Consider the following 72089-nt stretch of genomic DNA (forward strand, 5'->3'; position numbering starts at 1 on the left):
TACAACTGAAAAATGACAAAACAACAAAAAGTGAGAACTTCCTATGGATAATTCTCAGGCTTTAAAGAAATGTTTTGTTTTTTATTTAAAGATGGAGTTTACTCAGTTGACTAAATTTAATCTCCATTCCAAAAGGGAAATAGTTGGCTTCTGCCTCGGTTGTGACTCACTTGGACAATCATACCCCTAGAAACTGGAATATAGGATCTCTGGGTCTTCAATTGAAAGTCCTCACTTCTCAGGGAGAATCCAGAACATCAAACAGACAATCCATTTACTCAAGAAAAATGTGTGTAGATATCCAGGAAGTCCATTCCTTTCCCTTCTTTAAGTGTCTGTATGATTTTACACTTTCAATGTCATGAGTCAGCTGGGAGCACAGCAGGATTTTAATCCCTGGCCTGCCATTAGCTTGGAACAGTATGGCCTTGTCAAGTCAGTTAACCTATCTGGGTCCTAGTTTCTTCATCTACAAAGCAGAGATATTAATAACTGCCCTACATGCTTCATGGGGTTGTTTTAATTGTAAAATTTGTAGGATAAAATTTCTTGAGAGCACATGGCTTCCTGGACATGCTGTGAGGCTACTATCTAGAGGCCAAATCTAATGGCAAACATTAACCTCGACTTAAGCTATCATCCCCAAGGCCATCTCTAATGTTGTATCAGTGCCTTACACAAAGTTATTCTCAGGGAAGATTTTCATGCCACTAAAGAGACTTTATCAATGCCACAGCAAAGTTTTAAATGTTGTCCCTGGGGATGTTCTTATCTTCTGTGGAAAGTTTATTCTCAATACCAGGAAAAAAAGCCTTATCCTTTATGTTTGTTAATTGTGACCTGGTTCCACCTTGGTCATACTCTTTTCACCAGAAGTTACTAACCTGGGATATACATACCCTCATTGGACTATATTCTGATAAACATTAAACAACTTTATAATACCAAAAAAAGTTATGTACCAAATACAGTATTTTAATGAAAAATAATTGCTTTATTTATTATGTGCATGTGCATGGTAATTACTATAAATTAACTTCTTTTCATATTGAATAGAAGGAATGGGGAAAGTTTGCTGAAAGCCTATGCATATGAGAACAAAAAAAGTTTGGGAATCCCTTTTCTACATAGATAATAAAGGTAAAAGCACTTTGAACAAACAGAGCAAGTGCTGCAAGATGTGAGGTACAAAAATAATGATAATTTCAAAAGATTTGTAATTTCTTTAATGGGGTTACCCTTAACACTGTAGTAACCAGCATCATTTTGCAATAGCACCTCTAATGGTATAGTCATGTTAGTTCAATTGTTCATTTATGACATTGTTTTCATGAGACTAATTTTGTACTTATAATAATAGCTAGCATTTACATAATATTTTAAGGTTTGTAAAATGACTTCCTTAGTGAAATCTTAGCAGAGAGTTTCACAAGGTGCTGTGGCTGAAATGACAAAAAACAATAGAAGTCACCTTGCAGCTAACCCTCTGGAGATGAGGCTTCTCTTTGCTAGGCTGGGCTTTGGACAAAGGACACTGAATCTGTCAGCAGGGTCCTACTCAAAGCCTCACAATCCTAGGAGAATTGGCTAATATTTGTAGACAGTTGCAATAGCCTTTGAGATCCCAGAATCATTTTCATGCAATGTTGACATAAGGCATCAGAATATGACTTTAATGAAGAATTATTAATAATAAAACACTGAAGTAGCATTTTTTTTCTTTCTCCAGATGGAAGATGATTTGGTAATTATGAGCAGATTCCAGGAACACTTAATGAGTAGAGGGAGACAATTCATATGTTCAGCTTCCCAATCTCATGATGTCCTATGATTTGTGCTTCTATCAGGTCCCCACATCAGAGAATATTGAGATAATTGTAGATGAGAAGCATATAATTTTTTTAAATGAATAAATTTATTTTTTGTTTTCAACATTCACTTGTATAAAATTTTGAGTTCCAAATTTTTTCCCTCTTTCTCCTCTCCAAGACTGCATGCAATCTGATATAAGCTGTACATGTATAATCATATTAAACATATTTCCACATTAATCATATTGTGAAAGAAAAATCAGAATCACATTTTCTTTCTTTCTTTCTTTTTTTTTGGCTAGACAATGGGGTTAAGTGACTTGGCCCAGGGTCACACAACTGGTAAGTGTTAAGTGTCTGAGGCCGAATTTGAACTCGGGTCCTCCTGACTCCAAGGTCAGAGCTCTATCCACTGCACCACCTAGCTGGCCCAGAAGCACATAATTCTTTTTTTTTTTAAACTTTATTAATTTATTTTGATTTATCAACAATCACTTCCACAAGCTTTTGAGTTTTAAATTTTTCTTCCCCTCCCTCCCCACATCCCTCCCCAAGATGGCATGCAATCTGATATAGGCTATACATATACATTCCTATTAAACATATTTTCACATTAGTGATGTTGTAAGTAAGAATTGGAACCAATAGCAGGAACCACCAGAAAGAGGAAACAAAACAAAAGCACATAATTCTTAAAGCTAGAAGGGACTATTTAATAAATGGAAAAAATGTTGCCTCAAGAGGTTAAGTAGCTTGTCAAAGGTTACACAAATAGTTAGTGGCAGAGTTAGGCTAGGACCCAGGTATTCTGACTCCCAAACTAGTTCCATTTCATCTATACTATTAAGTACTTGTCTAGTTGTCAGACATCCTGGCTACATAGAGTCTGCTCCAGGAGACGGGCAAAAATAGTCAAGGAGTTGCCAGATAGTGAAAATTTTTGATTATATTATTTTGATTTGTGTATATATTATGTCCTTTATGTGTCTTCTATGGTAAATTTTGAAACTGAAGATGGCTTCTCCTTCTTACCCAACATATTTCAACAGTGCCTCCTGCTGTCAGCTAGTGTTTGCTCAGGGAAAGAAAACTAATTTAATATTGCAGAATCATAAAATCTCAGAGATCCTAGAGCTCAGGTAGTCTACCCTTTCCCCGGGTGGGAAGCTCCTCTATAAAATCCCCAAACAATTATCTAGTCTCTCCTTAAAGCCCTCCAGCAATGGAAACCTGTCCAAGGGAGAATAGTCCACCACTGGACATTCTAATTGTGGTGAAGTTATCACTCAAATTGAGCCTAAATCAGTATCTTTCTAACTTCTATCCACTATTCCTAGTTTGCCTGCTAGAATCAAGCAGGACACAGCTAATCTCTTTTATGTAATAAATATTTCGTTGAAATGAATTCTATACCAAAGACCTTCACATTTAGAAGACATGTTATCATCCCCCATCACCCTGCACTTTTCCTCAAGTTTAAACTCACCTAGTCCCTTTGACCAACCTTTCTATGACAAGATCCCTGGGCTTCTTAACCCTTCTCTGGATATGTGCCAATTTGCCAACAGCATGTTCCTCATAATTCCATACAAACTTCATTTAATATGATATAGCTATAACAGAAATGTTTCAAAGCCAAAGATAAAGGCAGTGCTGTATATTGCAAAGAGACCTGGCTTTTAATCCCATATCTGCTATTAACTAACTGAATTACCTTCAGCAAGTCATTTAACCTCTCTGGTCCTCAATAAAATAGTGAGGTTGGAGATTACCTCTAAGACCCCTCTAAGCATTAAAAGCCCATGAGCAAGAAATGATTTTTTGGATTACATTATCTAACTTACTGTTTCCTTCTATTTGTACGGATAATTGAGAGTTTACTATAATTGTGTAATGTCAGTCTCTAAGGACATCATCCTTCGTTAAGCCATATTTGGCTAATCAACACCAGCAAATACCTATTAATGTCCATGCATATATTGTACTATCCAGGATCCAATACAAAGACTTTTTTTTTAAAAGACTGTAACTGGTAGCTCATAAGAAAGTTAAATATAATTAACACATCTATTTCTTATCCAATTGCTCTTAATTGCCAAAGTCTAATTCTGACTTCCTGATTCATTTGACATTAGAATATTCAGAACCTCATCACATCATCCTACAAACCCAAGAAGGAGCAGAATGTTGATTATGTTCATTTTCCGCTGCGGCAGGAAGTGGAGAGGACAAGGGGAGAAGTAGGAGTGGGCAAAATGTTTCAGACTTGTAAGATGTGGATACTTATTTGCAAGGCCAACAATTGATTACCTAACCTTTTCTCTGGTTTATGAAGCTGAGTTGCAATGTGTGAGGGCAGCAAAGAAAGCTTCCAAGTCTTTGTATTTCCACAACAGTCAGCACCACGATGAGCACGCAGGTGGTGATAGATTAATAAATGCCTTCTGATTCGAACTGAATTTGTAGTCTGCAGATGTGAGGATCACGATGACCACAAATCTGATCAGTGCTGTTCTTAAAGCAATATGACACAATGTGTAGATATAAATGGAAAGTCTTCCTACTCAACCTTTCTCAGCTCTTTGTTAAGATAACAGTATATTTCTATGGGATTTTAAGGTTTGGAAAACACTTTTCTTACAAAGAAAGAGGTAGTACAAATGTTGTGATTCTCATCTTACAAATAAGGAAACTGAGGCTCATAGAGTGATTTATCCAGAACACACGATTTAGGGTTGGGATACAAACCTAGATCTCTCCTAACTCTACACCCAGCACCCTTTCCACTTTATCATGTTCTTTTTCAAAAAAGGTGGCATATTGGCTTCTTACACAGACTCACAGAATATCAAGAGATTGAAAGACTCTTAGGAGCCGTCTACTTCAATCCACATCTGCTAAAGAATCCTTTCTACAGTGTTGCCATCTGCTGGCCATTCAGCCTCTGGTAGGAAAACTTCATTGGGAACCACACAGAAGAGGGAATCCCCAATCTCTTGAGGTAGTCACTTTTACTCTATCAGACAACTCTAATTATTTCGAAGTTGTGTCTTACAATTTGGACAGCTAGGTGGTACAGTGGATACAGTGCTGGGCCTTAAGTCAGGAAGACCTGAGTTCAAACCCGGCCTCAAATATTTGCTAGCTGTGTGCCCCTGGGCAAGTCACTTAACCCTGTTTGCCTCAGTTTCCTCATCTGTAAAATGATAAACCACTCCAGTATCTTTGCCAAGAAAACCCCAAATGGGGTCATGCAAAGTTAGACATAACTGAAAAATGACTTGAACAACAACAACTTTGCCTTATATTAAATCTAAATCTGCCTCCACTACCCACCACTGATCCTAGTTCTTCTAGGATCTAATTTAATAAATGTATAATAATAATAATAATAATAAATAATAATATATTATATTTTCATATAATAAATACATGATAAATCTAATCCTCTTCCACATGACATTCCTTCAAACACTTGAAAACAATTGTCCCATCTCTCAAGTCTTTTCTTCTCCAGGCTAAACATCTTTGTATTACATGGTCTCTAGGCCCCTTCAAGACTAGCTGACCTCCTCTCAACAGCTTGTCAACATCCTTCTTTTTTTTTTTGGCAAGGCAATTGGGGTTAAGTGACTTGCCCAGGGTCACACAGCTAGTAAGTGTCAAGTGTCTGAGGCCAGATTTGAACTCAGGTCCTCCTGACTTCAGGGCTGGTGCTCTATCCACTGCACCGCCTACCTGCCCCTGTCAACATCCTTCTTAAAATGTGGTACCCATAACTAAACACAATACTCCAGATGTGGTCAGACTAGGGCAAAGGACAATAGGATTAGCAGCTCCCTTGTTCTAAACTCTATTCCTCTATTAATGAAGCCTAGGAAAGTGTTCTAGCTTCTGTTCTCACTACTCTACTGAAATCACTTTCCCCAATCCTTAGGAAAAGTGGGACTTTCTAAGTCCCAAATTGCATGGCTTTTTCTTACTCCTCATCCTCCTTGATGTTTCTTTAGAATTAAATACTGTGGACCATCCTCTACTACTGGATTTGCTCTCTTCCCTTGGCTTCTAGGAACTTATCTCCTGGTTGGCCTCCTACCTGCCTAACTATTCCTTCTTGGTTCCCAAAGATTCATCAATCTACATCTACTGTTTAGGTGAGGAGTCACCCTAGACTCACAGAATCACAAAAGCTGGAAGAGACCAGAGCAGCCATCTAGTGAAAACCATACACAGAGAGAATCCCTACTATAATATACCCAACAAATGAATGTTCAGCACTTCTTAAAGACCTTCAAGGAGTAGGTACCCACTACCTTTCAAGGCAGCCTTTTCCAATGTTGGAGAGCTCTGTTATGAAGTTTTTTTCTGACATCTGCCTCAATGCAGCTTCTGCTCATTGCTCCTGGTTCAGACCTAAAAAACTTGACTAAAATCTAGGTAAATTGTATCCAGACCATTCCCCTCATCTAATAGCTTAATAAATCTGTCCAAAAAATGAAATTAAGTTAATCTGGCATGACCTATTCTTGATGAAGCCTTTCTGGCTCTTTGTAATCACTGCTTCCCTTTCTAGATGTTTGCCAACCATCTCTTTAATGATATGTTCCAGAATTTTCCAGGAAAGCTCACTACAGGCTACTCACTTGGAGAGTTTGATCTCTTCATTTTTTAAATCAAGATATTTACCCTTTCCCAATCTTATGGTACCTTATCTGTTTCCATGATCCTTCAAATATACTGGCAGTGACTCATCAGTCACATCTGCTAGTTATTTCAGACCTAATGATGTAGTTCATCTGGGCAAGGTAAATTAAATTCATTGAGAATAACGGGGTACTCTCTTACTACCTCCTTATATATCTTGGGTATCAACTCGCTGTGAGTCATTTTTGTTTTGTCATTTGTAGTATAAATTTCATTCACCTCTGTAGAGAAAAACAAAGTACTACGGAAAAGGTGCTGTTTGACTTGGTCTATAAAGGTCGGATAGGTATTCAACAGGGAAAGATGGATAAGGAAAGCATTTCAGGTGTAGAAAACAGCACGGGCAAAGGTACAGAAGCATAGGAGCTTATAGTATATTCAAAGGACAAAAGGCTGTCCAGTTTGGGAGGATTGCAGAGTGCGTGAAGGTGGGACATAATATAAACCTGCAAAAGGAGAATAGTATCTGCTCATGGAAAGCCTTGAATGACTTGTCTTTACTTGGTAGGAAATAGAGTCACGTAATATTTTTGAACAGTAGAATGACATGACCATATCTATGTAGAAGAAATATTTATTTTGGTAGTTTTAGATCTGAAAAAGATCTAAAAAAGGGAGAAAATAGAAAAACTATAAGAAGTAGACACTAAAAAAAAAAGGACAGTGGTTTGGGACCAGTTAGTGCAGGAGTAAATACCTAACAAGTAAATGCTCACACATCTCAGTAGGCTCTAGGAGTCTAATTCTCTAATAGCACTAGAAAATAGCTGATGATTATTATGATGATCCTGAGTCATCAAGAAAATATGCTCTGTGTATTCAGTTTATGAAGTCAAGGAACTGTGAAATATGTTTAAACATTTACTTTTGAAATTATCACTTCAATATTTCTCCTTGTCTTCCTTGTATGCCTTTCCCTCATTTCTTTCATGTTTTGATTCTAGATATCCATTACATTTAGAAGTTTCCCTTTCCACTTTAAAAAATAATTTTCCTAATGCTATCCTTATCCAGAGAAAGAACTATGGAGTTTGAATGCAGATTGAAGCATACTATTTTCACCTTTTTTTTTTTTTGTTTTTTTGTTTTTCTTTCTCCTGTTTTTCCCTTTTCTTCTGATTCTTCTTTCACAATATGGCTAATGTGGAAATGTTTAGCATGATTGTATATGCATAACCTATATCAGATTGCTTGCTGTCTTGGGGAAGGAGAAAAATTTGGAACTCAAAATCTTAAAAAAATGAATGTTGAAAGCTATCTTTACATGTAATTAGAAAACTATTAAGTGGAAAAAAAATTCTTTTCCTTCCAACAAGTCAAATTCCATCTCTTCTGCTGAAGCTTTCCATATTAAGTAGGATCAATCAATCAACAAACATTTGTTAAAAGTCTACTTGGAAAACCTTTCAGCTATCTGGAAACCTTGGGTACGCAGAATGTTGTATTCATCCAAGTCTCTGCTTTAATGTTGGGAGCCCACTGCTTAAAAATTATCTCAATGTTAGATCATGGATTATCGTGTATAATTGTATATAGGGTTCAACAATATACATAGTTTTCACTATGAGTTTATTCTGTTGCTATGTAGTAGTAATAGTAATAATGACAATAATTAGCATTTATATAGAGGGCATCTAGGTGATGCAGTGAATAGAGTACCAGGCCTGGAGTCAGGAAGCTCTGAGTTCAAATTTAGCTTCAGATACTTACTTGCTGTGTGACTCCGGGCAAGTCATTTAACCCTTCTTTGCCTCAGTTCTTCATCTGTAAAATGGGGACACAACAGTGAAGGAGAGAAGTTCTAGTGGAAAGGTATTGTTGGTGCTCTGGACAGGCTGTTGGCCTCAGAGTTGAGAAATCTGTGTCCAGAAAATCTAGGATCATCGACTTAGAGCTGGAAAGATTTTCAAGGTTATCAAGTCCATCCCTTTTATTTCGCTAAAAAAGAAAACTAAGGCGTAGAGAGGTCAGTAAATCAGAACTGCTATTAATTATGCAGCAATGGGAAAATTACTTTAACTGCGTGAATTAACCTCAGCTTTCCTCATCTATGAAAGGATGGTCTTAAAGATCAAATAAGAAGGGGGCAGCTAGGTGGTGTAGTGGATAGAGCACCAGCCCTGGAGTCAGGAGGACCTGAGTTCAAATCCAGCCTCAGACACATAACATTTACTAGCTGTGTGACCCTGGGCAAGTCACTTAACCACATTGCCTAGCCAAAAAAAAAACCAAAACATCAAATAAGAAAACTAGTCAGACAATGTCTAGAGTGAGATAACTAGGATGGTGAGAGGACCATTCCTTATGGGGATTTCTTGAAGACACTGGGAATATTTAACCAGGAAAGAACAAGACTTAGGGAGAATATGACAGATGTCTTCTAGTCTCAGAAATAAAAAAAAAAATAATAATAATAATAATAATTTAGAAAATAAAGCTAATAATAATAATAACACCTACTATAAACCAGGCACTATGCTAAGCATTTTACAAATATCTCATTTGATCCTCACAGCAACTTTGGGAGGTAGGTATTATCATTCTTTCCAGATAAAGAAACTGAGGCAGACAAAGATTAAGTGACTTGATCAGCAGCTAAGAAGTGCCTGGGACTGGCCCTGAGCTCAGGACTTCCTGTCTCCAGGCCCAACACTCTATCCATTGCTCCACTTAGAAGAATAATTACATTTGGTCTGCTTAGCCCCAAGGGGAAGAAGTAGGAACGAGTGTTGGAAATTACAGAGAGGCGGTACTTAGACTCAATATAAAGAAAAGCTCCCTAACAATTCGTGCTGTCCAAAATGGAATGGTTTGTTGTCATGCGGTCATTTCAGTCACGTCTGACTCTTTGTGACCCCATTTGGGATCTTCTTAGCAAAGATACTGCAAGGGTTTGCTATTTCCTTCTCCAGTTCATTTTATAGATAAGGAAACTGAGGCAAACAAGGTTAAGTGACTTGCCCAAGGTTGCACAGCTAGTAAGTGTCTGAGGTCAGATTTGAACTCGGGAAGATGAGTCTTCCTGACTCCATCTACCCAATGGTCAGAACTTAGCTAAATCTATAGAGGGGTGTGAGGGAGAAGTATGGAATCAGGTAGTGGGTATATGTCTTGGGGAAAGGGAGGGAGGAAAAAAGGGAAAAAGCACCCTATGTAATCAATTGTACCTTCTCGTGAATTTATGGCCAGAAAAATTGCATCTGAAACGAGCAGCAATGCTCATTTTTAAAGGGGAATATCGCCCCCTGCTGTAAATGTTGCATTACTGCAGCTAGCAAAAATCTAAGGCCTGGAACCTCAAACTTCAATTCTGGATTATAGACCACTTTGGTCAAGAAAAAGAGCCTGTGAACCTCCTGCTTTCTTTGCCACTATGACCTCCCTTCTCATCTTCAAATCCATTAAAAAACAAGAACGACTCGGGAGAAATCAAGTTCTATTGATTTGAGTGCTTGGGACAATTAGATATGGGGGCGCTCTCACACCAACTGGGGAAACAGCCCCATGGCTAGTGTTTCAAAGTTGAGTGGTGCAGCGTCTTCAGGTTACTTAGGACACTGCTCTTTTAACTACTGGAGAACTTAGCAAATTAAATAAGAGAGGGGGATTTATGGAGGTTCAAAGAATGTTGTGTAATAGGAGCTCTGAGTGTACTGTTTTCTAGTTAGTAACTGCTTTTTTGGTTACACGGTAAGATGTTCATTTTGCGCTTCATAACAATTTTAATGCTGCACTTCTTTTAAAAAAACACAAAAAATGACATAGTTATTAAATGACCTGCATTTTGGACCAGGCTGAACACTATCTGGGGAACCCAAAAGCAATGCCAATCTCTAATGTAGTTGGAATCAAGTTAGGGCAACAAGCATTTGAGAAATTACTATGTGCAGGGTACCATGCTTACTGCTGCAGATACAAAGAAAGGCAAAAACAGTCCCTGTCCCTAGGGAGCTTATATTTTAATGGGATAGCTAACGTGTAAATAACTATGTATATACAAGATATATTACAGGGCAAATTGGAGGATGGGGTAGCTAAGATGGTGCAGTGGATAGAGAACTGGGCCTGGAGTTAGGAAGACTCCTGTTCCTGAATTCAAATTTGGCCTCAGACACTTACTAGTGAGGTGATCCTGGGCAAGTCACTTAACCCTATTTGCCTCAGTTTCCTCATCTGTAAAATGAACTGGAGAAGGAAATGGCAAACCACTCCAGTATCTTTGCCAAGAAAACCCCATACAGGGACACAAAGGGTTGAACACGATTGAACAACAAAACTGTTGGAGGGTACTCTTAGAAGGAGAGCGCTGCATCAAAGGTGGGATTTTAAATGAGACTTGAAGGAAGCCAGGGAATCTAGGAGGTGGAAACAAGGAGGGGATGTATTAGAGGACTAGAGGACAGTGAGTGAGTAAGTACATAGGGTGAGATTTTGAAACAATACATCACTCCCATCCAAGCCCCTCATATAAAATATTAAGCCAATGAATAAGAGAGAAAACTAACATTTTACTTGACAAATACAAAAAAAAATTTTTTCGGATACCTATGAACTAAAAACATGGACTTAAATTCCATTCTGGGCAATTCCACAACCTTTTATAAATTACTTACTATTTAGGTGTTTGCTAGGCACACTGGGAATGGAAAGAGGTGATGAGATCTTTTTTTTTCTTTTTGGTGAGGCAATTGGGGTTAAGTGACTAGCCCTGGGTCACACAGGTAGTAAGTGTCAAATGTTTAAGGCTGGATTTGAACTCAGGTCCTCCTGACTCCAAGGCCAGAGCTTTATCCACTGCACCACCTAGCTGTCCCTTAGAGGTGATGAGATCTTAAGTAAAAGTGGTTGGCTGTGTGAGCATGGAAATGAAAGAAGTGTGGTGCAGGTAGAGATGACAATATTTGGAAACTGATTGGCTGTGGGGGGTGAGGGAGCGTATGTTGGGAAACCACAAATTTGCAAGCTGCTTATATTCTAGAGCAATCTGCAAATTGGTATAATACTGGGTAAGTTGAAGATGTCAGAGACCTCAGGGATGACGCATCATTGGAAGTAGTGCTTCATTACTTCTCAAGATCTTTGATTTTGCTAGGGTCAGAATTCTCTCCTTCATACTTTACTACATGGATTCATGAATTTCTGTGGCCAAAACACTCATCACATGCTAGACATCTTCTGGCCATCACCTCTCCTGGGATGCACTTTTTGGTCCTAAGATTCCGATTTTACCAAGGCTGGTCTTTTGATAGTAATCCATCGCCAGGTCTGTACTGGCACCATTCTTGCTTGGTAAGCCCTGCCATGGATTGTATTCTCTTAGTATGGACTTTGGGAGTGAGGAGCATCACATCCTCTTCCTTTGCGAGAAATGCAAGGGGACTTCAAATTATTTTAATTTACAGCAAAGTGCAAATGACTAATGTTCTTTCCACAAGGGAAGGTTTTTATTGGGGAGAATGTGGCCAGGGGGTGTCGGGGAGAGAATCACACAACTAGTAAATGTCTGAGAACAGGTCTTTATGACTCCAAGCCCAGCACTTGATCTACTACGTCAAATTATCTCAAGAAGGAATCTCAGAGGAGGTCTTAGTTCAGCCAAAATGTGAGAAGGATATAATCACTCAGCTTTCATTTGAAGACCTCCTGGGATCTGAGGAACTAACCACCTCCTGAGACAGTTCAGTCTATTTTGGAGCATCTCTAATTATTAGGAGAATCTTTTTTATAGAGTGGAAATCTGCCTCTGAGAAATCTCTACCCAAAAGGCATATACTGAAGGTTGGATCTATCTGGAAGAGAAGATTGTACTGTATAAGCAGGACTATAGAACTGTAGGGCAGGAAATATAGATAGGGAGGCTGACTGGGGAGAATGAGAGCAGATCTGAGCTAAGCAGAAGCTTGTGGCCTTTTTGACTTGTGGCTCTTAACCCTGGGAGGAGGCGAGTAGAAGAGACAGGGCCCTTGAATCACCTCCTTTATGAGAGTCAGGGTGGCATAATGGATAAAGAGCTGGACTTAAATCCAGGAAGACCTGGGTTCAATTCCTGCTCCACACACATGCTGTATGATGAGCCTGGGTGAGTCGCTTGACTTCTTTCTCAGTTCTTTTGGCATCTCTCTAAGACTATAAGTTGCAGAGAAGGTGCCTACCTTCATTAATAGGAGTCCGTTCATCTAGGGAGCCCTCCATGCAAATGAAATCCACAGGTCTAGTCTATATCCACTATCCTCTGAGTAATTATAACAGTTAGGCAAAACCAGAATCCATAGAGAGCATTTATCCACCTAACAACAAATGCTTGTTCTGATGGAAAATCTTTTTTACAATTTGTGGGAAAAGAGTGCACAATCATCTAGCTTTTTTTCCCCTCCCCTTTTAGGCTGGTCCTTTCTGATACAGTAATCTTTCTGCATCAGGAAGCCTGTGATTTGTACATTGAAACTGGCCTGTAGTTGTGGTCCAATTGACCTAGGTCATAATCAAGCTCCCCCCTATTTACAATGGGCAAAAAGAGAACAATGGAGTTTCTCCCCAGATATTTGCACACTGCTAGAGGTATACATTATACATTCAAATACCTTGGAATATTACTACAGAGAGCCACAAAAACTCACAAAAGAGAATGACAATAATGAGACAGCACACCAAAACTTAACGGGATGCAGCAAAAGTGATCCTTAGTGGAAGTTTTGTATCTCTAAATGCTTACATGAATAAAATAAAGAAGAGATCAATGGATTGGGCATGCAACTAAAAAAGCTAAAAAAAGAACAAGTTAAAAATCCCCAATTAAATACCAAATTAGAAATTCTGAAAACCAAAGGAGAGATTAGTAAAACTGAAATTAAGAAAACTATTGAACTAATAAATAAAACTAAGAGCTGGTTTTATGAAAAACCAATAAAATAGATAACCCTTTGGTCAATTTGATTAAAAAAAAGAAAGAAGAAAACCAAATTACCAGCATCAAAAATGAAAATGAAAAGGAAAGAAGAAATCAAAACAATAATTAGGAGCTATTTTGCCCAACTGCATGTCAATAAGTTTGACGATCTTAGTGAAATGGATGAATATTTACAAAAATATAAATTGTCCAGATTAACGGACAATGAAATAAAATACCCCATTTCAGAAAAAGAAATTGAACAAGCCATCAATGAACTCCCTAAGAAAAAATCTCCAGGGCCAGATGGATTTACAAGTGAATTCTATCAAACATTTAAAGAACAAATTATTCCAATACTATATAAACTACTTGGGAAATTGGTGAAGAAGGAATCCTACCAAATTCTTTTTATGATACAAATATAGTGCCGATACCTAAACCGGGAAGAGCCAAAACAGAGAAAGAAAATCATAGACCAACTTCCCTGGTGAATATAGATGCAAAAATTTTAAATAAATTATTAGCAAAGAGATCACAACAACTTATCTTGAGGATAGTATACTATGACCAGGTAGGATTTATACCAGGAATGCAGGACTGGTTCAATATTAAGAAAACTATCAGCATAAGTGACCATATCAACAACAAAACTAACAGAAAAGCATTTGACAAAATACAACACCCATTCCTATTAAAAACACTAGAGAGCATATGAATAAATGGAGTCTTCCTTAAAATGAATAGATAGCAATCAAAAACCATCAGCAAGCATTATATGTAATGGGGATAAGCTAGAAGCAGTTCCAATAAGATGGGGGGGGGATGAAACAAGGATATCCATTATCACCACTGTTATTCAATAATGTGCTACAAATGTTAGCTGTACCAATCAGAGAAGAAAAAGAAATTGAAGGAATTAGAACAGGCAAAGAAACAAAGTTATCACTCTTTGCAGATGATATGATGGTATGCTTAGAGAATCCTAGAGAATCAAGTAAAAAATTACTTGAAATAATAAATACATTCAGCAAAACTACAGGATATAAAATAACACACAAATCATCGGCATTTCTATATATTACTAACAAAGCCCAACAGCAAGAGATAGAAAGAGAAATTCCATTTAAAATTACTGTAGACATTATAAAATATTTGAGAGTCTATCTGCCAAAACAAAACCAGGAACTATATGAACACAATTACAAAACACTTTTCACACAAAAAAGTCAGATCTAAATAATTGGAAAAAATATCAGTTGCTCATGGTAGGCAAAGCTAAATAATAAAAATGACAATTCTACCTAAATTAATTTACTTATTCAGTGCCATACCAATCAAACTACCAAAATTATTTTATAGAGCTAGAAAAAACAATAACTAAATTCATCTGGAAGAACAAAAGATCCAGAATATCAAGGGAACTAATAAAAAGAAATGCAAGGGAAAGTAGCCTAGATGTACCAGATCTTAAATTGTATTATAAAGCAGCGATCAACAAAACTACTGGCTAAGAAACAAAGTGGTGGATCAGTGCAATAGGTTAGGAATAGGTTAGTATGGTCAATGACCATACTAATCTACTATTTGATAAATCCAAAGATATCTGGAATAAGAAATCGCCATGTAACAAAAACTGTTGGGAAAACTGGAAAATAGTATGGCAGAAACTGGGCATAGACCAACATCTTACACCCTGTACCAAGATAAAGTCAAAATGGGTATAGGATTTAGATATAAAGACTGATACTATAAGCAAACGAGGAGAGCATGGAATAGTTTACCTTTCAGATCTATGGAGAAGGGAAGAATTTATGACCAAACATGAGACAGAGAATATTATGAAATGTAAAATGGATAATTTTTATTACATTAAACTGAAAAGTTTAATCCAATCCATCAAAATCCAATCCATGAAAAATTAGACAGGAAGCAGAAAACTGGGAGAGAATTTTTATAACCAGTGTCTCTGATAAAAGCCTCATTTCTAAAATATATAGGGGGATAGAGAATTTATAAGAATATAAGTCATTCCTCAGTTGATAAATGATCAAAGGATATGAACAGGCAATTTTCAGAGGAAGAAACTAAAGCTATCTATAGTCATATGAAAAATGCTCTAAATCACTATTGATTAGAGAAATGCAAATCAAAACGACTCTGAGGTACCACATCACTCCTATCAGATTGACATGACAAAACAGGACAATGATAAATGTTGGAGAAGATGTGGGAAAATTGGGACAGTAATGCATTGTTGGCAGTGTTGTGAACTGATCTAACCATTCTGAAGAGCAATTTGGAACTATGCACAAAGGGCTATAAAATTGTGCATATCCTTTGACCCAGCAATACCACGTCAAGGTTTATCTCCCAAAGACATCATAAAAATGGGAAAAGGACCCACATGTACAAAAATATTTATAGCAGCTCTTTTTGTGGTGGCAAAGAATTGGAAATTGAGGGGATGCCCACCAATTGGGGAATGGCTGAACAAGTTGTGGTATATGAATGTAATGGAATACTATTGTGCTATAAGAAATGATGAACAGGCAGACTTCAGAAAACCCTTGAAGGACTTGTATGGACTGATGCTGAATGAAATGAGCAGAACCAGGAGAACACTGTACACAGTAACAGCCACATTGTGTGATGACTGACTTTGATAGACTTAGCCCTTCTCAGCAATACAAGGATCTAAGACAACTCCAAAAGGCTGATGATGGAAAATGCTGTCCACATCTAGAGAAAGAACTATGGAGTCTGGATGTAGATGGAAGCATACTATTTGCTCTCTTTTTCCTTTGTTGTTTTGTTTTATTGCTGCATTCTTGTGGTTCCTCCCATTAGTTCTAATTGTTCTTTACATCATGACTAATGGGAAAATATGCTTAATATTAATATATAAGTACAGCCTATATCAGATTGCATGCCATCAGGCATGAGGAGAGGAAAGGGAGGGAGAAAAAATGTAAAACTCAAAATTTTATGTAAGTGAATGTTGAAAACTAAAAATAAATAAGTTAATTATTTAAAAAAACTCACAAAAGACATGATGAAGGAAGAGGAGCACAAGATGACCACAAATGTAGAAGCCTCCTGGAATCTTCAATTTTATCATAGTCTATATCTTTTGAAGTCCACACCAGTGACGTAATTTGTTCTGGAATCTCCCAAAATAAGGTGACTTGTGGCTTCCAAAGATACAGTCCCAATAGGTCATAGCATGATACCAAGGCAGCTATGACTTGGTCCCAAAGGGTAACTAATTGGAGAGTAAGAAGATGGGTTGCATCCCACTTTTCCCCCTGGATATCCAATCATAGGGTCTTTTCCCCACACTACCTTTTCACTCTATTTCCTATGACTGTCTAAGCTCTTTATCTCTCTTCTTCTGCTTTGGGCTTAATTCTCTCCAGTTGACCCCACACCAGCATACACACACCCTGCAACCCAACACCTCAACTGTGGCAGGCACTTTCTGGTGGCCTCTGTGCTCCCAGGACTGACTTGCTACCCAAGATAATAATAAGTAGCTCTACCTTGCCCCTTCCCATTTCATTTTTGGTGGGATAGAGCTGCACAGTATGATTTTGCATGGATGGGATGTAATTTACATCATAAAATCTCATATTATCTTTCCCTCAAACTCACCCCCCTTTTGAATGTCTTTATTGCTGTCACGGGCACAACCATCCTTTCAATCAGTGAAGTGCATAATCTTGCTGTCATATTCAAATCTTCACTCTACTACAACCCACACATCCAATCAGCTGCCAAATTTTGTTGTCTACCTCCTTAATATTTCTCTCATCTATGCCCTTTTCTCCACTCAGAGAGCCACCACCCTCATTCAAGCTCATAACTGATCTCTCTGACTGAAGTCTCTCCCCACTCTCTCCTCTCTCCATTCTCCACACAGTTCTGATTACGTTGCTCCCCTTCTCAATAAGTTCTATCGGTTCCCTTCCAACTCTGATAAAATATTATTTCATCTTTTCAATTTCCATTTTTATTAGTTGTATAATACACAGGATTATTACCTGTGTATGTACCCATGTATATTTATAAACATATTAGGGTATAAGTAAAAAAAAATTACGATGGGGTGATCAAAAAAGTTTGGACACCACTGATCTAGAAGCTCTCCAGCATCAATGAAACTTTGGCATTACTATCAAACATAATTTTCAATCATTTCCCAGTTCATAATTGAAGGCCAATAACTCTGGCCTTCAGAAATGCAGCTTGTATTTCTCCAGGTTTGCACGTTCACTTTCTTTATTTATTGATAGCTTCTTATAGTAATATGAGGGTGTAACTATCCCTGTCTCCAAGGAGCTCTGTTTACTTAAGCCACCAATGTCAATTTTTCATTCTTCTAAAAATGGCTTTGATCATTTATGTGTGGTAATTTGAACTATCAGTAGCATGAATTATCAGGGTGCTTGTCTTAATGCATTGGTATGTTGTTTGTTGTTGTATTTGCTAAACTCTCTAAAACCTTCAAATGAAATTCACTGTATGAGTATGATTGGAATCTCTTTCTGTTAGCTTGGGTAGTATTTGTAAAATAAGAGAGGGTTCATTTTTCTCTATATATTCCATCTTACATTCAAGACATTATTATAAGTATACCTTCTCTTGCACCTTTGAAAGGTTCTTTAAAATAGGTTTGAAAAGTTAGATCCTAAAGATGGCAGCTAGGTGGCACAATGGATAGAGTTCTGGGCTTGGAATCCGGAAGAGTCATCATCACGAGTTCAAACTGACCTTAGATATTTAATAGCTCTGTGACCCTTCAAATCACCTATGCCTATTTGCCTCAGTTTCTTATCTGTAAAATAAAATGGAGAAGGAAATCACAAACCACTGCAGGATCTTTGCCAAGAAAACCCCAAAATGGGGTCAGGAAGAGTCTGACATGACTGAAACAAGCAAACAACAACAAAAGATGGCATATCATAAAAGCATCTCTTTTCTCAGAATTCCTAATTAAATTTCTGATGGTAGTTTGTTTCCCCTAAAAGAATGAAGCAAAATTTAATATTTGAGGAAGAAAAAGGAAGGAATCTTTCCCCAAATAGTTAATTACAGTTTATCAATGTTATAAGCTACATAATTTCAGGCTATAAAATGCTTCTGAAAATAATCTCAGTGACAATGCAAGCTTCTGTTTTGTTATTCTAAAAATAAAGTTGCCAATTGTCTCAGTTATGTGTTTCCTTTACATTTACTAGATGCATTGTGTATTTTAAAGTCTTTACATCAAAGAAAGAATAATCTAATAAGATAAATTTAATAGAAAAATACTTTTCAGAAATTGAGAACATGGTCTCCAGTCCTCTTGCCATGTTGGTAACCCTTTCTCTGGATGTACTCTAGCTTCTCAATGTCCCTCATAAATGTGAAGCCATGAATAAAATACTCTAGATGTCATCTGGCCAAGATGGTGTCTACTGGGTCTGTCACCATTCTTATTCTGATCACTACATAATACTTTTTTTTTTAAGTGTATATAATATAGCTTAAAGTTACATTAGGGTTTTTTGTTTGTTTGGCTCTCATGCCACCCTGTTAACTAAAAGAGGCTTGCCATCTTTTGAGAACTGTTTTTTTTCATATGAACTTCCTTGAATCTATTTTCTTCTAGTATTTGTATCTTTCATTGTCTATGCTTTCCTGTAATTCTCTCCTTTTCTCTCTTCTCTTCTCTCTTTAAGCAAAGTTTCTATGTATCTAAATCATCTGGCCCTTACCTCTTTCTTTTTCTCTCCTCTTCTTACTGTCTGTCTCCCTTTTAACTTAACTGCCCATACTGTGAAAATGCTTATGTCAATCAGCAAGCATTTATGAAGAACCTACTTATGTGCCTGACCCTTCAAAATAGCTCTTGTCCTCAAGAAGCTTATATTCCAATGGGGAAAACATGTACGTATTTAAGTATATGCAAAATACATAAATGTATATGAAAGGTCATTTTTTGGAGGGGGATGTAATAATAATAATGGCTAGTAATTATATAGAATTTTAAGGTTTGCAAAGCACTTTACAAATATTACCTCATTTTAATCTCACAACACTCTTGAAGGTAGGTGTTACTATTATCCCCATTTTATAGATAAGGAAACTAAAGCAGATAGCAGTTAAGTGTATTAGCAGTTGGGGAGATCAGGAAAGGTTTCATATAGAAGTCTGTGCTTGAGCTGAGACACCAGGAAACTATGGATTCCAAGAGATCAGAATGAAGAAATGTATATTTTTGATTGCTTATTAGTTAATTTTATGCTGCTTGTTATAAACATTTTAAAGGCTCATATGTATATTTGTATTTCTCCTACAACCCTTCCCCACCCAATCTGAAATCAAACAAGTTGCTTTTTACTTGGCATATTGGATTGTTTTTTCCTCCTCTTGTGGGCTTGTGGTCCTTGGTAGAAAAAGGGACCCACATCCTTTTTCTTAATTTTTATTCTGGAGAGAGAGTGAGAGATAATTCCATATATATATATATATATATATATACACATATACACAAATATATATATACACATATATACATATATTCGCACATATTCACACACATATATATATCAGAACCCCAAAACAAGATCTTTTATAAAACTAAGTCTCCATTTCATATTGCATGATTCAGTAAAAATATATATATAATAAATTCTATGTTATTTTCAAAACTGCCACGTTTGTGCTTCCTTCTGAACTTCCTTCTGTTCTTTTCTGTGTATTGTTTTTAAAATACAGCCTTTCCTTATATATACTTTAAAAAAAGATCAGAAGGAGATCTTTGTAGTTCTTTTGCATCTAAACAAAGCAGCTGTAATTTCACATTTGGGAAACATTCATAGACTCAAATATAGATCTTAGAGCCGGAAGAGGCATTAAAGATCACCTATAAATCACCTAATTTTATAGATGAAGAAGCTGAGGCCTACAGAGAAGAAAACTTCCCAAGGTCACCTGGGTAATAAGTAGCAAACCTAGAATTCAAAGTGGATCACCTCGGTGAAAATTCAGTGGTCTTTCTACTACTCTGTTAGGTCACCTGTTCTTCAAAATGGGTGATTTCTTCCATCCTGTGAGGACGTGAGACTCCTACCCTCTTTCATTCATTCTTTTATTTAATAAGCATTAATTGAAGGCCTGTTCTGAGCATTATACTGTGCTCTGAGGAATACAAAAATTCAGGATATCATACATCTAGCAAGTAAACAGAAGCATGATTTAAACTCAGGTCTTCTAGACACCAAAGGCAGCATTCTTTCCAATGCACTAAACTGCCTCTATGATGTACTGGTAAGATAAGAGCAAACATTGCAATATTAAGTATAGTTAGAAAGTTGACTGGATTTGGAATCAAGGATCTGAAGATTCAAATTGTGCATTTTGGATTTGGTACCATAGGTTTGAATTATGCTTTTCTAACTTTGTGACATCTGAGCAAGCAACTTTCTCCTTTCTGTGCCTCAGTCTGCCCATCAGTAAAATGAGGGCCCTACTAAACCTGGAAAAAAATGCACTTGTGTCTACCCTTAGCCTTAGCCCTCACACCTTATGCTCCTGGCCTCCTCCGGGGGTGGGCAGAGAGCTGACCAGCTGTCACTGACCTATACAATCTCAGAGTCTTAGAGGTCCTCGGCTTTTCTGCCTTCCAGTCTCTCCTGGTTCCAAGAACCAGGGCATCCCGGATTCCTCGCCATCCCCTCCTCCTGCTCCCCAGGGAGGCTGGGGACTGAGAAGTGTGGGGGGGGCGCAAGGAGCTCCCTGGCCCCACTGCACTGAGGCATCCCCCGTGCGTCTGCCCAGGTGAGCACACACGTGCCCGCCTGAGTCCTCTCAGGTGAGGACATTCAGTTCCCTCTCCCACTTCGGGTCAAAACCGCGTGGAACAGGCAGATCGGGGCTAGGCCCCGCACTCTCTCTGCGCCATGGACAGGCACCTGCAGCTTTCTCCACCTTGCCCTTTACCTTTCCAGGCCACTCCCCGGGCTGAGGTGCTGGAGGAGGTGCTGAGGGAGCAGTTTGGGACCCGGCCCCAGTTAGCAGCCATCAGCCGGATGAAGAGGCAGCCGTCGGGCGCCTACACCTCCACGGAGGACTTGAAGGAGGTGCTGGAGAGGCGGCAGGTGGCCAACGCCAAGGAACGGGAGCGGGTGAGGGCTCTCCCGCCTGGCACCACGAGTCACCTCTTTCTCGTCCCTTCCCCCCTCACCTCCTTGCCCCCCGAGAATCAATTCGTCAATTTCTCACTTCCTTTGCCCGCCCTTCCTCTCCACCTCATGCTTTGGGATGTTGTGAGGTGATGGTCTCAATGAGTGAAGGAAATAGAAAGGGGGTTGACTTCCTGGTGGCCTCCTCCCTTCCACTTTTATTCTAGGTGGTTCAGGAGGTACAGAACAGTCTAAAGCTAAACTTCTCATTTCAATGACCTTCCTAGCCCTTCCATACCCGGAGCACGAGCCTCAGATAACCCCGAAAGAGCCAGGGACACTGTCCCACCCTCCCTCACAAAGTCCTTTTGTTTGTAATCCCTTTAGATTCTCACACATCCCCAATTCTGAAGAACCACTGTTAACATTGCTGGAGTATTTTGTTAGCTGGTTTAGGAAGAGTGGGAGGGAGAAGGGGGTGGGTGTGCAAATGCTTCTCAGAATTTCCTAGGAAATAGTTTACTGTGTGGGCTTTTTTTTCTTTTTTTTTAAGAGTTTCTTAGCCCACAGAGATTTTCACTTAATGCTTCCTCTGATTATGGAGTTGCTAGTGTTCTGATAGCCCACTGGGTGTGTTTCTGCCATAATTCCCCTTTCCTCTCTAATTCATCCCTATAGCAAAGACTCAATGAGATTGAAATAGACTATTATATTTCCTTTTATGGAAATAATAAGTAATCCTATGGCATTAATATAGCTCCCTACCAAATTTTATGGAAGCAAATGAGAATGGACATTTTTCTAACCAAGTTGTTTCTTTAACCTGTCTGAGGACCTGGTTTGCAAACAAGGGCTCCCTATGTAAGGTTTGGCAATAGGATACAGCATTATCCCAAGTTAGAAATCCTTAGGGAACTAGCATGGTCCGATGGTCATGCTCAGTCACTTAGAAATGTTACATCATACCCCAGGGGCCATGTCATTTTCCTGTATCTGTTTGAACAGCTTATCTGGAAATGGTCGTATTAACTTTCAAACATCACTTACAGATAAGTTATCTGGGTTAGTCATTAAAAGCTATGAGAGCTTGGATGGCTTCTACTACAAATGGGTTTGACACCCAGATGCTTGCTCAATCTGCTTCCCTATTTTTTTTTTTTAAGCAATCATTTTCATTAGTGTCTAGAGAAGCTCCATTACCACCCCACTTTGGAAAGGAGAAATAGTGGGGCGAGAAGACAAAATTCCCTTTTTGTCTGGGGTTAGGCCCACTAATGAGAGCATAATAATATCAATAATAAACTTTGAGTGACTACTATGTGTCAGGTATGTTAAGTGCTGGGGATTTTAAAAAAAAAAAAAAAGGCAAAAGATAGTCTCTGTCCTCTAGGAGCATACAATCGTCTCTGAAGCTATCACAATTTTCAATAAACTAGGTCTTGCCTTCTTAGGGTTGCTGTGGTTCTGTCAGCATGGCTAACTCCAAGTGTGGAAATTACTTCTAACCAAAGCAGATGGGAAACTACTCTGTAGCCCATAAGTTGTCTATGGTACTTAGAGGTCCAGTAACTTGTCTATGGTAAAACATCCAGAGATAGGACTTAAACCCAGATATTCCTGACTAAGACTGGCCCCTTAAGATCTGTGCCAAACTGCTGCTCTCAACCAGAACTTGATAGTTATAAATGTTTTTAGAGGAAAATGTAAAAGAAAAGAAGGACTTAAGAAGCTGAAGGATTAGCTTGGAATATTGGAAAAGGTGAATTTTTAAAAGAGCCACCTATGAATTTTCTAGTGTTGAAATGGGAGGATTCTCTGACTTCAGAATATGGGTCCCTACTTTTGGACAGGAAGATCCTTATGGTCTGAAATAAATGTTTTACCACACTGTCATAACTTATTTAAGGAAACCTTTAAAATATCTCCTATCTTGTGACTTGATATTCATCAAGTACACCTTTGGTCTATAATTTGATATCCTGAGTGGGCCTACTGACCAAGAGAGTAGATATAAATACTTTGAGTACCTTTTAACTTTTGGTTCCAATTCCTAACTGTGATTTCCCCCCTCCCCCAATAATATATACTTTATTTGAGGCATCTATCTTTGTGCTTCTAATTGAGATTAACTGTTAAATGAGCTGCTAATACTTGCTTTAAACTCTTTATTCTGGTTTATTTACTATTCCAATGGGCTCTAAAGGCAAAATATTAAAAATATTCAAGCTCTAAGTGTTTTTTTTTCCTTTCCACCACAGACCTAAAGTAATGCTTTATTTTGTACCTCTCCGAAATATTCTAAAAGTAAGACCAGACTCGAATCGAAAGGTTTTGCTGTCACATATACATATGAAAGGCAGGAATGTGACTAGGCTAGTATGAGAGAAGATAACTTTGCACCCCAATCCTCCACCCCCATCCCTGGATTTAGCTTTGCCTCTATGCTTACCAATCTAAATGAGGGACAGAGGGAGAGAGAGGGGGAGGGGGAAGGGAGGGGAGGGGGTTTTGGAACTGAGAAAATCGGGACTCTGAACTTTACGTCCTATGGTAATTGTTAGCTAAATAGCCCCTTTGTGTGTTGTGATTTAATGTACTCTAGCCTTCCAGAGTAAAAATGAGGTATATGGAAGCCTTGCCTTAAGTTAGAATGATGTTGCCCACTAGGAAGCTCAATTTAAGAGAAACATGAGGCTGTGGGCACTGGATATTTAATTAGGAATATAACTGCCATTTCTTATAAAGAAGTAAAAATCTGCTAGAGATGAGAGGTTGCCTAGTCAAGACTATGAAAAATGAGTAAATCCAGCTATTCCATAAAGGAAAAAGTCAGGAAGTTGTGTTTCACCCCGCCCCCCCAAAGATGAACTCTTGCTGGACCGTGGTTGAGTGAACGACTACTGACTTTCTAAACTGTGTGTGAGTGTGTGTGTGTGTGTGTGTGTGTGTGTATATGTATGTGTATGTGTATTTGAAGCTTCAGGCTTTAACCTAAAAGCAGAAGAGAGGCCATTCTTTTCTTGAAGAGAATTTATTAGCCAAAGACTTCAAACTGAACAAAGAAGCTTAGAGAAGAGAAACTCTATAGTTACATACCCAGCAGGTACCCAGCATGCCTTATAGTGTCTGGCAGATATGAAATGACAAATGGAGATCATATGCCAAGAGGGGCAACTGCCGTTGTGGCCTTTCCCTAGTGGGAAAGGATGATATCATTAGAAAATGTCAATGGCTTTGCCACATGGAAGGTATGAATTGCCCTTCCATACATGTATTTCAGACACATTCTTACATGAATGCCCATGAAAACATGTGTTGTCTACATGAGTCCATTCTTCCACTGGTGTGTATTTGTTTGCAACTCCAGGATTATAGGGGAGATGTTTTATTATTACTTTTATTTCTATACTATTTCATCAAATGACATGCCTTGGGTTAATCGTGTGCCTCAATTGACTGATAAAAGTAAATATATCAGTGAGGCATACCTTGAACCATGAGTAATCTTGTCTGAGGGACCTATTATTCTAGATGAGGGGTGCCCCTAGGTACTACATATAGTTTTGTTAGCTGTTTGTGGTTTGTGCTCCCACTTTAGTCTGTGAGTTCCATGAGCTCAGGAATCCTGTCTTATCTCAACTTTGTGCTTCAGCCAGAAGACTCTATACATAGTAAATGCATAATAAATGTCTGAATTTTGTTTTCTAGATAAAAAATCTAAATCGTGGATTTTCCAAATTGAAGGCCATTGTGCCACTCCTTCCCAAAGACAGGAAGCCCAATAAGGTTGACATTCTTAAAACGGCAACTGAATATATACGCCTTCTGCGTGAGATTTTAGAAGACACCAAAGACTTTGAGGTAAGGTATGATAATCTCAAAATGACAAAGACTTCATTGTCATTTTCTCCCTCAATTAAATTCCATTTCCAAGCTATGTTTCTTTTAAAAAATCATTTGATATAACCTATTTGCGGATCACCTCCTTTCATCTCCTGCTTGCCTTCCTGTCACTCTTTCCAAACCCAGGGCTAGATGGGAACATGGGTTCATACCAGGATAAAGATAAGCACAATCTACGATGGGTAGAATTTTAGGGGAAATAGGAAATCTTTTTATCCCTTAATTTTCCATTAGAAAAAACAGACCCAGAAACAGTGATTTTTGCCTGAGGCCACAGAGCTACTTAATGGCAGAGATAGGGCTAGAAGGGAAGCTAAGTGGTACAGTAGATAGAGTGCTAGGCTTGGAATTGGGAAGACTCATCTTCCTGAGTTCAAATCTGGTCTCAGATATTTACCTGCTGTGTGACCTTGGGCAAGTCACTTAACTGTTTGCCTCACTTTCTTCATCTGTAAAATGAGCTGGAGAAGGAAATGGCAAACCACTCTAGTATCTTTGCCAAGAAAATTCCAAATGGGGTCACAAAGAATCAAACATGACTAAACATTTTTTTTTTTTTTACATCTTTGGTACCTTCCATAAATAAAGTCAGATTTAAATATGTGAAATTCTTTAAGTAAGTGGTGAAATATACAAAGTTTATCTTAAAGGTTTTCTTCCCAAATTAGCCTTTGCTGGGAATGAATTGCATCTTTAGTTCCTGGCCTAGCTCCTTCATGGTACATACTAGGAAGGAATACTGATTTTGTAGTCAAAGCCTGAATTTGCTTTTTTTGTATCTTCTATTTATTATTCCTGATTCTGCCTTATGGGGCCAGACAGAAAAAGGCTAAACCATACAGAAGCCCTTCACATACTTGAACACAGTTATCAGGTCTCACTCAAATCCTCTCTCCTTCAGGCTTAACATATCCAGTTCTTTCACCCACTCCTTATGCGCCATGAACACAAGTCCCTTCATCATTCTGGTTGCCCTCTTCTGAATTCTCTTTAGTTTATTATTGTGCTTCTTAAACTAGGCTGCCCAGAACTGAAAACAATAATACATACATTTGATTAGGTAGAGCACAGCAGCAATAATGCCACACTACTCTTGGAAACTATGACAGTCTTAATGCAGCCCAAGACTATATTAGCTTTTACGGTTGCCATAGTACATTGCTGATTCATAATGAGGTTCCAATCCATTAAAAAATCTAGATAATTTTTTCCCCTAGACAAATGGTAACTAACCATGCCTCTACCACCCTGTATTGTAAAGGTATATATTTGTAGAAGACTTTTTATTTTATTCCAAATGATTTTCATTTTATCAGATTCAGCCTTAAATTCTAGCCTATTCAGATCTTTCTGGATTCTGTTATCTAATAAATTAGCTTTCCAGCTGGACATTATCATCTGACTCTGAGAATGCTCTCTATATCTTTATCATAGAGGCAGTTAGGTAGAGCAGTGAGTACAATGATGGATCTCAGGAAGACCTGAGTTCAAATTCAGGCTCGGATACTTACCAGCTGTGTGACTGGGCAAGTCACTTAACTTTTGCCTCAGTTTCCTCACCTGTAAAGTAGGGATAATAAATTGTGAGGATAAAATGAGATATTTGTAAAATGCTTTGTAAACCTTAAAGTACAACATAAATGCTAGCTATTATTATTGTTGTTGTTATTTATCAGTCAGTATTATTATTTTGGTTTTTGCTTTTCGGTGAGGCAATCCGAGTTAAGTGACTTGCCCAGGGTCACACAACTAATAAATATCAGGTGTCTGAGGCCGGATTTGAACTTGGGTCTTCCTGACTCCAAGGCCAGAGCTCTATCCACTGCGCCACCTAGCTACCCTGATCAGTCACTAATTTAAAATGAAATCTGAGTCTGAGAAAGTATTGCAGCTCTACTCGTGAACTGGTGAAAATTCAGAAGTCAAGAAGAGCCACTGACTGGCTCCAGATCTGGGCCCCACTAGTGCCATATAATTAACATCTGAGCGAGGAGTCTTCCTGACTCCAAGCCCAATGCTCTACCCACTTTGCCACCTAGCAGCCCACAAGCAGATACTGTAGTGCCTATTTTAGGGCAGGGAGGAAGGAGGCTTTTTAAGTAATCCCCTTGGTATATTTTGTGCTTTAGATCCAAAGAGGAAAATGGATTTGTTTGGTTGATTTTGTAGCCAGTAAAGATGACCAAAAAGTGACCTGTAGTGTATCATTTCCTGATTCCTTGGGCAGCCTTTTCTATGCAAACCTGGTATTTCTCTTATCTTGAACCATACTTGTTTCAGTGGATATTTATTGACCATTTACATTGTGTAAGTCCTTTGGCAAGGTGGTTGGGGTTTGAAAATGAGTTTATCTTGCTTACATGCTGTATTGTCCCCTACCCAACAATGGGACATCAAATCCTTGAGGGAAGGAACTGGTTTTCATTGTCTGTAATCCCAGTGCCTTGCTCATAGTAGACATTTAGTAAGCTATTGGATTGGAAGGGGCTGTTCTTGCCCTAGGCACTTATGGTCTAGTAGAAGATAGTGTAAAGAAATAGTAGATGATATAGTTGGCTAAACTTAATGGAATTGGATTATGGCAGGCCTTGAATGTCAGCTGGAAAGGTTAGCACTGGATTGTGGAGGAAATAAGGAAGTACTGAAAGTTTCTTAAGGGCAGAAGCATTTCAACAAAGATAATGTATGTGGCATTATAACCTGAACTGCACATTTCCATAGGGTTGGAATCAATTACCATATTTTAGATAATTGTGACTTTAAATAGTATGAATTCAGATAAATGAACATTTCAGAGGCTTCATCATTTGCACTAATTGGGACCTAGCTGTATGGCAGGCGAGATAAGATAGATATGAAAATAACTTTAACATAGCATAAGAAGATTACGATAAAATTTTATGGGAATTGAAAAGAGGAAGAGGGTTTTTATATGTATTAGGGAAAGCTTCACCAAAGAGATAGAATTTGAGTTAGATCTTGAAGGCTATTATTACTCACAAACTGCAGTTCTGATCATACATTCTTTCCTGAAACAAACAAAAAACCTCCAATGAGGCCTCATTACCCATAAAATAAAGTCCAAACTCCTTGGCATCTATCACTTGCTTTTTGTGTATCCTATTTTATTTTATTTTATTTTTTTGGACCAGACCCATGATTTCATCAGCATATGGAGCTCCTGATGAGAAATTTCCTGTACTAATGCAGATCAGTTGATAAACATTTATTGAACACCTACTGTGTGGAAGGCATTGTTCTAAGCACTGTGGATATAGATATGAAAAAATAGTCCTTGCTCTTAAGGAGCTTACAATCAGATGGAAGACAACAAACAAAAGGAAACTGAAAAGTGGGGTGGTGGTAGGCTTGGAAGCATGATGGAAAAAGTCAGAAATCCCAAAGTAGATCAGCACAGCCTATGCTCTGTTTTGGGTCCTTTTCTCTTTTCATTTTGTGTTATCTTACTTGATGATATCATCAGCTCCCATGGGTTCAATCATCATCTCTATGAAGATGATTCCCCAATTTATATATCCAACTCTGGTTTCTCTCCTGAGCTCTAGTCCCATATCACTAACTGCCTTCTGGTCATCTCAAACCAGATATTCCAAAAGCATCTTGAACTCAACGTGTCCGAAATAACTCATCATATTTGCTTTCAAACCCTCCTCTTTCTCTAGAATCCCTATTACTCTTAAGGGAAGCATCATCCCCCTTCCTAGTCACCTTGGATCAAAATCTTGGTGTTATCCTTGACTCCTCACATTGGTTGCACATATCCAATCCATTGCCAAATTTTTTCATTTGTGCCTTCACAATGTCTCTTATATGTGCCCCTTTCTCTCCATTCACACAGCCACTATTCTAGTTCATGTCCTCATCACCTCTCACGGGACTATTGAAATAGCTCCCAGACTGGTCCCTTTGCTTTAAGGCTCTTAATTACTCCAAGCTATTATCCACTCAGTTGAATGATTGTGATTGTTCCAAAGCCCAAGTCTGACCTTGTCACCATTTCCCCTTCACCCCCAATGAGGTCCAGCATTTCCCTATTAATCTAAGATCAAATACAAACTGCTTTTGGGGGCATTATGGTGCTTCATAATCTTGCCTCTTCTTGCCTGCTTATATTTTATTCTCCATACTTTCTATGGTTTAGCTCCACTGGTGTTCTCCCTGTTCCTCAAACATGACACCTCATCTTACATTTCTGCGCCTTTGCACTGGCTGTTCTCCATACTTGAAATGCTCTGGCTCCCTTACTTTCAATTCTGGCTTTGTTAAAGACAGGAAGCCTTTCCCCCCACCCCTCAGTTCCCAGCTACTAGTGGCCTTCCCTTTGGAATTACCTTCTATCCACTCTGGATATCTCTTATACGCACTAAATTATTTATATGTTGTCTCCTCCATTAGACTGTGAACTTCTTGAAGGCAGGGACTGTTCTTGCCTTTTTTTTTTTTTATCCTTAGCACTTACCACAATGCTCAGGACATAGTAAATTGATAATAAATGCTTGTTGACTAACTATACATCTTGTAGTCCTGAAAAGTTGCCTGAGGTCAAGTGCCTTGTCTGTGGTCACTAAGCGAGTAGATGTGTCAGAAATGGGACTTGGAACCCAAGTCTTCATGAATCTCTAAACAACACTGTCCTCTATATCATGCTGCTGTTTCTAAAATATTCATGCATTGACTTATTCCTTTTTCTAGAAATTCTCATTCATCTCAATTTGTCTAAACCTCATACATCCTTTATAGACTAGCAGTCTTCCCTTAGCTAAAGCCTTCAAGCCTTCCCAGGTAGGAATAGCCCCTAATGCCCCATGATACTTGCCATTTTATTTTACTTAATTTTTCTATACAGACAAACATTTATCAATGATGTATTATGTTCAAGGGCAGCTAGGTGGCATAGTGGATAGAGCACTGGGCCTGGAGTCACTAAGACCTGAGTTCAAATCTGGCCTCAGACACTAGCTGTGTGACCATGGGCAAGTCGCTTAACCCTGTTTCTCAGTTTCCTCATCTGTAAAATCAGCTGGAGAAGGAAATGGCAAACCTCCCTGGTATCTTTGACTCTTTGTGACCCATTTGGGGTTTTCTTGGCAGACACAACTAAAATGACTCAACAATTTAAGGCGTTGTGCTAATGAAACAAACACACACACAAAAAATCCCCGACCTCAAGGAGCATACATTCTTCTAAGGGGACATATACACACAGAAAAGTATAATACAAGGTAATTTGAAAAGAGGGAGAATACTAGTGTAACTGAGAGGATCAAGGAAAGCTTCATGGGGGACAATCTGTGTGACGGTTTGGGGATGGAATGATAAATTCAAGGAATAGCTTGAGGTCTGGTTTAAATTGGAATGTGAAGATTGTGCAAAGGAATGTGGAATAGGCAGGAAAAGCTGGTTGTATTTAGATTGTCAAAGGTCTTGCCAGTCTAAGGCATTCGTAATTTATTTTTCAGGGAGTGATGGTTTTTGAGTCAGGGTAGGGGAGAGACATGGCTAGATTTGTCTCTTAAGGAAATCAACTTTCACAGAACTGGCAAAAGAAGCTCAAGAGGGAGACCAATTAGGATGCAATTATATAGGTCCAGCTAAGAGATGATGATGGTCTGAACTAGGATGTTGGCCATGTGAACAAAGAGAAGATAGGAGAGTACCACTGATTTGATACAGGGGATGAGATAGAGAGAAGAGACCAACATAGTGATTGGGTATATGAAAGGATGATGGTAGGAAATGTTTTTATCTAGGAAAAAAATCCTTTGATTATATTATGGTGGTTTTTGTACCTATCATCTCCCTTAGTCTAGTAGAGGTATATAAGATTAACTGGAGAAGGAGAGATTGAAACAAACAGTTACGAGATTAATGAAGTAGTCTAGGCAAGAGGCAATGAGGAACTGAGCTAGGAGTTTTACAGTGGGAGTAAAAAAGGAAGGAGGGTTGGGGAAAGATTTCAAAAGTAGACTTGATAGAACTTATACATGTGTTTTTATTCTTCCTTCTCTTTACATAACTGGCAGGTTGATGACCTAAAGAAGCTACTAGTGGCCTTCCCTTTGGGATTACCTTCTATCCACTCTGATATCTCTTATACACACTAAATTATCTTCTCTTTATCAGCAGAAAGAGTTGGGGTGTGTTTAAGATGAGTTTGGTTCTAAACATGTTAACCTTGAGATGCCATTGAACATTTTTCCGGAGATGACTGGTAGATAGTGTGTCTGGAGCTTGCAAGAAAAGATAGAATGGGGGCAACAAGGTGGCACAGTGGATGGAACATCAGCCTTGGAGTCAGGGGGACCTGAGTTCAAATGCAGACACTTGACACTTACTAGCTGTGTGAACCTGGGCAAGTCACTTAACTCCATTGCCTAGCCAAAGGAAAAAAAGACTGAGTTTTTTATGTTATTGTAGTCATTTCTTTGTGAAATGGTAAGTGCCTAAACAAGGACATATATGGAAATATGATAGAAAGGATAAATTAAAGAGAAATTTCAAAGAAATAAAAAAAATACTTGATAATTGCTTGGATGGGGGGAGGAAAGAGAGAGTGAGACAGAAAAGGTCAAATCAAAGATGCCATTTTTCTACTCTGGAAAAGTTGTTATCACAACTGACAAATAGGGGAAGTTAGGAGGGACAACCAGTTTTGAGAGTAAGTAGAGGTGATAGTTTCAATTTCAAAAATGTTTAGTTTGAAGTTATAGAAAATTATTGTAGAGCATACTTGGGGATTGGGGAATTGTCTATATAGATATGATTTCTGATGGCATAAGAATGGATCATTTCTCTGAAGGAGAAACAATGAAAAACAAAAGAAATGGTCTTTGGGAATATCCCATGGGCAAGAAAATTCAATTCAATGAAACAAACATTTATACTAATCATATGCAATGCACGTATAAAGATAAATAAGACAGTCTTTTCCCTAAAGAAGCTGGGAAAGAGAAGTGCATGGGGTTTGTAGTCAGAGAACCTGCATTAAAATAAATACTGGCTCTGCTTGTCATCTACGTGATCTTGAATGAGTCATTTTAACTCTTCCAGCCAGAGAATGAGGGATTTCCTAATGTGTGCATTTTTAGACCACATGTTTGTATAGAATCTGAGGGACCCCTTTACACACATTTGTAAATACTTGGGCATACAGATCTATATGCTGAGATTTCCCAGAGTTATCTCTGAGCCAAAAAGTTGTACATGAGATGGGATCCAGTCAATATAAGTTTGGAGTTTCAGACATGGACTACAAAAAAGAGAGACACGGATGAAGTTCCATGAGTCCAAAAAGGTAGAAGAGATCACTTCTGGCCAAAGGACTCATAGAAGACTTTGTGGAAGAGAGAGCTTTAAAGGATAAATAGGATTTGATCAGGTGAAGACAGAAACAAGAGCACTCAAAAGGGTGGGGGAAATTGCTTAAATAAAAGGGATGATGTGAATAAAGGCATTTTAAAAAAAAGGAAAACTAAGTTGAGGGAATTTTGAGTAGTCCGTTTTGGCTAGAATATGGAGTATTTAATATACTAGTATGAGAATCAAGGCTGGGAAGGTAGCTAGTAGCCAAATTATGCAGGGACTTGAATGCCAATTTAAAGAGTTGGATATTTCTTTGTTAGGCATTAGGGAGTTAGTGGAAAGTTTTTGATCAGCAAAAAATGATCAAATGGTCAGAATGCTATGTGCATCAGGAAGACTAAACTGTTACCAGGGAAGAAGGTAGATTAGCAGACAGAAAAGGCTGGAGAAAGGGAGACAGGCTGCATAGTCTAGATTGCAATAGTGTAGGTTAGAGGTAATGAGAAATTGAATTAGGAGGGTGGCAGCTGGATTGGAAAAAAGGCACCACTTGGAAAATTGAAGGGTCAATGGTCTTGATGCATTCCTATATTTCAAGAGTAATTAATTGGAAATGATCATACTATTTAAAATATGGATGGTAAGATAATGGAAAGCTTTAGGTAGAAAAGATGATGAAGAATTTGATTTGGGACATGTTGAAATGTTTTAGAGCTTGAGGAACTAGAGGGACATCCAAGTAAAGACGTCTAATAAGCAAAAGGAAAAGCAGGTCTGTAACTTGAAAGAACATTTGGAGATAGTGATACAGACCTGTGAGCCATCTTCATACAGGTAATAGTGTGAGGTATTGGAATGGATAAGATCACCAAGAGATTAGAGTATAAATGAAAATGAGAATATAATCAAGGACTGGGCTTTGGGAAATGCATATATTTAGAGAGTGGGAGGAAGAAAAGGAGACAAAGGAGTTAAGAAGGAACTATTAGAGAGAACATGATCCAAGAGAGTGTTGTGTCAACAGAAGCCAAGTGGAGAAAAAAAATCAAGAAGGAAAGGGTGTGGTCAGTGGTGTCAAATGTTGGGAAGATATCAAAGAGGATTACAACTAAGAAAAGACAATTGGATTTCACAACAAGGTGATAAGTGGTGACCCCAGAAAGGTTTCTATAGAATTGAAACAGAAGCCAGAATAGTCAATACATGTAAACTATTTTTTTTTTTTTACTAGTTTGACAGTGAAAGTGTAGATTGGTGGGTGTGGGGAGGGTAGTTATAGAATGAAAAAGGGGCAGCCTTTTTTGGATGAGAAGCCAATGTAGAAGAGGTTAAGATTCTAAGAGAATTTGAATAATTGCTAAGCAAGTTTCCAAAAGAGGTAAGAGGGAGTGTAATCAAGGGTACTACAGGTACCTTGGTAGAGAGGAGGACTATTTATTTCTCTTGCCTCCTCTCTACTGCTTAAAATTAAAGGCGTATATAGGTTTTAAGTTTTACTGAGAGATAAGGTAGGTCACATTAGATGACCTTTATCCTGAAAAAGTCAATTATATCTGATGAGTGGGGGGGAAAAGAAGTAGAGTTGATTTGAACTGAATATATGTATGTAGGTGTGTCTGGAGGGGGTAAAATATGGGGATTGTGATGGAAGTTGATAAGAGTAATCATTTGCCTTGCCGTTGTATAGGCCCAGAATGAATATATGGTAAACCTAATCAACACAGTTTTAAAAGTCTTTCCAACAGCCAGAATTGGCAGTGTAGGAAAATGAGCATTTCCTTGGCTAAGAGTACAACTGACAGAAGATAAAAGGAATAAAATGTTCTAGGATGTATATGAGTATATAGTTCTCACTAGGTGGCAACAAGGACATTCCCTCAAAATGTTGAAATTTAGAAGGTACTAATAGTACTCGCTGAACTTAGTGCCTAGTTAACAAAACAGGTTAAAATGGGAAACTTCCAGCTAGTGGTTTCCTCTTATCACCCCTCCCTGACAGTAACCTTCTTAATGATGGCTTCCAGTTTCTTGAGTTTCCCCCTTTCCTCAAAGCTAACATGCTGCAGGCACCGACATTGGTAGTTTAATTTTAGAATCTTGAGTGAGTACAAAGGCTGACCATGCTATTCAGGCTTGGTTGGGGAGACAAGTGAAACCAGAACAGGTTAATAGACTGGGAAAATAAGATGGGGATTGATAAACCACTGTTCACCAAAAAAGATAAAAAATTAGGTTGATAGGATCATGAGATTTAGAGCTAGAGGGACCTCTGATATTTTTGGTACAGGAAGTCGGTTTTCTTTGACTCTTCTTTCTCCCTCATCCCCGAATCCAGTTAGTTGCCAAGTTGTGTTATTCTACCTCAACGGCATCTCTTCTCTGCTTTTCATTCATATGGCTACCACCCTGATATCTTCATCATATTTACTTAGGCTATTGAAATGTCCTCTTAAGTGGTCTCCTTGCCTCCAGCTTCTTTCCTCTCTAATCTTTTCCTACAATTGCCAAAGTGATGCTTCTAACATACAGAACTGTGTCATTTCCCTGCTCAGTCCCTCACTTTTGCTTCTCAGATGAAATAACTCCTTAGTCTGTCATTTAAGAACACCTGCAATCTAGCTCCAATTTACTTTTTATAGCTTTATTTCCCATTAATCACTTTGAGGTCTGTTAAGTTGCATCCAAATGGACCACTAGTTGTTCCCTAGTCACAATGCTCAATCTCTTGCCTACATAACTTTGTACAAGCTACTTTCCACTATGCCTAGAATGGACTCCTTCCTCATCTCTGTCTTAAAAAGTCATTCTCTTCCTTCAAGGCATAACTCATTTGCCGCCTCTTCCATGAAGCCTTCCTGCACTCTCAGATATTAGCTCCCTCTCTCTCCATCTCCTTCTCCGCCTTTAAGCTTTGATTTTTTTTTTTTTGCTTGTTTGAGTACATATGTTATCCTCCCAATAGAATATAAGTTCCTTAAAGGCAGAGGCTTTTGCATCCTTGGTGCCTTAGTAGGCCTTTAATGAATATTTATTAAATTGAGTTGGGTTATACCAGATGACCTCTGAGATCCCTTTGAGGATATGAAACTTCAAGATCAGTCTGTCATTTTGCTTCCAGATTTCAAGAAAGAGAGAAATAGGATGATAGCATGAAATGTAATTAATTAAATTTTTTTTGAAAGGATGGCAGATTGGAGTATATTTGAAGGAAAAAAGGAAGAGCCAGTAAAGAGGGAGACTTTGGGGCTGCTGGAAAAGGAGAAAAGTCAAGTTTGACCTGAACAACTGGAGACTTTGATTAAAAATATCAGATCATATTGCATCAGAACCCTCAAATTTAGCTTTCTGTTACCTTTTTGTTCTAATCAGAATCATAGTAACATTGATTCTATAGTGAAGCCAGATGGATAATTGTACTGGCTAAATTAAACAGTTTGGCACTGACATGGTATAACTAGCTGCATGTGGGTAGGCAGCTATAGTCTAATTTTCTTTGATTCAGGCTAAATCTTAAGTGGAAGGGCTCTCAGTCTGTGGCAAACCTTTAAAAATAATGTTATCTGTCCCACACAGTGTTGAACAATGCAGTAGTAGATGTCTAGAAAAAATGTTACTACTTTGCAGAGCAGCCACTGTAAATGTTCTTAGACTTTTGTTTCTGTCCCTAGCATCACCAAGCCTTCAAATATTCTCCTTAAAATGTTTAAAGGCAACATGGCACCCATTGGTTAAGACTCAATCAAACAAAAAGCATTTATTAAATGCTTATTATGTTTGACACTGTGCTAAGTGCTATAGAGACAAAGCAAAAGCAAAAAATAAGTCTTTGCCCTTGAGGAGCTTACACTCTAATGGGGGAGACAGTGTATATATAAAATGTAGTCTGAGAAAATGGACAGTGTGTGAAGACACTGTGTGTATATATAAATGTGTGTGTGTATATATATATATATAGTAAATATTTCTGTGTATACGTGCATATATGTATGTGTGTATGTATATATGTATGTGTGTGTATATACACACACATACATATATAATGCTGCCCCTTTCAAATGAGAGCAATTTGCTAAAAACTTGTGGAATAAAATCTCTCAAAATTTTTAGAAACGTAGACAGTTCTGAGGACTAGATGGAGAACTGTCCTTCAGATGAATGTACTGAAAGGCTTTATTTGAATGTCAAACAATGAGTGAGGTAATGATGGCTTCAGCATATTGTCCATTAGCTCATTTGCATGTGACCATTTTTAGATCTTTAAATGTCACAACTGACAAAATTATAGCTCAAGTAACCATTTGGGGATTTTGAGAGACCGTTGGGTTCATACTTAACAGGTAGATTTTTTAAAAATTTTGCTTCATAAAGATAAGTCACTCTCTAAAAGGAATCGCTAATTTTGAGGCATCTAAGAGCCATAGGAGAAGCTATAAGAAGAGAAGTAGTAGGGAGCATAAGCTGAGCACTGGAGGAGTCGCAAGAAGTCAAGGACAGAAGACAAATGGTTTTCAGCTGAGCTCTCTGTTCTTCGTTGCTTTGCTGGGAACACGCTGATTAGAAGGAAAGCATTGCTTTGTTGACTGGCTGGATAAAGGTTGAAGCAGCTGCCCAAAGTAAGTAGGAATAGAATTAAATCCTGCTGTTCTGCGAAGAACGTTTGGTGCCTTATTGCTCTCATGTCATCTACAGCCTGAGAGAGAGAAGGTGTCTGTGTGGTCCAGGGATCTTTGATTTTGAGAGGGGAGAAATAACAGTGTCTGTTTTGCTCAGCTTGGAGCTTATTGGACAAATATATGCTGATGTTTGCAAATCTGAGGAGCATGGCTGTTCTTTGGCTTAAGTAACTGGCTTGTAACTGAAAGAGCACAACACTTTTTCTTAGCACCCCGTTAAGGGGGTCTGGGGATGAAAAGAGCTTGTCACTGCTCCATTTGCTCAGAAGTCAGAGAGGAATGGCTTTGCTCAGCGGTAGAGTGGTAAAAGAACCAAAGAGTATCAGTGTTTTATGTATAGATATATATCAGAGAAGTAGCTTCATGTGGGTGCAAATTATTCCTAGGGTATAAGACCTACCATCCAGAGCTGTGAGTTGTCTCAGGCTGATGGGTTTTCCTTACTTTTGTGACTCTCTGCTAAGTTTTTATACATATGTGCCTACTCTTTCATGGACTGTGTGCATTGATGGGAAAGTGTGACCCAGGTTTATGAATAGACAATGCTTTGATCTTGCTTTTGCTTTTTTTTGAACAAATGTTATGATTTATTCTTTTCACTTGTCATTTAGTATATAAATGTTTTCCGTTTGAGTTAAAGGTTTCATGGTGACTGATTTCATGTAAATGGGAAGTGTACCAATTGGGGCTCAGGAGCTAAAATGATAACTAGTAGGAGTGTATTCTCTACTCTTTCCCCCCCCATCCCACACACACATCAGGGTTACCCCTAGCACCCAGAGAGGTAGTTGCAAGTTGTATTAGTATAGTATACCTCTTCCCATTCCCTCCTCCCCTCAGAACTCCAGACCTATCAGCATAAGAATAAGATAGAACAAACCAGCTTAGAGAATAAAAAAAGAGGTGTCCATTCAATGGATACACAAGCATACATGCACATATGTATATATTATATATTCCAGTGTATTTCTATCTTTGTATATCTGTATATGTGTTTCTTCAAGTAGGTTTTATATTCCTGGAGGGCAGAGGTTGTATCTTCTATTCCCCCTTCCTCCCCCAACCCCAGCTCGGTCTATACAAAAGAAATGCTCAAAATATGCTCAGTTAAGAAAATAAACAGATTACTTAGCCATTAGGTTTAATTCTATGGTGGTCAGAATATAAACTAAGGAATGAAGGCTTTTATCTAGGTATTATTCCAGCCTATACAGTAGTCTCTCTCATCAAGAGAACATTTCAATCACAGGTGTCAGTTTTCTCATCTTTAAAAGGAGGATGCTTGACATTCATAAGTCTACATGGTGGTCCTTGAAGTGGTGGTTTGTTTAAAAGAAAAAGTTGGGGCACTTTAAAAAAAAAAGTTTGTTTAAAACACATGTTCCCTACCTTCCTCCTCCATATTTTTGGAGTTTTTGAAATATGGTATTCTGTAAGAAACAATGCTGGGTTTTTATGACTATTTCTGCAGATAAGGCAGCATGAAGTAACAAGATAGTCTTTCTTTAGAAGGTAGACTTCTGCCCTTGCCATCTGGTACGGTTTTAGACAAATGGAACATGCTCTACTCTTCCAAATCCTCTGGAACAACAAGGTTAGTTTTTATGTGCTGGTACCCAGTCTGCCTGTACATCTTGTCCTAACCATAACAACAAAAAAGAAAAATGGCTCTTTTGCTAATAGCTGTCTGACCTTTGAGAGGTCACTAGACTGCTCTGGATCTGCCTTCCCTCTTCTGTGAAATGATCTCTAAGGTATCATCTAGCTCTAACATTCAAAATTCCAATGTTCAGGAAATCCATGGCATTAATAATTAGAAACCAGGTCTCTTCTGACTCTAAGTATAGTACTCTCCCTTGATACCATACCCCATAAAGGGAAAAGTGAGGGGGCACCAAAAAGAAATTTTATCTCCTTCACAATTTCATTGTTTCTTTTTTCTCTCTTTCAAATTATAAATTGTGCCCCAACTTTTTCTTTTCTAGGGCCTTCAGGCAAATTGCTAACTGTTGCTGAAGCCTAAAGACATCTCTGTGCTAATTAAACAGGTAAGTGACCATTTAACACCAGACTTAGGTTTGCAGCTGATTTCTAGGTAGCCAGCACTGTGTAGTTGCTGAATGGTAAATCTCATCCTTCTCTTCCTTAGCATCTTCAGCATCCATGTTAACTTGTGAAGTATTAGAGTGTGAAATCAATAGTACAGAAGTCAGTCTTTATGAAAGGAATTGTAGTGCTGATTGATTAACTTCACTGTTTCCTTCACTGTTACTGATTTTGGAATACTTGGGCTGTGGACCTCAGTTTCCTCATCCTCAAAATATTGGAGCTGAATTAGATGGGCTCTAAGCTTTTACAATTCAATCTTTCACATAGCAACTTTTTTTCTAACATTTTGATATCCCCAGTTGGGCACATTAATGAATAGTAGTGTAACGTTGCTAACAAGCTTGTCCAAAACTTATCATTGATTTTCTCACTCTCTCTTTCAGACTACTCAGAACTTGAATGTATGCAGTGCTCTTTCAGCTAAGAGATCAATAAAATCTTTTTGTTTATTTTAATACTCTGATCTATCATTTCAGTGTTTTGGGTTGTAAAATTGAACCCTGTGGTACTTTCCAACTTCTGAGACTCTTGTCATCTATGAGTTTCCATGAGTCTTCAATAAAGATATATTCAAATATATGGGATGTCTTCTATGGATATTTTAACATTGTAAGGGTAGTAGTGTAGTAGTTGGGCTGTTTATCTATTGTCCCTTATTCTTGCTACCCTCTGGCCATCTTCCTACCATGACTTTTCATCTCCAACTGGGCTTTTCAGCTCTCACCTCTGGGCTCCTGATTGGTGAGAATTCAATTTATTGCTCTGTGGCTACCCTGCCATATCCTAGTCAAAACCAGTCCTCCCTGGCTACCATTATTATGTTCCTCTATTAAAATGTAAACTGAACAAGGGCAGAGATTTGATTAGTCTTTACATTTTTATCCCTAGTGTTTCACATAGTCCCTGGAATCTAAGTGCTTAAACAATTTTTCATTCATACATGAAAGATTCATTTCCTTTGCCGGCATATTCCCTCACTGATGTCTTTTGTGTTACTTCTTACAGCAAAGTCATCATATATAATATGCTGCATCCTTTGGATGACTTGTACTTTTAGTCTTCTGATACCATATGACTGTGAATCATAGCTTCACAGGATTCACAGCCATATGGTATCACAACACATGGAAAATATAATGTTGACTTTTCTCCAGTATAACAATGGGTAGAGGGAGGAAGAAGCAAAGGTAAGATAAGGACTACTCCTTGAGTGATAATAGATGATGGAGGAAAGGTAGGATTGTTCAAATCTATGTTTCATTTGCTTTCTGTGTCCAAGAGAATTGTTTTTCTTTGTTTCGGGACTAGAAAGAACAGAACAAAGATGGTTAATAGGAACTTGAAATCCAAGATAAATCACAATATAAGGCCTAGATAACCTATGTCATTTCAAGTCACTAAGCCCAGATGAATTATATCCTCGAGAACTGTGAAAGAACCAGAACAGAGGCCCTCACTGTTGGGATTCAGCTCTAGGGTGAATCCATCTCTTACTTTTTCAAGTTCCATGGAGGAGATCTTTCTGAAACTTTGAGCTATGGTGATCATCTACATGATTCTTCCTTAAAGAAGATTCAGGCAGTTGGCTAACTCACTAATACTAATAGTGTCAAAGTGGCAGAAATAGATGAGTAAGATTTATACTTTCTCAAAAAATTGCATAGACTGTGGTAAAAATCAACATTTAAAGATGACTCTGTAGGAGCCAGTTTCAAACCTTAGAATCTGAAGAGGAGGAAAATTTGAAAAGCTGGATATCTATCAAAGGTTGAAGTCCCAGATGTTCTGCAGAATTATAAAAGAACAACTCATAGAAACAATAAAACAACTCACAGAAACAATGGTCCATTATAGAAGGGATGGGGAAAGGTCTGTCCATGCACTGACCCTCCCTACCTTCCCCGACAAATGTTCTCATGTTTGTGGCTGAGAGAACCTCACTTATTGAGGAAATTATGTTTTTGAGCGAGTTCCTCATTGTGGGGATGTCGCACAACACAGGCTTTTATCATGTGCTTTTTTTTAGCACACACCATTTAAAAATAGCTGGTGATTTTACTTTTATAAGTAAGGGTCCGAAGGGGGTCCTGTATATTTAGAAATGGTTGTTGAAAAGATGAGGTATCAATAAAATAAAATAAGCTGATGGTGTGATTGCTTAGCATTGGTGGCAATGATCTTTGAGAAAACATAGTTTGAAAGAAAGTGGGGTGTGGGATGGGGAAGGAGAGGTGCTCCAGGATTAGAAAAGGGCAAATCATTTTCTGAATCTTTAAATAAAAAAAAAAAAAAGGGAATAGTGGTATCTGAAAACAATGTCTTATGAGGAATTTTTGTTCCTAGCAAAATTCTAAAATATATCGTTAAAGGAGGGTTAGTGAATAGCTTAAAAAAAAAAAAGGGAGGTAATGATCACAAGGAGTCAATGCAATCTTCCTCAAGAATACGTCCTGCTACTTGACTTGTACTACGTACTTTTTTTGAGATAGGACTAAGATCAATGAAATACCATGGATACAATTTCTTTTAGCAAAGCATTCAATAGTCTTGCATCTATTTGGGTGACTTGCCCCTAAAAGTAATCATTAATGGCTTCATATCAATTTAGAGAAGGAAGGTCCCCTTGTCTTTCCCTTATCTTGTGCTATTCAACATTTTTATCAATTACATGAGTGAAGGCACAGGTTCACATCTATGAATATGTAACGTTTATAAATATGAGTTAAAATTAGGTGACACTGGATAGAGTGCTGGACCTGGAGTCTGGAAGATATGAGTTTAGACACTTGCTAGCTGTGCGACTCTGGGCAAGTCACTTAACCTCTGTTTGCTTCAGTTTCCTCATATATAAAATGGGGATAAATAATAGCACCTACCTCCCAGGGTGGTTGTAAGAATCAAATGAGATACTACAAAACTCTTAGCATAGTACCTGTACTATAGTACCTATAATACAAAGTAGGTATTATATAAATGTTTTCTCGTTATTATGAAATTCTAAAATGATGCATTTCCTCTTTCCTACTACGAGACCCCATAAAGTACAAGAATACCACATGCCAAGAGGCTAGACCCAGAGAGGCAAATCTGAACTGTCGTTATCTACTATTCTCAATGGATGTCCCTTCCTTCACTGATACTCTGCTTGGACTTACTGACCAGTGGTTAGCATACTCCCATCCCTTCATAATTTCTCCACACAAGTGATTCTGAATGCCCCCACCAATCACAGCTGATAAAACCCTTTCTCCACCCCCCTCCCCAGCTGTCGGCTTTCTTATTCTCATCTACCTCAATCCTGTCTACCTCTTCCACTGTGTCCCTTAGAACTTTGGCTCTGTGAGTAACAATTTTGATTCTAAATCTATTCATTTCTCAATCTTTACATCTTCTGGGAGTTGTTGAATCTAGGTTTCCTTCAGATGTCGCTGTATCCCCAGCACACTTTCCAACACTGGCCATGCTTTTTTTTTTTCATATCCCCTACACACCAGGCACAGTGGAGGAGTTTATAATATTCCTTGTTCCCCATTCCTACTTCCAGGCACTTCTTCTTCCACTATTATTCAGAAACCTTGAGGTTCCATGAAATCCAAATTTATCATCCAATCACAATCATGGTGATTGTTAACCATTGACCCCTAAGTCATTCATTCTCCTTCAATGAGTTTAATTCTGCCTCACAGTGTTCCTCTCCACTCCTGTCCTCAGTCTAGAAGACTTCAATACACACATTGATGTTCACTCAAATAACTTCCTAATTATTCAATCTATTCAGATCCTATGGTTCAACTTCTCCACCCCACCTAACCTACACAGAGAGACAATCATACTCTTCATCTAGTCAATGCCTTCTAGTCCTCTACCTTCATGTCCATGAACTCAAATTCTTTCATGTGAACATTTTATTGTTTAATCTTCCTCTGTCTTAAGAACTCTAACCCTGTTCTTTGTCCTCACTGTCACCTTTATTGTGACTAACCCTGCAATATTTTCCTCTCTTCCCAATCTCAACCCCTTGGTGAATCCAGTTCAACTCTACACTATCCTTTTCTCTTGAATCTCTTTTCCCATGCCTTGCTTAACTCCAGCCTTGGATTCTGCCCTCCATTCACCTCATTCACTCCTGTACATATGCTGCTGAATGTAACTGGAAGAAGTCATAAATCTGCTGATTGGACCCACCATATTATTTTTTTTTTGTCTGATTTGTCAACTAGGCCTTCACTGCAGTAAGGCAATTATATATCTCCCTAATTGATTATTTATCCTTTTCAGCTCAGTGGCTGTTCCAAATCCTCTTTACTCAAGCCCTTACAGCACCCCCTCTGAAACCTCTCAGATGGGGATCTCATTTCATACTTCATCCAAAAGAAATGAATCCAGAAGAAGTTTTTTGAAAGCTCTTTCTTCTCCCCTCCTCTGCCCACATCCCTCTGACATCATCTGCCGCTGTATCATGTTTTACTACAGTCTCTGATGAAGAAGTGACCCTTTTCCTGGCCAAGGTCAACCCTTCCACATTCATCCTTGATCCTACTCTTTCCCACATTTTCCTCTACTACTACCCCTACTCTCTCTAATCTTTAATCTTTCCCTCTTTTCCCATGTATGTTAAGGATGGGAGCATCCTTTAAAGACTCAGTTTTTCTTGGCTAAACTCCATGAAAAACGATCATCTGCACTCGGTGTCTTCACTTACCCTCCTTTTCATACCTTATAAACCTTCTGCAGTATTGCTTCTGACCTCAAAATTTAACAGAAATTTCCTTCTCCAAAGTTACCAATGTGATTGCTATATCTCATGGCCTTCTTTCGATTCTTACCCTTCTTGACCTTTCTGTAGCATTTGACACTGGTGAGTGAGCATTTTCTTCTCTTAGATACTGACACCTCTCTGTTTTCCTCTGAGAAGTGTTTTCATGATGCTATTTTACATGCTGTGCCCACTAACTATGGGTACGTCCACCAAGGCACTCTCATGAGTCTACCTTTCTTTCTCTATACTCTCATTTGGTGATCTTATCAGCTGCCATAGGCTCAATTATTTATATGCAGATGATTCCCAGATCTATATATCTAACCTTAATTTCTCTCCTGAATTCCAGTCCTGTGTCACCAGCTACATGTTGGATAATTCAAACTGGATGCCTATTAAGCCTCTCAAACTCAACATGTTTAAAAAGAATTCAACTCCTCTCTCCCCAGTCTTTCCCTTTTCTGAGTATCCCTCTTACTGAGAGCATCATCATCCTTCTAGCCAGGGAAGAGAAAGGGAATAACCATTTATTAACTGCCTACTTACTATGTGTCGGGCACTGTCTTAAATGCTTTACAAATATTTGTTGATTCTCACAACAACCACAGGAAGTTTATTATTATCTCCATTTTACAGTTGAGAAAACTGAGTCAGAAACGGGTTAAGTGACTTGCCCACAGTTATACAACTAGTGGTACATATCTGAGGCTGGATTTGAACTCGATTCTTCCTGACTCCAGGCCCAGTGCTTTATCTACTGCACCACTTCACTGCCTAGTCACAACCTTAGTGTCATCCTTAACTCCTCTCTCTCATCCCACTTATCCATCCACTTGCCAGATCTTCTAATTTATTTCTTTAGAATATCTTTCTCATATATCCCCATCACACCACTAATGGAGCCCCCACCCTACTTCATGCCCTGATCACCTCTCATTGGACCACTGCCATAGCCTTTTCATTGCTTTCCCTCCCTCAAGTCTCTGCCTACTCCACACAATTCATATCTGACCATGTTATCCCCCTCCTCAGTAAATCCCAGCAGCTCCATATTTCCTTCAGTCTTAAACATAAAGTCCTTTGTTAGGCATTTAAAGCCTTCAAGACCTGGCCCCTTCCTACCTTTCCAGTCTCCTTATACTCTACACCATTCCATACACTCTTTTGGACATGGAAGCTAATAGTTGTGCTGTTCACTGCCCTGGTAAGTGCACAACTAGAATATTTTGTACTATTTGGGCGCACTACATTTTAGGAGGAGTGTTGATAAGTCAGAGTGTCCAGAAGAAGGGATGTAGAATAGAGAGGGGACTCAAACCATGTCATAGGAGGATCACTTGAAGGAACTGGGGATGGTCAACCAGAAGGAGAGAAGATTTAAGAGGGAGCAATATTGCTATGATCATGTATTTGAAAGGCTGTCATGGGGAGAAGGGTTATGCTTGGTACTTGAGAACAGAACAAGGAAGAATAGATTGAAGTTGCAGACAAATAGGTTTAGGGTCAATGGAAGGAAAAAACACCTTCCAATTAGACCTGTTGAAAAACAGAATAAATAGCCTTGGGAGTTCGGGGAAAGCAGAAGTTAAGTGACTTGCTCAAGGCCACATAGCTAATGAGTATCTGAAGTTGGATTTGGACTGTGGTCTTCTTGACTCCAAACCCAGTGCTTTATCCACTGCACCCCCTAGCTGCCCATATAGGGAAAGAGACAATCTATGTCTCAAGAGTCTATAACTAAGGTTTCCCAGCACAGTGCTGTTTCTATTAAATAATACTGACCCACTCCAGGAGGGACATACAAAAAATTACAATGGAAAAAAAATGAGGTTACTAGTGTTTATATTAGTACCCTCAACCTTTTTCTGCCCGGCCACATTTTACCCCCTTATTGGAGATCTTCAAACACAGGTGGAGAATCACTTATGAGGAATGATCAGTGGTACTGAAATCAAATAGAAATGGGAAACTAAATCATACATAAGGATCCCTGCATCTAGATATCATTTTAGATATCTATGCATTTATGTTCTATTGTACTTTTATTTATTTTGTTAAACATTTCTATTGTACATTCATTTTGTTAAATACTGCTATTGTACTTTTATTTTGTTAAATATTTCTATTGTACTTTTATTTATTTTGTTAGATATTTCCCAATTATATTTTAATCTGGTTTAACTGCATTAGGGAACGTTGGCCCTTGGGCTACGTGCTTGACACCTTTGATATAGATGCCATTCCCATTCAGATACAGGTTAGACTACGTGACTTTTGAGGTCTCTTCCAGATCTAATATTCTATAATTTTATAATACTCCACCTATGCAAAAGGATAGCAATTAAATAATAGTAAAAAATAATCACTCAAGCTTGCTCAGAGGGGATGATATTAAACTACAGTGACAAAATGGAAGAAATGAAAAGATTCCCAGGAAAACATTTCTCTCCCCATCTGTTTTTAGAAGAGATAAGATTTTAAGTTTTATGCATTTATTTATGCTATTTGACACTTTCCTAATGTTAGACCAGATGGCTCTCAACTAGGGTCTTGGCAGAGGGTGTAGAATCCTAAGATTATTGATGAAAAGAGGAGAAATCCAGGGCAGCATAATTGCACTGGACATCTTGAAGGAGTAAAATGTTGCCTGGCAGAGATGGTTGGGGGTACTAATAAAGCACAACTAATCTCATTTTTTCATTATAATTATTTGTATCTCAGTTGTATGGCCCTCCTGCAGTGGGTCAGTACTATTTAATAGAAACAGCATTGGGCTGGGAGAACTTCGTTCTAGTCTCCTGAGGTAGAGATGAAGTTCTTTTCCTTTATGGGCAACTAGGTAGCCCAGTGGGTGAGCATGTTGGATCTGGAGTTGGGAAGACCTGAGTTCAAATCCAGTTTCAGAGAGCTATGTGACCCTGAGCACTACTTCCCTCAGTTTCCTTGTTTGTAAAATGGGAACATACCCATTTTACACGTCCCTCCTATGTACGTTTTGTTGTTGGATCAAATGAGATATTTGTTAACTGTTTGGCATATAATAGACTCTACTTAAATATTAGTTATTATTCATTTCCTCACTTCTAAAATGAAAGGGTTAACTGAACATTTTCTAAGTTTGCTTTCAACACAGTATTCTGGGAGCCTGTTAGTCTAACATATAAGTTCTGTAGGGGCAAGGCCATGTTGTTTTAATCTCTCCTGGTGCCTAGAATAGGGCCCTATGCAGAGCAAACCTTTATTGTCACCAGACCCAAGTGACCTATTTATTCAGGGAATGAAAGAATTGGCATATGTGACATCTTGAGTCGCTGTCAGTGAGGAAAGGTTATGGAGAATATGATAAGTGCACAGCACTAGAAAGGGTAAATGTCCTGGTTTATTTAATTTATTTTTTTAGGAAGATGGAGGAAAAGAAGGCTTAAAATTTTAGGTTAATTAGTTTGATTTTTCTTCCTTATATTCTTATGCATTATTAATGAAATAGCTTGTGAATATTTTAGTAAAAGAAGCACTGTTCATAAAACATCAACATTCAATTCAACTTAATTTACTAAGCATTTATTAAGTAGAAAAAAGATAAAGGACAGTTTCTGCTCTCAACGAGCTTCAATCTAATGAGGGAGACAACATGCAAATAACTATGTACAAACAAGCTATATTTAGAATAAATTGGAAATAACTGACAAAAAGAAGGCCCTACAATAACAAGGGATTGGGAAAAGGCTTCTTATAAAAGTGGGGTTTTAGCTGAGACTTGATGGAAGCCAGGGAAATCCAAATTGGAGATGATTAAAGAGAGCATTCCATGTGAAAGACATTGTGAAGGCAAAATCGGCAGGCCTTGGTGACAGTTTGGATATGGTGGGGGGTGGTGAGAGAGTGAGGAGGAGGATGATACCTAAGTGGTAAGCCTGGGGGACTGTGAGAATGGTAGTGCCCTTGACAGTTATAGGAAGTTTAGGAAGGGGGAGGAAATGAAGAGAAAATATTGAGCTCAGTTTTGGACATATTGAGTTTAATATGTCTACTAGATTTAAGATGTCCAATAGACAGTTGGGGGTGTGAGACTAGAGGTCAGCAGAGAGGGTAGGGCTGGATAAGTAGATTTGAGAATTGTCAGCATAGAGATAATAACTGAATCCATAAGAGCTGATGAAGTCATCCAGTAAAATATTAAAAAGGGAAAGGAGGGCCCCATACAAAACCCCTCACCAATGGTTAGTGGACAAGACCTAAATAAAGATATAGGAAAGGAGACTGAGAAGAAGTGGGCAGTTAGGAAGGGAACCAGGAGAGAGGAGTGTCACAAAAAACCTAGAGAGAAGAATGTCAAGAAGAGGGTGATTGACAGTGTCAAAGGCTGCCGAGGTCAAGAAAGATGAGGATTGAGAAAAGGGCATTGGAGACATGGTCATGTTTGTATGCAGCAGGGAATCAGCAGACAGGGACAGATCAAAGATAAATGAGAAAGGGGGATGAAGGAGGTATCGATCTGTTGGAGAAGACAGGATGGAATGGCATCACTTGTGTATGGGATAAGCTTTACTTGGCAAGGTGAAGGGCCACCTCTTCATGTGAAACAGGTTGAAGAAGGAGATAGTGTCAGAAAATTGACTGTGTGAGATGGTGGGAATGAGAGGAAATGAAAGAATCAAAGATGATTATTAGGTTGTGAAACTAGATGCAGCCCATGGTTTCATCCAGAACATGTTATGTCAGAATAACTTCATTTTAGGGGAATTTTGTGAATACAGTTTATCTAGATTTCAGCAAAGCATTTGATAGCTTCTTCAACCTATTCTTATGAATAAAATGGAGATGGGGTAGAATGATAGTCACATGGTTTTGGAACCATATAACATAGTAAAATGGTTTTGGAACTGGTTAAATACACTAAAAAAGTCATTAATATGTCAATGTCCTTCCTAAAATATAGTGCCCTCAGTATTGAGTACATTGCTATAGAGGTGGTTGAATTAGCTTGGAAGGAAGTATCTAGTGGTATGACTTGAGAATCTCTACTTAGTCCTGCGCTATTTAACATTTTAATCAGTTATTTTGATCAAGACACAAATGGCATGTTTATCAGATTTCCTTATGACAGAAAGTTGGATGAATGGCTGACCTATTCAATGGAAAAGGCAGAATACAAAATGATATAGGGCAGTGGATAGAGCACTGGCCCTGGATTCAAGAAGACCTGAGTTCAAATCTGGCCTCAGAAACTTGACACTTACTAGCTGTGTGACCCTGGGCAAGTCACTTCCCCCCATTGCCTCACCAAAAAAAAAAAAAAAAAAAGAATACAAAATGATACGTAGAACATTTGGTTAACTCTAGTAAGATTAAATTTCATAGACATCTTATACTTGGATTCACAAAATCAGCTTCACAGATGCAAGATGGAAGAGATAGAGCTAGACAACAGATTATCTGAATAAGAGCTGGAGGTTTTAGTGGACAATATGCATCAATAGTGTGATTATGACAGCCAAGAAACTAAATGTGACTTAGGGCTGCATTAATAATAATGATAATAATAACCACAAATAGCGAGCATTTATATGGCATTTTAAGGTTTACAAGGAACTTTATATTGTCATTTACATTTACAAAGAATTTTACATTTTATCTTCATGACAACTCTATGGTGCTATTATTATCCCCATTTTGCAGATGAGCAAACTGAGGATGAATGAAGTTAAGTGACTTGCCCAGGGTTACATAGCTAGTGTTCCTGAGGCAGGATTAGAACTCAGATCTTCCTGACTTCAAGTCCAGAATCGGATCCACTGTACCACATAGCTACTTAGATGTACCACTTAAGGGAGTAGTCCAGAATGAAGGAGGAGTGATAGTCCATATGTATTCTGCCCCAATCAGACCACCTGTGGAATATTATGAGGCACTTCTGGGTGCCAAATTTTGGGAAGGATGTTGATAAGTTGATGAGCATCCAAAGGAAGCAGATATGATAACTGTCTTTAGTTATTTCAGAGGCCATTATGGGGAAGGAGGATTCAACCTTTTCTGACTGACTCTGGTAGAGAAGGAAATGGCAAACTACTCCAGATTTTTGCAAAAAAACAAAAAAACAAACCCAATAAGGTCATGAAGAGTTGGACATGACTGAAATGACTGAACAACAGCAACAATTGACCCTGGAGGACAGAATTGGGAGCAACAGGCAGAAGTTAGTTACAGTAAGGCAGATTTAGACTTGATAGAAGGAAAATGTCTTAACAGAGTCGTTGGAATGGCTGGCTTGCCTTGGAGATGGTGGGTTCCCTTTCACAAGAATTCTTCGTAGAAGAGTCAAATGACCACCTATTGCTATTATTGTAGAGAGAATTCTCAAGCAAAAGCAAGATGAGATATCATTTGAGGTTCCTTCTATTTCTGAATTCTCTCTTTCCATGAAGAGTTTTATGTTGTTTAGTCATTTCAGTCATGTCTGACTCCTGGTGACCCAACTTGGGGTTTTCTTGGTAAAGATACTAGAGTGGTTTGCCATTTCCTTCTCCAGCTCATTTGACAGATGAGGAAACTGAGTTAAGTGACTTGCCCAGGGTCACACTGCTAGTAAGTGTCTGAGGCTGGATTTGAACTCGTGAAGATGTTTTCTTGACTCCAGGCCCGGCACTCTATCCACTGTGCCATCTAGCTGCCCTGAAATGCTATATAAATGTGAGCTATCACCAGGAACTTAAACGTAGCATTTCCTAACTGTTTTGTTTTGCTCTGTCCCTTTCCTTTCCTCCCCTCTCCCTTCAATTCACTTCCTCTACCAGTTGTTTGGATGTTAGAGGAATGTGTGCTAAATCGTATGGATGTTAATAATTTTATCATAGAAGTAAGCCAAAAAGTTATGCATTTTAATATTCATTGGACTCAGTCAAAAACTGCACTGATAGTCTTGAGTTTAGTGGAGATGGGGGTGGTCCGTAACTTATTTTATGGCACTTTTCATATAGTTCACCAGAAGCTAATCCATCTACCTCTGAAATAATGTAACCAGTCCTGGGCACCATATTTTAGGAAAGACATTGACAAGCTGAATTGTGACCAAAATTTGCAGTGGGGCAATGAAGCTGGAAACCATGTCATGTGGATCAGCTGAAGGAATTTGTTATATTTTAGCCAGAAAAGAGGAAACTTTGTGAGGCTGTGATAACTGCCTTCAAAAATTTGAAGACCTATTTGGTTAAAGAGGGGGTATGTTTATTTTGTTTTGCCTGGAGGGAGTAACTAGAAGCAGTGGTTGTCAGTTTTAGAGATGGGGAAGGGAATAAGCATTTATTAAGCATCTGTTATGTGCTGGACACTGTGCTAACACATAGGAGGTTTAGGTTTGATGTACGGAAAAGAAAAAGCATTTGGCAAACCTTAAAGCACTCCATAAATATGAGCTACTATTATTGTAATGTGAGCCTGCTTTTATCTTAGGTTATGTGGGAATGCACCAAACTCCATTACATTATTAAATGGTAGTGACTTCTCCATCACTGTAAGTCTTTGGACAGAGGCTGAATGATCATTTTTAGGGATGTTTTAGAGGGAATTCTGGCTGGGGTTGAAGTTTGATGAATTCCCTTAAGTCCCCTCCAACTTTGAAATTCCATGATTTGGCCATGTGCTTTCCTGGCCATTTGCAAGTTGTTGGTTTTTTTTTTTTGTAAATAAAAAAAAATTAAACTTAAGTTCAAGATTAGAAAATTAAAAAGAAATTGCCACGTACACAGCAGACTATAAGAGAGGATTCAATATAAAACAACAAATTTCAATTTCAAGAAGACACATATAATAAATGCACATTGTTTTCAAAGCTGCCCAGTTTTCTTCACTTCGTTGTTGGTTTTCTTTGCTCTCTGCTGTGCACTTTTTACTTCATTTTCCCCCTTCCCCTCAACCCAAAGAAGGCTACAATTAAGCATGAATACATACACACACACACACACACACACACATACACACATATACATAGATCTCTACAAACATACACATACAAACACATATGCACTCATACACATATATGTAAGACTGTAGCATGCTTATTAATCCTATCATCTGTATCTCTAAAGATGGATAGCATCTTTCTTCAAGGTCTAAGTCTTGCAATGTTTTTCTAAATCAACCAGCTCATCATTTCCTATATCACAGCTACATTCCAACCCAATTACATCCTATTTGAGAGACTGTCTATGAGAGAGGTTCCCCCCCTCCAATTTTCTGGATTCCTTCTGTTCTTGGCTACATAGGTTTTATTTATGCAAAACAATTTAATTTAAAATTTATTAAAATAGTAAAAATTAATTTAAAATAAAATTTTAAAAATTAGCCTTTTTATACTTCAACAATGCTCTTACCTTTTAATATAGTTTAAGGTCTGATACTGCTGAATCTGCTTCCTTTATATCTTTTTTCCCTGGTTTCTTTGAAGTTCCTGACCTTTTGTTCTTCCAAATGAACTTTGTTATTTTTTTTCTAACTCAGTAAAATTTTTTTTAGTAATTTAATTGGGATGACATTAAATAAATAGATTAGTTAGGTAATGGTGACTTGGAAATTTTTAAAAAATAATAAAACAGAGAATCAACCTGCCATCATGGAAGGCAGTGTGGTATACTGGAAAGAGCAATGAATTTGGAGAAGATTGGGCTTAGAATTCTGACTGCCATTTATTACTTGTATGACCTTTAAGCATCAGTCTCCTTATCTGCAAAATGATAAGATTGGAATAGATGATCTCCATGCTTAAGTCCAACTCTAAATCTATGGGTAGTGAAGGCTGTTCCCCATATGTACCATAGAGGTATCATTGTGTGATTAAAAAGGAGGCAGGATAGACCTCTCTAGCCTCTTCTTCCATCTTCCTCTAAGGGAGACTTTAATTCCTGCCAGGTAGGAAAGAAGGAAGTTGGGTCTAGAAACTTGGTCATTCTGGCCTCAGTAAGAGGGGAGCATAGTCTACAGGGCTAGAATTATATCTAACTGCTTCCTTAAATATTATTATTCTAGGGCAGGGGTGGGGAACCTGTGGCCCTTTAGGTCTTCAAGTGAGGCCCTCTGACCGAATCCAAACTTCCCAGAACAAATCCCCTTAACAGGATTTGTTCTGTAAAACTTGGACTCAGTCAAAAAGCCTTACCCTAGGACTTAGAAGGCCACATATGACCTCAAGGCTGCAGGTTCCCCACCCCTGCCCTAGAATAATAATATTTAAGGAAGCAGTTAGATTAACGGAGAAAGGGAGCCCCAAACTTTATATCCAAGGTCTGACTCCATTCCCACCAAATGCTAGTTCTGCAATGAACATGCATAACACATAGTAAAGAAACTCACTTATCCAAATCAATAGCAAAACAGAAATCAGAGAAATTATACATGGGAGAATATATACCAGAAAACACAGAGTGAAGGAGCTTTCCCATTGAGAGTGAGGTAAATCAATCGAGAGAGAGAGAGAGGGTCCTAGATCTCATCTAGGGAGAAAATGTCCTTAAATCTCAAGTGTAGCAATCTGGGGATAGTGACATGATGGGCTCTGCCAGCTCCTCTCATGTAGGCTTCATCCCACAGTCTTCTTCCCTCTTTGGCAACCTGAAGTGGGGTTGGCATCATCCATCTTTTCTCTCCAAACTAGAGCCAGAAGAAACCCAAAACAGTCTGAAGGGAATAAAGAGACTTAGAGACTGAAGAAACTTGAAAGAGACTAGAGACTGTGGTCTCTCCCACTCTTTCCAATTCCACTCTGCTCCTCACTCAGGTGTGGGTCACTGATCTCCACCAATGAGGAGAGAGTCCCATACTAATAGTCTTTGGGACTCAGGTTACATATGATAAGCTAATATTTTATGTCATGATGAGATGATGATTGAGTTGACTGTAGATTGGACTAGATGATGTGAAGGTCCCTGTCGCTGTTAAGAATGCATGAACATCAGAGAACTTGTTTAAACTGTATAATAGAGGAAAATTAGTTAAGTTCTCTGGAGTTCCCATTTAATCATAAGCATTGGTGTAGAGCATTAAGCTGAAGACAATCTGGGTTCTAGTCCCAACCACTGAACTAGCTGTGTGACTCCTGGAAAATTGTCACAGTTTTGTCGTCTATAAAAGGAGGGAGTTGACGAAGATCATCTTTAGGTTCCCAGCTTTGACAGTTTATAATTACAATGGAAGGTTTATTAGTATATGGATAGATTATGGGTCAGGGCTTGTTTCCTCAAACATAATTCAACAAATGGTTAGCCAAGGTTTACTATGTAACCAATCCTCAACCATATATTGTAGGCATTATGAAAGAAGTGTAGTTCTTGACTTGTAATCATCTCTACAAGTTAAGCAGAAATCACAGATTTTGCTCCCTAAAACATATTATAAATTAGTTTCCACTTCATCTGGCTTCTAAGAGCTTTTCATTTTATTATTTTTGCTTTTAGATGTCAGGATCTTTAATTTTGTTGTTTAGTTGTATCTGACTCTTCATGATCCCATTTGGGGTGTTCTTAGCAAAGATACTGGAGTGGTTTGCCATTTCTTTCTCCGGATTATTTTATGGATGAGGAACTGAGGCAAACAGAGTTAAGTGACATGCCTAGGATTACATAACTAAGTAAGTGTCTGAGTTTGGATTTGAACTCATGAAGATGAGTCTTTCTGATTCCAAGCCCAGTGCTCTATACACTGTGCTACCTAGCTGCCCCAGACTGGATCCTTAAACAGTTTAATTAAAAGGAGTAAGGGTAGGATTAGGGGTCTTGTTTAACTTACAAATTGTGGAACTGTATTGCGTTTGGGATAAGAAACTGCAGTTCAATGGAAAGAATGTTGGATTTAGAAGCCAAGGACCTACCTTTACATAAAGCTCTACCTGTGTAACTACCTGTGTAACCTTAAGGGGGATAACCTCTCTGGACTTGTTTCTTCATCTATAACATGAGATTGGACTAGATGGCTTTTAATAAGCTCATTCCAATTCTATATCTTTGATCCTATGATCTTTTTAGAAGACAAGGTAAACTCTTCAAGCCTTAATGTCCTCATTCCAGGAAGCATGCCCTAAATAATTTTACTGAAGGGTGTGGCAGGTATAGCCAAGGATGTAGTGATGCCTGACCTTGTGACTCAGAGCCATAGTTGCCCTTTGGTATTTTCTGTATCTACAGCTTCAGGCAGCTCAAAACCCTGCTCAGTACTCAGGCCTTCCCACCAGACCCAAGAAAAACCATTCAAGAAACGCAAGACCCCTAATCCCCAGTCGCACTGCTCTTCCACAAAGAGGTCTCTCCTGTTTCTCTTATTCTTCTGTCAACAACTCATCTCTTCAGCCACAGTATAAGGCCAATTTAGAAGCATCCACCTACAGATTCTGGGCCTCCCAGCTTTTATCTCCTGCCAGCAGGCATTCTTAAAGTGGGAGAGACGCTGATTGGCAGCAGTTGCCTTCCTGTTCCCACAGCTCCACTGAGTGTCCTCCCCTCCCTATCCCCACCTCCACCCCTCTACTGGGGTAGCAATGGAAACAATCAAGTGCTGAACTTGGAGTAGAAAGATTTGAGTTTGAATAAAGCTTCAGATGTTTACTAGCTACATAACCCCAGGCAAGGCACTTAACTTCTCATCTTCAGCTTCCTCGTCTTTCAAAGGGTTATAATAATAGTACCTACCTCATAGGGTTGTTGTGAGGTTCAAATAAGAATATATATGCATGTATATATGCATATACATATATGTACATATATATATATCTTTGTCAACCTTAAACTATATAAATGTTAATTATTGTTATTATTATTTGCAAGGTACTTGACTGGGCGTTGAAAACACAAAGGCAAAAATTAGGTGGCAGATAAGCTAAAGCTTGAAAGGAGAGGAAGATTCTAATAGGTTGAGATAATGAAGTGTAATGGATTCCAGGCAAAGGAGATAGATAGCTGTGTAAATGAATCATCTCTGATGGAATGTCAAGTTAGAGAAATAGCTAATGGTCCATTTGGCTGTAAGGTACAATCTTGGCACGATGAGGGAAACTAATGTGAATAAAGCTGGAAAAGTAAATTGAAAGAATGTCGTTGAAGGCTTAAAATGTTTGGCTGATGAATTTATATTTTATTCCAGATGCAACTGGGAAACAGTCAAGGTTTTTAGCAGGGATGTGAGAGGGCTATCCTTGCAATTTAGGAATATTACTTTATCAGCTGTTTAGGGGCATATTGGAGACAGGACTAGATGGAAACAGAGGGCTGCTATTTCAATAGTCTTGCTGAGTGGTGATGAGAACCTATGAACTAGGGTAGCAGCCACATAAGTAGAGAGAAAGGGAAGTTACACAAGAGATGTTGTGGAAATAGAATAGATAGGACATAGCAACTGAATAGATCATAGGGCAACATCTAGACCATTGGAACACTGTGGTAAATGAAACAGAAATTGGGACTTTTGGAGGCAAAGTAGGTTTGGGTAGATACAGGAGAGAAAATAAAGAGTTCTGCTAAGTTGAGTTTGAAGAGTTGATGAAAATGTCTAGCAGAGAGTTGGAAATCAAGAGAGAGATTGGAGTTAGATATATAGATTTGATCATCATTTCGACAAGTGACAATTAAACTCGTAGGATCTGATGAAATCATTTATGGAGAGAGTACAGAAAGAAAAGAGGCAGGTGATAGATATGGAACCAGCAAAGGTGAATGAGTAGAGTATCATGTAGGCAAGAGCTCGATGAGAGAATAATGTCGTGGAAGCTGAGGAGGAAGAGGGGGGAATGGGCAATAGTATCAAAAGCTGCAGAAAAGTTAAACAAGGATTAAACTTTCTTTGTATGTGGGCGGGGTTTGGAGGGGGAATAATAAGAGTATAGAATAAAGAATCTTATAGAAATACGAATTCTTACTAATTATTCTAAAATTAGTAGAATAATTAATTAGAATTAATTAAATTCTTATAGAAATAAGAATAAAGGAAGAACCAATAGCAATCAAGGAAATTGAAGAGACAAATTTAGGTCTCATATCAGGAAAACTCTAACCACTGGTACTATCCAAAAGTATCATGGACTGCCTCAGGAGGATTAGTGGATTTTCCCTTCAGTGAAGGTCTTCAAGGAGAGTTTTGATAACCACTTGTCAGGTGCACTGCAGGGGTTCTTTTTCAGATGTAGGTTAGACTAGATAGCTTTTGAGGTCCCTTCCAACTCTAAAATTCTGTGATTCTATGAAAATAAGGACTGATAAGAATTCATTAGATTCATCAATTAAAAGATAATTGTCAACCTTAGAGAGATATGTTTCAGATGATTGGTGCCAAAAATCACATTCGAAGGAGATGGTGAATGAGAAGTTAGGAAGGAGAAACTACATAGACAACTTTCTAATGAAAAAGATGGCAAATTCAAGTTGCTAGGATGGCGAGATATAGTACAAGGGGATGCCAAGATTAAAGGATTCAGTGAAACTTTTTATAAGGATGTAGTGAATATGTTTTCATATACAAAATACTGAATAGGTAGGAAAGAAAGAGAGAAAAGAAGAAGAGTATGATAAAGGAAAAATGAGAATAATTAATTCTTAAGGAGCCTACTCCCTAGGGAGATGGCAGGAGACAGGATCAAGTCCATAAGATGAAGATTTTGTATAGTATGTTAAGATTTACAAAGCAGTTACCTCACATCAGTCTCTATTTTGTGGATGAGAAAATTGAGGCTCAAGGAGGAAAGTGACTTGTTTAATATAACAGCTCACAAGTAGAATTCCCTTACATTTCGCCATATCACATTTCCTCTGCTAACAAAGTTCAAATTTAAGATTCTTACCCTACCCCCTCCCAGAATAAAATGACAATATTGGTTACTGATTGTAATTTGTAGTCCTTTTTTTTTTTTAAACAGTGACACCTAAATTTGGATAAAATCTGTAAAGTTCTTAGTGTTTTGCCACTAACTTGTTTCAAAACTTCAAATCACTTCCCTTAGGCCTCAGTTTCTTTTCTTGTCAAACAAAGGGCTTATATTAGAGCATCTCTCGGGCCTCTTCCAGCTCTACCAGTCCATATGACATCAAATCTGGTCTGTTGCATCATCTTCCAGACTGCAGCAGTAGAGAGTAGGTGGGGATTGCAGCAATGTTTCTTTGGAAGCTGCACTGGGGCCCATAACCCACTAGAGGGGGCTCTGTCTGCACCCCGGGTCCTTCCCTTTGTCAGTATAGGCAACAGTAAAGCACTCTCATTCCTCAGAAGCCTCATGCGGGAGATGGATTTAATTTTGATCGCAGGGCTATAAGGGAGGGGACTGGAAAGAAAACCTTTGTCATCCAGCAGCAGCCTCTGTTGCCTTTGATTACCATTCAAGTGAAGGAGCTGTGCGCTGGACAGGGCATTGTCAGCCAGGTGTGGGCAGAGAGGACATCCCCAGTGCTCTGACAAGTGTGGGGCTGAGGATGGATGGAAAAGGACCCTCTGCAGATTAGCTGGGTAGACTTCACATCTGCACATTGGCCACAGCGGAAGATCAATTATGGACAAGATGCTTTAAGGAGGTAAGGCAGTCGTGGGCGTGGAAATAGCCAGTCCACGTATTTATCTGTTTTGAATGTTATTTTAAAAATCTGTCATGTATTAGGTAGATGATATGCTTCCATAGGAGGACATCTGACGTTTTAAATATCCATTTGTGATGTCTTTCTCACCGTCATGGTGTTTTGTGCCTGTTCATACGGCAGAAATACCAAAAGATTGATGATAGCCTAATTTCGTGGCCCTATGAAATGAACATCTCTGGGGTATAATCCCCTAGACTAGTCTGCATAAATCAGTAATAAATAATTTTACTATTACAGAAGGGTTGATGAATGTTCATTTTCATCTAGGTTTATCTCAATTACAAGTGAGTTTGTTTTTTTAACGAAAATAACGTGTTTTCTTTTTCCCCTTCTGCCTTCCCCCACCTTTTAGATGTAAAAATTTGTGTTCAGTCTGGCTTGTGGCTTCATGGTTTCTGCATAATTTACTCTTGGGGGATACCTCCTGTGCGCTTGGGAGCAACACACACAGAAACACACTTTACAGCTATTTCACAGACTGAGAGGCAGGGTAAGGAGGTGGTTGATCTAAAACCTGGAAATATTTTGCAAAAAGAGACTGGCATATAATTGTGTTCTAAGTATGTTTTCATTTTTCAGGACTCTTCAATCACTCGGGCCAGTGCCCATGAAAGTCATGATATTTTTGTTTAGTCTTGAGAACTTACTCCTCTTTCTCCCCTTTTCTCTTCCTCTCCCTCCTCTCCTACCCCTTCCTCCTTCCCCCACCCCCAGTGTGTTCCCCTTGATGCATCTGTGAGGCAAGGACAAGTATAGGCTTGTTTTGAAGCCAATGAAGGATGTACCTGGTGTCGGCCTTCTTCAGAATGCTGGCCGTGTAGTCTTCAGTCTATCCTATTGTCTTGTTTTCTTTCTTCCTCCCTTGTCCAAGGCCCTACCCGCCCAGTCAACACCCCGCCCCTCCAAGGAGAAAGGAAAAAACATCATACAAAATAAAAAAGAAACTATCTTTCATTTTTGACACATGATCAGTGGCCATCTGTTTCATCTCTTTTCTCTAACTCCACTTGAGGTCTGCATTGTAAAGGTTTCACTGTCTCAAAATTGCTTTGTAGATAATATAAACTGAATTTCAATGCACTAAATTGGCATTTTAATGTTTTCTGAGTGACCCCAATGGAGGGATCTTGATGCTGCTTGGACAAGAGGCCTTTGCAAAAAGACCACCACTTTAGAGATGTCAAGTTCAGCTATCTTCATGTTTTGTGTCCATACTTGAGAGTCTTCTGCAGATAAAACTGTCGTTCAAGTCTGTGTTTTTGGAGGCCTAGTAGGTATTTAATTTGTGCAGTTATGGGTTTTGCTTTTGTTTGATTATTATAATTGAGAATTGATATCGTTTGGGACATGAATCAGTTGTTCAAAAGACCTGAATAAAAGTACTTCAGATGAAAATCAAAGGTCACTCCCAGACTTGTAAGGTTTTCCCTTTGTCATCTAAAAAACTTCTCTTGAGTGTTTAAATATATTTTTCTGACTGCGCTTAAATAGGTTGCCTTTCTACAATTCCACCTGTTTTCATTCTTAATCAGGAAAGGGTCAGAGTTTCACAGTACTCACCATTAAATATCTATCTTTTTCTTATATAGACTAAAAAGAAATTCAATTTAGATTATCTATAAATTAGATCAAAGCAAATGTTTATGTACAAGCATATATGCAAAGCCATCAGAAAATGTGATCTTTTGGGTTCCATGACTACAATTTCTTTATAGAAAAGACCTCTACACATAAATCTTCTCCCCACCCAAATTTCCTCTCCAGCCCCCACCCCAGAAAAACCCCCAAACAGTTATTTTGCCTAGCTAGGTTAGAAACAACAAAAGTCTATGATAGTCTGTCTCTATGCCTGTATTAATTATAAAAAAATGGAAAGGGTGAGCAAAATAAAGAGTAATTATATGTGCCTTCTAGTCTTATAAAGTTAGAATTTACTTTAGATATTGGTTCAATGACTTTTAGTTGAGAGAAATCATCTATACTTAGGTTCTTCCACATTAAATTCCTAGCTCAGCAGTCATTTCTTAGAAGACTAATAAAAATTTAAATACAGAAGATGGCTTATACCCTGATAGGCTTATGTTGAACTGTCTAATCAGAATATCACTTCAGGGAACAGATGATCTATTCCCTCTGAATGGCTATTTCTTTAAAAATTGGGTACTCAGCTTTTCCCTCCAAATTAATTTCTATATGGCAGACCCATCCAATTCATAAATGGTAAAATTGTACATTGTTAGAACTGGAGGGGGACTTTGAGGTCATGGTCATTTAGTCCAACTCATTTTACAGAATAGAAAACTAAGGCCCTGGAAGGTCAAATGACTCATCCAAGGCCACACAGATGGATAAGACTAGAAGCCAGATCTTCTGATACCCAGTTCACTGCTCTTTCAGTCCTTCCATGTTGGCCCTCTAACGACTAAAATTAAGCCCTTCTGCAATTAGACAGCATATAACAATAGTCTCAAAAATTCATAGATAAAGTTTAGAAGAGACTTTATTTTAACTAGTCCAATCTCATTTTAATTAAGTTTAATTTTGAATTTTTTGTACTAATGCAGAACATAGAGTCTAAGTGACTTTCCCAAGGTTGTACATAATAGGACAGGTGAAAGAGTATAATTAAAAGTCACCCTCAAGAAACTGAGGATTGGTAGAGGACACTACTATTAAAAATAAGTAACCACAAAATTATTTCAAACATTAACATCTTGAATAAACTGCAAGTTATTTGTGAATTCACATGGTAAAATTGTACATTGTTAGAACTGGAGGGGGACTTCGAGGTCATGGTCATTTAGTCCAACCCACTGATTGGCTGCTCCTCGCAGCCCCAAATCTTCTGTCCCTACATAGAACTGGGCAGATTAACGTCTGACTAAGGATTCATCTGCATAATGAATCTATGCAAAATAAAAAGATTGGAAGTTTCCATCTGTCAGGGCACCATCAAAAGCTCAACTTCTAACACTCAGGTAGAGGGATAATCTCAGGAAGATTCCTATGAATAGAAGAGTCAAATCCAAGGTGGGGAATGGGGGGAGAGAGAAGAGCTGGGCATTTTAAAGCCCTAAAGGACTGCCTCAGGGGGTGCATCAAACCCAAGAAAATACAAACAGAGAAGATCCGGAACTGGAGGTATAGTGACAAAGGCTTTACCAACTCCAGGTCTCCACACAGTCCTGGCACAAAGTAGGCAATTAATAAAAGTTTATTGATTAATTACCATAGGGCATTAACAATTAAGATATTATCACCATATGTGGAAAAACCACCATACCACCAAAAGGCATTTCTTCCTATCTAAGTAGCAGCAATATTAATGATAGCTAGCATTTATAAAATACTTTAAAGTTTGTAAAGCACTTTACAAATATTAAGTCATTTTATTCTCACAACAACCCTAAGAGGTATAGGTGCTATTATTATCCCCATTTTACTAATGAGTCAGACAGTTTAAGTGACTTACCCAGGATCTCAAAGTTGGTAAGTGTGTGAAGCAAGATTTGAGCTCAGTTCTTCCTGACACTGAGTGTAGCACTCTATCTGCTCTACTGCTTGGCTGTAAATCATTTTTGTTGTTATTATTCAGTCCTGTCTGACTCCTCATGACCGTATTTGGGATTTTCTTGACAAAGATACTGTAGTGATTTGCCATTTCCTTCTCCAGCTCATTTTACAGATAATGAAACTGAGGCAAACAGGGTTACGCAGTAAGTGCCTGAGGCCAAATTTGAGCTCAGGAAGACAAGTCTTCTCAACTCCAAACTTGCTACTTTATCCAGTGCATCACTAGCTGCCAGTCATAACTGTCTTTAAAGGCCAAGTTCTAATGGTATATCCATTGGTATCAAAGGTAGATAAGCCTTTCCTTATCCACTAGGAGGAAATGATATGTCCCATTATGTATATATATGTATATATATATATATATGTATACACACACATATGCATATATATGTATATATATGTATATACATATATATACATATATACATATATGTATATACATATATATACATATATATGTATATACATATATATACATATATATGTATATACATATATATGTATATATATAGTTAGGCATTTGTTATATTTTATTTTGTATTTAATTTAGACATTTGGATTTGTGTCTTGGTTTCCCTACTAGACTATATGGTCCTCGAAGGTGGTGACTATGTTTTTCCTATCTCTTGCATTTCCTAGTATGGTATCTACCATGTAATGGATGCATTAATAAGCATTACAAATAAAACTGGAGTAAGTTCACTTTAAGATGCAGAGGGTCATGAACAACAGAGCCAACCTTGGAGTCACAATTCAATAGGGTTCCATTCCTACCTTTTGACACATGGTAGCTGTGTGACCATGGGAAAGGCCACTCAACTTCTAAGTGTCCTGAGCAACTCTTTAATATTATGTTATAGCTAAATTACCAACCTGAATTGGTGGAGTGAGTCTCCATGCCACAAGTTCCATACATTGATAAAACCATGGATCTAGAGCCCTCTCCAGCTCCCACCAACCCTCCAGTGGTTGACTTGAATTATAGTTCCTTTTACTTCTACTAACAAGGCTTTCACTACTTTTTTTAGTTTCAAGTAAAAGAGTTCCCTAAGGACAACCATTAATGACCATATATAAATGAAAATTTGTTTGCAGTTCTACAAGAATGTAGATCTCATAAATCTTTTGTGGATATGTGTTCAGTTATATATCATGTGCTGGTCCTTAAGAGGCAATAGGAGGGATGTTGGAATAAGAGCTAGCCTTGTAGTTGTGAAGATCTAAAAGACTAATCCTCCTTATTCACTACCTTTGTGATCCTGGGCAAGTCACTCAACCTTTTTGAGCCTCACTCATCAGTATTTGCTTGAATACTTTGATCCCTTAAAATGCATCTTCTCTTTTTTATGGTGCCATGTTTTAGGGTGCCCATTAATACTCAGGGTCAATGACGAGATGCCAACATTCCAGTATGCATTGTGTCTACATGTAATATAATGTAATATTTCCTACTGAGAAGTTGCGGTTTGTTTACTTCCTTGATTTATCTATTTGATGTCTCCTTGTCATCATATACAATGCCATTAGCCTAATCATGAAAGATGTGGAAATCTCCTTCAGCTGAGAAGAACCACAAAGCAGTGACATTAGAAGTTTTCCTAGCATCTTTGAGGTGCTCTGGGGACTTTTTTTGTTTTTGGTTTGTTTTTGTTTTTTTGCCTTTTAAGTACTGGTAAATTGTAAGCTCCTTGAGGACAGAGACCATATCTGGTTCATCTCTGTATCCTTGGTTTAACAGTGTCATGCACATAGGCATTGGGGGTGGAGTGAAAGCATGATTGAGATCACCAGCAGTTTTTACCTTCTGGGCTATTTATTCATTCTTTTGATGCTTTCTTGAATTGTTAATGTATTGGGGGTTCTTAGAAATGGAAGATATCTGTCTACAGTGTCAATGTGCTTCCCTCCTTTTAAATCACTTTAGGATTTAGACTTTTAGTGCCTTTTTTGAATACCACTGTTACTTCTCAATAACCCACATTCACGTTGTATCAATAACAACAACAAACCACAACATACTTAAACAGAATCATTCCATATAGCTAGCTGCCTCTACTGACAGAGTAGATAACATTCCATACTTGTAGTTCTTCACCTCTACTAAAAAGAAAGAAAAAGTTCCGTTAGTCATCTGGAACCAATAATGTTCATTGCATTTGGTCTAAGTTATGTTGTCTTTTAATGTTGTCTTCTGGTTCTGCTTTCTTCACTCTGCATCAATTCACATAACTCTTATCATGCTTCTCGGAATTCCTCACATAAGTTGTCCCTTAAAATGCAATAACATTCATATGCTACAATTTGCTCAATCATTCCTAAATTGATGGGCTCTTACCTTTTTTAAAAAAATTAAAATTTATTTATTTTTTGGCACTTTTTAAAAAAGCATTTTGCTGCTACAATTAATCACAAAGCATTTGTCAAGTTCTTACTATATGAGAGGCTTTGTGCTGAGCACTAGGGACACAAAGAAAGGTTAAAACAACAATCTCTGCCCTTGAGGAGTTTGTATTCTAACAAAAGAGAAAACATAAATAATAAGGTAAATATCAGATTTTGGGGGTGAGGGTGGTAAATTTCAGAGGCACTAACATGGAATGAGGGAACTAGTAAAGGCCTCCTATAGAAAGTAGAATTTGAGCTAAGACTTGAAAAGGTATAGAGATGAGAGGACATCGCATTTTAGACATGAGGAATGGCCAATGCAAAGACATGGAAACTGGAGGTGGAGTTTCATGTTTGAGGAACTGCAAGTAGGCATTATTATGGATAATAATATAATCTTTGGATTAGAGAATGTGTGGAGGGGCCTCAAGTATAAGAAGACCTAAAAGATAGACATTCTCAAGGAAAGTGAGGAAGGAGCCAGTTATGAAAAGTGTCAAATGTCAGAGGACTTTTTATAGGGTGACCCAAATGTTTAAGCTTTCATAATTTAATGCTCCACTAAGACTTTTGGGATACTCTGTATTTGATCTTAGAGGAAGAGAGATCATGATCACTCAAAACAAAAAAGAGATCAGAGACAGAAGCAAGAAGAAGGAGCATGAAGAGAAAAATGTCATCTCATCAGTCTCAAAAAAAAGAGCATCATAGAGTCACAGATACAGATAAGACAGTATCAAGACAGAAGAGATCAATAAATACTTTAATTGAATTTAATTGAATTAATACTTTAATTACTTTGTCCAGCTCAGAAAACTGAGAAAGTAGGTGGAAGAACAGGAGAAAATAGTTTTATGAAAACGTACAGGAGGGGATAATATCCTAGCAAGAGGTAAAAAACAAAATAGATTGAGAAAAAGTGATGTTAGTTTGTCGACTAAGAGATAGTTGGTCATTTTGGACAGAACAGTTTCAACTGAATGATGAGCTCAGAAATGAGATTGCAGAGGTTTTAGAATTGAGTGAGGGGAGGGGATGTGGAAATATAAAATACATTCTCAAGGCATTTAGCCAAGAAGAGAAGGAGATAGTAGGGATGGTAGGATGGTATGAGTAGGGAAGGGGTAAAGGATAAGGGAGAGGTGGTATGTCTGTAGGCAGCAGAGGAGCCAGTAATTAAGGAGAGATTGAAAATTAGAAAGAAAATAGTGTTGATATTGAGGGCAATATGCTGAAAAAGCAGGAGAGGCTGGGGTTAAGGGATCAAGAGGAATTGCCTTTGACAGGTAGAAGGGTCACTTCTTTATAAGAAACTTCAATGAAAGAGAGAGTGAGGGAATATGTGTAAGTGGTGTGAGATGAAGAAGAGGGAGGGAGAACGTGGAGTTTTCAAAGAGTGACTTCAATTTTTTTGAGGGGAGGGTGAAGTGTGAGGTGAGGTCCTTGGCAGAGAGGGTGCCCTGGGAGGCTTGCAGAGAGACAAGAATATTTGGAAAGCAGTTGTGGAGAGGGATCTCAACTCAATTTGAGAAGAGTAGAATGATTGACTATGCTGCAGTGAGGAGGGCTTCATTTAAATTAGATATGAAAAGGTTGGGGTTGATACCACTTTAACTAAGTGAGAATATGTCCCAATCAATGAGCAGCTCATAGACCTTGAACTAAGTGCAAAAAGCATTTGAAACCCTGAGAAAGAACTGTCTGAAGAGGGAGGAGGGCCTGATAATCAAAGGAGGACCTTCCAGCTTTGAAGGTTCTGTGTGATGTTTGACTTCCCATCTTTCCCTAGATGTCCTAGCATCTTACCCCAGGGGACATTAGCTGTTCACATCAGTACCTTAAATAACATCCCCAGATTTGCTGGTGCATCATTGTGAGATAAGGATGAAATGGACTCATACTTTTATAACGACCTCAGAAAAGAATCAATACGATCCCTAAGGGGAACTTCTTGAGCACCCCCAAGAATAAGAGAAAAGGACTTTGGTCAATCAGGAGCTTTTACTCTCTGATCTTGATTTTACCTTCCCCAGGTTCTGTATGTACTACTTTTTAATTTTTTTTAATTTTTAATTTTTTTTTAGGCAATTGGGATTACATGACTTGCCCAGGGTCACACAGCTAGTAAGTGTCAAGTGTTTGTTTGGTCTGATGCCGGATTTGAATTCAGGTCCTCCTGACTTCAGGGCCGGTGCTCTATCCACTGTGCCACCTAGTTGCCCCTCTATATGTACTTCTGGGAGAATATGTCACAAGTTGGAGGAGGGGGACAGAGTTTTGCGCCAACTGCTTTTATTATATTACTGTAATATATACCACCATCTAAAAGCTAAGGCTAGCTGACAAAATCTTTCTTAATTGATAATCTTGGGTGAAAGCACATTAATGGAGGCTGGAACCAAAGTCATTAGAGAATCACCCCCCTTGCCTCAAGCGTACCCCCACACCTTCCAAGTTGGCAAAGACAAAGGATAAAATTGTCAGTATTGGAAAGATTGTGAGTAGTCAGACACGTGAATATAATGCTTGTAAAATTGTGAATTAGTATAGATGTTCTGGAAATTAACTTGGGATCATGTCTCCCCAAAATTACCAAATAGTTCATAGACTTTGAATGACTCCTACTACTTAACATATATCTCAAAGGGTGTTAGAAGGAAAAGAATGGTGTCAGCTCTAAGAGAGAGATATAGCTAGCCGCATTTTGGGGACCCAACTCATCCAGTGGGAGCAAAAGCTGGGACAAGGATGTCTCAGCTTATGTAGGCTACAATACAAATGTGATTTTTTTTTTAGTGCACACAATCAGGACAGTTTTTGTGGTTTCCCCAAGTTCCTTTTGGCAACAGATTAATAAGAAATAAGGAGGTGATTAGTAGGAGTAATTCAAAGTTGGGGTTTGGTAAGGTGTGTCCAGTGATAGGACATAGAGGCCAGGAATTTTAGAGAGAAGTATAGAGGTTGGCTCACTAAGGAATCAAGATGGGAAAGTGTAGCCAGGCCAGAAGTGATGGCCTAGAAAAGAACTGAGGATTGGAGTGCATGGAAATCATGGTGAAAACAAAAAATAGAGCTAGGGGTCATAAGACATAGGGAAAGAGGGATCATTTTTTCCCTTATAACACCCTTCCCTAGATATATGTTAAGAATTATTTTGTAATTTTTTGGCATAGTTCCAAATTGATTTCCACAACATCTAGACCAATTCAAGAATGAATTGTGCCTGACTTTCGTGTGTCTGATTCTTATAGCCTTTCCAACACTAACTAGTTTTATCCTTTGTTTTTACCAACTTGGCAGGTATGATTTAATATCTTTGAGTTTTTTAAATTGGCATTTCAATTATCATTAGTGATTTTTTAGTATTTTTCACATAGTTGATATATTTCTTCTTTTTTAAAACTTTTTACATCTCTCACTACTTATTTATTGGAGAATGTATTTTAGTTTTATAAATTTATGTCAGTTCCTAGATGTCAGACTTTTTAAAGATACTCAATGTGATTCGTGTTATTTTGCTAGTTGCTAGCTTCCTTCTTAGTCTTAGCTGCATTTATTTTATTCATGAAAAAAGTAGTAATTTTCACTTTACCCCAGAATTTATTGGGAAAATGTCTCATCCTTGTCCAATGCAGATACTACTAATTCTTGATTTTAAAGAGATATTTTTGAGAATTACCTATGTCTGTATTTTAAGGGTATTTTTAAAAAGTCATATATGATTGCCATGGTTTATCAAAGTTTTTTCTGTATTTCAATTAATCATCACTTATTAAGGACCTGCCATGTGTTTAGCACTATGCTCAGTGCTAAGCAGATAGTTGGTATTTACATAAAAGCAAAATAGTTCCGTTCCTCAAAGATCCTACATTCCACTGGGAAGAGGGGGAGGAAGAGAGAAACAATATTTCTATGAGTTTGTTGTTTATAGGATCAACTATGCTATTTTCTCAATGTTGAACCATCTATGCATATCTGTTACAATTCCAACATGAGCTTAACGAACTCTTTTTAAATACATCATAATCTCTTTGCTGGAAATGTATTAAAAATATTTTGTGTCAATATACATTAGTGATGAAAGGAAGCATAGACTAACATATGGAAAATCTGCCACAGAGTTCTGAAGATCTGAGCTCAAGTCCCACCTCTGACACATATAGTAGGACATTGAACAAAGCACTTAATCTCTTAGTATTGCTTAGGTAACTTTCTAAAACTTTAAGTTTCAAAAAAATTGGCAATCTGCATTGGTGGAGGTAGTTTTCTTGCTGGGAGTTCCCTACAAAGATGAAATCTCAGGTCAGGAAAAAATTATTAGTAATATTGTATGATTTTTTTCTCTGCTTTATCACTCCCTGGTTTGGGAATATACCATGTCTTTCTCATAAAGCACCTTCTTTTTTGTTTTTGAGAATAACTTTTGTAACATTGTTGCTCTTTAAATGTCTGATAGAATTCATTTCTAAATTCTTCTGGATGAGGTAAGTACTCTTTCTTAAAGACAACGAAAAAATTAATTAAAAGGTGTTCTCTCACAGCGTTATTTGCTTTAACAAAATTCTCACTTGTACGGGATTTAAGTAAAAGAGAAAAGATTATCTTGATCCAAGAACACAGATGTTCCCTAAGTACTGCTTATGCTTTCCCTTTTTTTCTGTTTCTATTGAACTGATAAAAAGAGTTTTGAAAGAGGAAAGATAAGAGTGTAGAAATCTGTTTTTAAATACAGTAATTTATTCTTCAACAACAATTTGTTAAGCTCCCACTGTTTGCCATATGATGATCAGTTGAAGGAATCTGGATATGTTTAATCTGCAGAAGAGAAGATTCAGGGAAGGACTTCATAGCTGCCTTCAAGTGTCTGAAGAGATGTCTGTATGGAGGTGGGATTATTCTCCTCTGCTTGGATCCAGAAAATTAGGAGCTGTCAGTGAGAGTTGCAAAGAAGCAGATTTAGCCTCCATCTAAGGAAAAAAAAAACTTCCTCATAATTAGAGCTCTTTAAAAGTGGTATTGGATGCCTTGAAAGGTTTCCACTCATTGTAGATATTCAGACAAAAGATGAATTACCAGTTGCTGGGGACATAGTAGGGTGTATTGTTGTTCAAGCATGGGGTGGATGAGTTACTGTCTGAGATTCTGTGATTCTGAAAAACCTCTCTGCTAGGTGTTAGGATAGTTATAAATGTTGTTGTTGTTATTATAGGGATAGAGATCTATAGTTGTATCTGTACATGGAATTCCTAGATGAAGAAACTCTCTCTTCTAGAGCAAATCAGCCTCTCTGCCACTTACTGTCTTAGAAAGTGACATAGAGCGCTAGATTAAGTGACTTGTCCAGGGTCACACAGACAGTATGTGTCAGAGGCAGGACTTGACCAGAGCTCTTCCTGGCCTTGAGGTCAGTGCTAACTCTAATGTGGATGGTATCAAGGGGCCAATGGCACACCTGACAGACTGGTTCATAACCTCATAGTATTTGGAACTGAAATGGACCTCAAAGATTGCTTAGTCTACTTACATGCCTCATTTTTTTTTTTTTGCAAGCCACCAGGGTACCACAAAAAATTGTGAAGTTTCTTTTTTGTTGCATATTGAATATCCCTTTCTAGTCCCTCCTTTATCTCCAGTTTCTCCCAGAGTTCAATGCCCTTATATTATTCTCTGGCTGTCCAAAGTCTCCTATTTTAACATTTTGCCCAAACCTGTCCTCCCTTGAAATGTCTGATCCTCTCAATTATCTCCTTCATGGCTATGCCACTCACATTTAAAGTGTGTTAAGGCTTGTAAAGCATTGCTCCCATAATAACCCCATAAGACAAATAGTGTCTGTATTAATACATCCATTTTACAAATGAAAAAACTAAATCGAGGAAAGATTAAATAATAGTTACACAGCTGGTAACTGTTGGAAACACTGACCTTGTGTACCAAGTACTCTAAATCCAGTATTTCTTTCATGCTGCAACCCATACTTTAAAAAAAAAAAAAAACTAAGAAATTACCAGTTAAATAAAACTCTTCTTCAATGCCAGGTTCTCATTTGGGTGATGAGAGGGAAATAATCTTAGTAAACCAACCCACACTATCTGTACCAAGGTGCCATATTACCACAGTCATACTAGAAGGCAGAGGCAGCAAGGCCTGGTAGAAAGAGTTCTGGATTTGAAGTCAGATTTCCTGAGTTCCAACCCTCATTCTATTCTTTGCTCTGTGACATTGGATAAGTCACTTCCACTCTGCAAGCCCTCAGGTTAATATTCTGTAAAACACTGGAGGGGCTTGGAAAGGAGAGGGAGAAGGGTGGAACCAGACAATCTCTAAGGTCCCTAACAGCTCTAAATCTAAATAAATTTATATTTCTAAATTTATAAATAAATTTATAAGGCTCTCATACTAACTCAGTGAACACTTAACACTAAGTGAACCCTTGAACACACATACACACACATGCACACCCTTTCATTAGGGCAAAACATTTGGTACTGAACTTCTTTGCTCCCACACCCACTTGGGTAATTATTTTGTAACATCTATTTTTTCCTTCAAGGTTGTCTTTGATACGTTGCACAAATTAGGACTCTGGATGTTGGCTAGAGAGGAGAATTTATTGCCAAAACGAAATGAGGGAGAGATTGGTTGTAATGATTTCTGTTCATTTGTATTGGGCCACATACCCACAGGCTTCAGTCTATCAATGAGAACTGAGAGAAGGGCCAGTGCCTCAGATGCTTAAAAAGAGGTGACCTTGGTGCTCAGGGTAAGAGCAGTGGATTAGGAGACTGAGGACCTGGATCTCAGTCCCAACTTTGCTTCTTATTCCTTCTGTGACACTGGTCAAGTCTCTTCTTCTCTCCTCTGGGGTCTTAGTTTTTTCATTTATAAAATGAAGGAGTTTGACTACATGATCTCTAATATTGCTTCAAGCTCTAAATTCTAAGAACAGAGAACTGATGAGTCAGCAAGATGTTCTGCCAAACAAATGACAAATTTCCCTTCATATTTAAAACAACGGTTGTTTTTTGTCCACTGCATGCTGGTATCCATACCAGCAACCGATAAATGCTGCCGATAAACATGCCAAAAGCCATGTATCTACCACCAGTGCACTGTGTGATTTGATCATGGGGCTGAAACCTAGCAAAGAAACTCATCTGACCAAGTTCAGGTAGTCATTCATCTTCCCTTAACC

General features: G+C 38.2%; 1 protein-coding gene across 1 annotated transcript; it reads left to right on the forward strand.

Moving 5' to 3' along the window:
• Positions 1–18732: 18732 nt before the first annotated feature.
• Positions 18733–58804, forward strand: FIGLA (folliculogenesis specific bHLH transcription factor). The gene is made up of 5 exons (XM_027865297.1): positions 18733–18759; positions 21396–21572; positions 25278–25430; positions 58423–58533; positions 58610–58804. Exons 1-5 carry the CDS (start codon positions 18733–18735, stop codon positions 58802–58804), a joined length of 663 nt encoding a protein of 220 aa, XP_027721098.1.
• The last annotated feature ends 13285 nt before the right edge of the window (positions 58805–72089 follow it).

This window comes from Vombatus ursinus, unplaced genomic scaffold (assembly GCF_900497805.2).
Source record: "Vombatus ursinus unplaced genomic scaffold, bare-nosed wombat genome assembly UNPS02014778.1, whole genome shotgun sequence".
In the NCBI taxonomy this organism is placed as follows: domain Eukaryota; kingdom Metazoa; phylum Chordata; class Mammalia; order Diprotodontia; family Vombatidae; genus Vombatus; species Vombatus ursinus.

What these genes read in the sequence shown, in the direction of transcription:
- FIGLA (XM_027865297.1), top strand. Translation starts at nt 18,733, where the DNA reads ATGGTCTCCAGTCCTCTTGCCATGTTG. An exon ending in CCAGTCCTCTTGCCATGTTG is followed by an intron (nt 18,760 to 21,395) that starts GTAACCCTTTCT and finishes TTACCTTTCCAG; the next exon opens with GCCACTCCCCGGGCTGAGGT. An exon ending in AAGACACCAAAGACTTTGAG is followed by an intron (nt 25,431 to 58,422) that starts GTAAGGTATGAT and finishes ATCATCTTCCAG; the next exon opens with ACTGCAGCAGTAGAGAGTAG.